Raw genomic sequence first — 72,089 nt, forward strand, 5'->3', positions numbered from 1 at the left:
TAAAGATTTGTGGAAGTCCCGGGAGTGTCTCACAGCCCACTAGCAGGGCAGATTGCTGCGGCCTGGCTGCGAGGCGGTATGAGTATGGTGGACCCCTGCAAGGCTATTCTAGCCCTTTTTGAAGAATATAACCATACACTTATGAACAGGCTAGACCGGCTTATTCTGATCGTTAGTCACTTAGTCAGCGCTGAGCCCTATGAACATGCAGCTGTAGCACCCGACACACACGTGGCTGTTACTCAGAAGACTTACGCACGCCATTTTCTATCAGAGCCAGCCTGCTCTTTAGAAAGTGCTCCAGCCCACAGGAGCAGCGGTTACTTGATACATACCCCAGACCTGGGAAATGCGGCTGGTACACGAGAGCTAAATGTGAGCTATAAATGCCTGCAGGTAGAAACAGCTGGGGAAAGAGCTGCATCCGGGGTTCCTGAGGTGTCTGGTGAGAGGTCCGGGATTGTGTTTGCACTGGAGGTTGCGACTTCGGGGGAAAGCTATCCTCCCGGGTGGGCTCTGTCATTTCATTGCCTGGATTTGCAGTGCAGCCGCTCTGCTGTACATGTGTTTGTGCTAACTTCTCGGGGGTCCGGAGGAACTGACTGGGCCACTTTTAATCAGATTCCCCATCGCAACAAAGTTGGAGTAGGTTGATGCCCCTTGCCCACCACACGGCTGCAAACTGCCATCTTAATAAGCTGTGAAACCCCTATGCAGACTGACCATTTCTCCTGCTTCATGATGGCAATACTGCCTGAGACTCTTTTAGAGGGACCTTATAGTGTTCCTACTGTTGCTGTAGGAGTTTGAGATATGTCATTTTGGCAGCGGCCGCCGGATGTGGCAAGATGTCTTTACCCTGTGACTAAATATATGGCTGGACTCACAATATGGACATTCAGTAAACATTTTGTATTTCACTTATCTCTTGTCATAGTGTACGGTATATCTCTCCTGTTTCCTCTATGTTTATTGTGCGACTATTATGAACTGTACATTTTAGATACAGCCATTTTAACATGCTGAGAATGGTTTAAAAACATATTTTGAGCTAATGGGTATAGATGTGGTGATCGGTTTCTGCTGATTTATTTCCTGGAAATCTACATTGAGCATTCCCATCTGAGCCCTACACTAAAATCTCCTTATATTCTTGGATCAGGTTTCAATGGGCATCTACTTATATGCAAGCTGAATATTCCTTTAGCTAATATGTCAGATTCACTTAAGGGGCTGTTGGCTGATACATGTATAGGATTACAGATTCCCATTATGCTCAAGCCCTTTTGCTAGGTGACTAGTATTATGCCTAATTGCTAAAAAAAAACGCCACTATAATGTACATATTGTTTTACATGATGTCTATCTATGGTGAACTGGATTTCTACTTGATATATGCAATTCAGAGATTTGGTATTATTAACTGCTCCCCTTATCACATGAATGCACAGTAGGCTTTCTACATTAAGCTTTCCTGTCATATAACTTATAGAGAGTGTGGCCAGCTCGCCCCATGAATGGATGTATAAGTCTGTGTGGATATAGCTGTCTGTGCCTAATAAATAGATGTGTAAGAAGTTAATTATAGGGGCTGCTATCATTTATTCTGATTCATATAGTATGATGCTTCTCCTGGTTGCTGATGTACACCTGCCATGTGCTGCTACTGTTTTAATCCTATGTCCCTAGTAGTAAATTTGGAAGACATTGCCCCCACTATAGTGCCCTACACCAGATAATAAGTTAATACTGTCATTTAGCTTTTCTCTTTATAGAGTTATGTTCACAATATACACTTTTTTTTATAGCTATCAATATGCAGCGCGTATAGAATTTCATTCATCATGTGAGCCCTTGGGAACTGGTTATATCTGCAACCTCTTTAATATTCTCTCATCAATACTAGAGCCGATTTAATTGTTGGTATGTTAACCAGCAATGATAGAGTATACTATTACTGATCCATCTTGGCCCCCCACCACTCTTGTGTGGTAGGGATGAGTACTCTCCCCTCCGCATGTCTTTTTGGCAGAGTTAAGCAGTCTCTGCCCAACCCGAAGAACCATGGATAAGTTTTCCACTGCATTCATGTGAAAACGCTCTTTGGGCCCTAATATAGGAAATTTTCCTCTATTTATTATAGTCTGGTTCTCTGAAGATTTTCTAGAATAATAGTTTTATTAGTGTTTATGTTTCCATAAATGTTCAGTGTTAAGATCTAACTATGCTTACAGTGGCAACTGAGGGCTGATTTGGTGCATCACTGTTATCAGCTGGTAGAGTAACTTTGACGACCCCTTTGTACTTTTATTTTTTTTGTGAATATTTGTTTAATCCAAAGTTTGCCTTTATTTCACATACACTGAAACTGGTCTTTTTTACTATTAACTTTATCAATAAGTCCTCAATGGCTCAATACAGCTTCTGGTCCCTCGCTTGGACCTGTTTGTTTAGAGGACACTATGTACCTATAACAAAAAATGAGGTGTCTGGAATGATTTGTCATGTCACTCTGATGTCTATTGAAATTGTAACCTGTTTGATGCGACTGTTTTCTATATGCTATTTTTACCAAATAATAATTTTTTAAAAAAACAGGGGCACTTTCATTCATTAAAATTTAAATGGAAGCGTTTTGTTTTTAAATACTTACATTTTTTCTTTAGGAAAACCAGACCAGCGACCCCCCGCCAGCAGCTCCTCTGTACTTAGTACACCAATGACGAAACTGGCTTCCTACAATCGTTTTGTGCACCCCAGAGCGTCCAGCTTGTGAGGCCATGCAACGATTTGAGAAATCCGGTTTTGTCATCGATATGCTAAGTACAGCAAGAGAAGCGGACGGAGGATCGCTGGTCTGGTTTTCCTAAAGAAAAATGTAAGTGTTTAAAAACAAAACGCTTCAATGTAAATTTTAATGAATGAAAGTGCCCCTGTTTTTCATAGTATTTTTAAAAACTGGGCAGTCATTCATTCAAATTTACCTTCACTTTACATAATGCAAATACCCTGATTAGGATAGATTGCTGATATATAATGATTATCTATTCTATGGCATCTTAATACTTCTCTCTTCTGACACTTATAGTTTGATATTTATAACAAAATAGCAAACACATTAAGAATTGGTTAGATTAATAGCATCTTGCTAGCTAGAACAGCATTTTGTTATATTTAGTATATAGCTTAGTTAGGGAAATTGTCTTTGGAAATGTAAACAGTCTGAAAATCAGTTACCCACATTTATGCTCTCCAAATACATATTTGGGTTTTTGTAAACCTCTCACAAACAAGTATTTAGAATACAATGCTATTTCGCCAGGTGTGCAGTGGGTTTCTTTACTTAAGTCTTAGAGAGGTAAATTTCTTATCTATGTATGTTTGTCCTCCATTGTCTGTCCAGTTTCTGCTTGTATATGTTTTAACAGAAAATCTCTGGAAACAGCACATTTTAAGAAAAAAACAGCTCAAAGTGTCTTCCTAAGGTGAATTTTAGGTCATCCACATGTCTTCATCATATCCAAATAAGAAATATATAATTCATGTTTAACATATTTGTGTGTCTACAAAGTATCTGACAATTGGCTAGATTAAGAGTTTTGCGGTATGAGTGAAAAAGCAGCGTTAAGGCTCTTTTTCACTACCGCTGGTATTACGAGTCTTGCAGGTTTAGGGGCACCGCACACTTTTTTGGCCGTAACGCAACGTAACTACCGCAGCTTTCAAAAAGTCCTTTTTCAATGGGACTTCCATAGCGCCAGTATTACGAGTCTGCCTGGGAGGCCAAAAAGTGAGCGGTACAGCCTATACCGTCAAGATCCATACCGTAAACTGAAAGTCAGTAGTTATGAGTTTTACGCTACAAAGCTGTAACATAAAACTCATAACTAAAGTGCTAAAAAGTACACTAACACCCATAAACTACCTATTAACCCCTAAACCAAGGCCCTCCCGCATCGCAAACACTAGTTAAATATTATTAACCCCAATCTGCCGTCCTAACATCGCCACCACCTACCTACATTTATTAACCCCTAATCTGCCGCCCCCAACATTGCCGCCACTATACTAAATTTATTAAACCCTAAACCTAACCCTAAGTCTAACCCTAACACCCACTAACTTTAATGTAATTAAAATAAATCTAAATAAAACCTACTATTAATAACTAAATAATTCCTATTTAAAACTAAATAATTACCTGTAAAATAAAAGCTAAGCTTGCTACAATATAACTAATAGTTACATAGTATCTAGCTTAGTGTTTATTTTTATTTCACAGGCAAGTTTGTATTTATTTTAACTAGGTAGAATAGTTACTAAATAGTTATTAACTATTTACTAACTACCTAGCTAAAATAAATACAAATTTACCTGTAAAATAAAACCTAACCTGTCAATAGGATTGAGCTTCAATCCTATTGGCTGTCAATAGGATTGAGATCACATTCTATTGGCTGTTCCAATCAGCCAATAGAATGCAAGCTCAATCCTATTGACTGATTTTTTCACCTTTAGTTCCGATTGGCTGATAGAATTCTATCAGCCAATCGGAATTCAAGGGACACCATCTTGGATGACGTCATTTAAAGGAGAATTCATTGTTCAAGAAGACGTCGATTGAAGAGGATGCTCCGCGCCGGATGTCTTGAAGATGGACCCGCTCCGCACCAGATGGATGAAGATAGATGATGCTGTCTGGATGAAGACTTCTGCCCGGTTGGATGAAGACTTCTGCCGCTTCGTTGAGGACTTCTGTCGGCTTCGTTGAGGATGGATGTTGGGTCTTCAAAAACTGTAAGTGGATCTTCGGGGATTAGTGTTAGGCTTTTTTAAGGGTTTATTGGGTGGGTTTTATTTTTAGATTAGGGTTTGGGCGGAAAAAGAGCTAAATGCCCTTTTAAGAGCAATGCCCATCCAAATGCCCTTTTCAGGGCAATGGGGAGCTTAGATTTTTTAGTTAGGATTTTATTTGAGGGGTTGGTTGTGTGGGTGGTGGGTTTTACTGTTGGGGGTGTTGTTTGTATTTTTTTTACAGGTAAAAGAGCTGATTTCTTTGGGGCAAAGCCCCGCAAAAGACCCTTTTAAGGGCTATTGGTAGTTTAGTTTAGGGTAGGGTTTTTTTTATTTTGGGGGCTTTTTATTTTGATAGGGCTATTAGATTAGGTGTAATTAGTTTAAATATCTGATAATTTCTTTTTTTATTTTGTGTAATTTAGTGTTTGTTTTTTGTAATTTAGTTAATTGTATTTAATTTATGTAATTTATTTAATTGTAGTGTAGGTTAGGTGTTAGTGTAAGACAGGTTAAGTTTTATTTTACAGGTAAATTTGTATTTATTTTACTTAGGTAGTTAGTAAATAGTTAATAACTATTTCGTAACTATTCTACCTAGTTAAAATAAATACAAACTTGCCTGTGAAATAAAAATAAAACCTAAGCTAGATACAATGTAACTATTAGTTATATTGTAGCTAGCTTAGGGTTTATTTTATAGGTAAGTATTTAGTTTTAAATAGGAATTATTTAGTTATTAATAGTAGGTTTTATTTAAATGTATTTTAATTACATTAAAGTTAGTGGGTGTTAGGGTTAAACTTAGGGTTAGGTTTAGGGGTTAATAAATTTAGTATAGTGGCGGCGGCGACGTTGGGCGCGGCAGATTAGGGGTTAATAAGTGTAGGTAGGTTGTGGTGACATTGGGGGTGGGAGATTAGGGGTTAATAACATTATGTAGGTGTCGCCGATGTTCGGGGCAGCAGATTAGGGGTTAATAAGTATAATGTAGGTGTTGGCGATGTCGGGGGCGGCAGATTAGGGGTTAATAAGTATAATGTAGGTGCCGGCGGAGTCGGGGGCGCCAGATTAGGGGTTAATAAGTATAATGTAGGTGTCAGCGATGTCGGGGGCAGCAGATTAGAGTGTTTAGACTCTGGGTTTATGTTAGGGTGCATACATTTTCTTTCCCCATAGGGATCAATGGGGCTGCGTTACAGAGCTTTACGCTTCTTTATTGCAGGTGTTAGGTTTTTTTTCAGCCGGCTCTCCCCATTGATGTCTATGGGGAAATCGTGCACAAGCACGTAAAACCAGCTCACAGCAGCGCTGGTATTGGAGTGCGGTATAGAGCTCAATTTTGCTCTACGCTCACTTCTTGCCTGCTAACGCCGAGTTTTTGTAAACCTGTAATACCAGCGCTGTAGGTAAGTGAGCGGTGACAATAACGTGCAAGTTAGTACCGAGCAGCTCTTACCGCAAAACTCGTAATCTAGCCGAATGTTAGTTAGGTCAGAGTAGAGACAGATTGAGAGAACACTAACAGTAACATTTATTGCAAAAGGTAGTAAATAAACTATTAGAGAGCAGGCTGAGGTGGAATTTTGATAATAGTTTTGAATAAGAAGGTACAGCATGTGGCAAGATATAGGTAGGTACAGCTAGAGGTCAGATATAGGCTGGCTATGGCCAGTGATATGGTATATACAAATAAACAGGATTTATGTAGCAGGTATCAAGCTGACGGTCAGGAAGAGCAGACACAAATATAAAGCAGATCACTATCAAAGACCTGCAAGTTAACAGGAAAACAAAGGTGTATTGGAATACAGGTGATACTGCATTGACAAGATTAGATAACACAGAGGAAAGAAAATAATGATTCCCCATATTTTCTAATGTATTTTTAATTTTATTTTTAATTTATTTCTTTGTTATTTGCATTGTACATTCAGGCAAACAAATGTCAATTTGAGAATGTTGTTACAGAGCCTTAATCGAGTTACAAAAGAAAAAGTAAACAAGTAACTTATAACAAACACATAATATAATACTTATGCTCATTGTTGTGCTTCTATTCTACCAATTGTCCCATTCAAGTGTGTCCATATATAATGGTTTAAGTTCCGTTGGAGCAGACCTGTTGTCAGTTTCTTCTGCAAGTCATTCTCAATTTACCAGATTATATCCAGAATAACATTAATATGGGAGAACAATAAACATTTGTTTTTTGGTAATATTCTATTAAAGAGAATAGTGGAGGCCTTAGGGAAGGGGGTTATATGGGGGTATAAGGAAGAGTAAGGGGGGGAATTGGTAGATGGATTAGTCTCACTTCCCAAGGTGCAAGGTCCCTTTTTTCCTATTTATTCTGTGTTGTTATTGTGAAGTTGAGATGTCTAAGTTAGGGGTGGTGTTTGTGAGAAATTGGAGGGATTCCTCCCAATAAAATTTGGTATCTAAAAAAGATGTTAGCTTGTTATGTTTTAGATAACCATATTCCTCCAGGTCTAGAAGTTCTGTCACCCTATCCAGCCAATTAGCTCTATTAGGAGACTCAGGTGTTTTCCAAGCTCGAGTTATTAATGATCTAGCACCATTTAGTGCTCTCTGCAGAGGTAGGGATTTGATTTTACAGGGGAGTTTAGGCATATCATTTGCAACGCAATTTTCTGAGTTAATTTGAATTTTCCCCCCCAAATTGATTGAAAGTGGTGTTCTACTTTGTTCCATAGGGGTTTTATTTTATTACAGTGCCCCCACATATGCAATAGGTTGCCACATTCTCCACACCCCCTCCAACAATTATGTGATGATTCTGGGTATATAGTGTTAAGCCTACATGGGGTGAGGTACCAACGAAGCAATATTTTATAATTAATTTCCAGGATCTGTGGGGATGTTGATGATTTTTTGGAAATTTATATATTCTATCCCAATCCTTCTGCTCTAGTTGAGTGTTTAGATCATTAGACCATTTGGCTGAATAGGGTGGTAAGTGTGTTTTATGGTGTTCTAATAATAACTTCCGAGATAATGACAGTGGGTCGCATAGGCTCTTAAATGGTGTGAGGGGTCGTAGTAGATTTGTTTTATGTGGTGATGTGTGAATGAAGTGATATAATTGTGCATATTTTAGCCAACTAGTAAATCTTCCATCTGCCACACTATCAAGTTTATGACTTTTTAATAGTTTTCCACTTTCTACAAATCTGCATAAAAGAATTGTGTAACCCCATCCGGACAGCCTTCTAAATTCTTTGTCCAGTCCTCCGATCATTTCAGTGTTTAGTACTATAGGGAACAATGGTGATCTACCAGATTTTATATGAGGTTTAGAGGCCGAAATCTGGTCCCAATTTTTGAATAGGTATTTTTGTATTTCTAAATGTTGACATTGTGGTGGTCTCAGGTCTTTTGGTACCCAGCATAACGCATGTACAAGTGGAGCTTTAAGTATGTGGGAGTCTATAGATACCCATGCTTTGTGTTCTCCGTTACTATGCCAATCTAGAATTCTCTGAAGTGTTACTGCTTTGTAATAATCTTCGATTTTTGGTAATCCTAGTCCTACCTGTTCAGTTGGTCTATAAAGGGTGTTTTGGTCAACTCTGGGTTTGTATTTTCCCCAAACATATGAGTTTATGCAGCTTTGCAAGCAGTGCAAATACCAATTGGGTAAATGGATTGGCAAAGCTTGCAAAATATATAGAATTCTAGGAAGGGATGGTTTGGATTCGACCCCACCAGAAGAGGGATTTAGTCACCCCATTAGTGAGATCTTTGTGGGTGTTGTGCAGCAAGGTGTTATAATTTTTCTCAAAGAGTATTGACGGGAGGGGGGAAAGGTGTATCCCTAGATATTTGACAGATTCTGTTTGTAAGCGTAGTGTACAGATAGAGGAAAGGTTGCGGAACTCGGCTGATGTGAGAGATATATTTAGAATATCGGATTTTGATTTGTTTACTAGAAAATTGAAGAAGGGACTGAATCTGTCTATTTCTTGCATGGTTGCTGGGATGGATAATGAGGGGGATGAGAGAAAGATCAGAACATCATCCGCATACATGGAAATTTTAAAATCATTGGGCCCTAAAGCGATACCTTTTATGGCTTTATTTGGATATAAGAGGCTAAAACTTCCATGGTCAAAATGAATAGGATGGGGGACAGTGAGCAGCCTTGAGGTGTACCGTTTTGTATAAGAAAGGGGTTGGACAACATGCCATTGGTTTTTACTCTAGCACTTGGTTGGGTATACAAACTAAAAATCAGACTAATCGTAGTTTTGAATCCAAAAGCCTTTAATGTAGTTGTGAGAAACTGCCAGCTTGTTCTGTCGAATGCCTTTTCAGCGTTTATTGTGATTAGGACTGATTTAACATTGTGGGATTTAGCATATGCCATTAGTGTTAGTGCTCTCAGTGTATTATCTCAAGCTTCATGTCGTGGGATGAAGCTTACTTGGTCAGTATGTATTAGTTCATTTAGGACAGTGTTTATGCAGTGGATAGTATTTTACCAAAAATTTTAATATCTGTGTTCAAGAATGAGATGGGCCTATAACTACCATTGTTGTCTTGTGGTTTTTTGGGTTTAAGTATTACTGAGATGTGGGCTGATAACATATCAATTGAAAATTTTGTAGAATCATCAATGGCTTGAAACAGGGTTAGGAGATGGGGGGCTAGAAGGTCTTTGAAGGTCTTATAATATGAGTTTGTGAAGCCATCAGGGCCAGGGCTTTTGCTCGATGGAAGGTGTGATATGGCTGATTGTATTTTGGTTAAGGTTATTGGTTTGTCTAGGTCATTGGCTTGAGCGGGTGTTAATTTGTTTAAGCCTTCTGCCTCCACGTATTGCCGCATTTCATTGATATGTTCCAGAGAGGTTTGGGTCTTTAGATTATATAATTGTTTATAAATGTTGCTAAAATGATTTGCTATACCTTTGCTGTCATAGATATATGTCATTAGATTTTTTGAGTCTATGAATGTTTGTGCGGTTCGTTTTCGCTTTTAGCGATCTTGCAAGAAGAGGACCCATTCTATTCCCCTTGTAAAAGAAGGTTTTTCTAAATAATAAGGCTTTTCTTTGTGCTTCTTTAATAAGAATACAATTGAATTCCTTTCGTGTGTTCGTAAGTAAGGTAAGAAGCCTAACGTCCTTAAGTGAATTTTTGTGTTCTAGTTGGCGTAATCTAGTGGTCAAAGTGTTCATATTGGAGTTCTATTTTTTTTTTTAAATAGGCTTTCTGTTTAATACATTCACAGTGGATAACTCCCTTGTGTGCTTCCCAGATTGTGAGGGGTGGGGAATCAGGGGTGTTGTTAAACTGGAAGTATTCTGTGATAGTTTTTTGTTGAAGTGTGTAAGGTGGGGGGGGGGGTGATGCAGTAGGGATTCATCTAATTTCCAGATAAAAGGGTTCATTGGAGAATTGGGCCATAGTAATTCAAGTGTGATCATGGAGTGGACTGTCCATGCCGTCGATTTTATGTCTGAGTCTGTGGTGAATGGAAGGCTGGTTTGGTCTATGATTAAATAGTCTATCCTAGAGTACAAGGACCAGGGATGTGAATAGAATGTGTAGTTTCGTTGTTTGGGGTGTTGAATTCTCAAGAATGATACAGTTATATACTGAGTTTGGAGGTCTGGAGGAGGGTCCCGGGTTAAGAGATGATGAGTCTAATAAGGGGTCCATGGTGTCATTTAGATCTCCCCCTATTATCAGTGTGCCTTTCCATGATTCTAGTACTAGGGATAGTAAGCGTTTGAAAAAATAAGTCCTGTTTGAGTTGGGGGTGTATACATTGACCATAGTTATCTTGAATAATAGTCCTACCACTATTAATATTCTGCCTTCTTTGTCTGAGGAGGTGTTTAGTAATTGGAAGGGAATGTTACGATGAATAAGGATTCCCACTCCATTCCTTTTTTTTTTTTGCTAGAGCTAAAGTAACCTGTTGGGAATTCTTTAGATGAAAATTTTGGTTCAGCTGATTTGGTAAAATGGGTTTCTTGCCCAAAATCAATTGAGCTTCTCTGTTTTGCAAACCACCTCAGGAGGATAAAGCGTTTAGTGGAGGAAATGAGGCATTTCGGGTTTTGTGAGATTATATGTATGGGTCTATTCATGTTGGGAGTATGTATGAGTTATCGGATGTATGTATGGGTATGTGTAATGTCTTACCTTGGCGTGAGGTTATGGTCATATATATGTGGCTCTCCACCTCGGGATCCATGAGACAAGAAAAGAAGGACATTTGTAGGATTTTACAGCACAAATGATTCACCTATTTGAGCAGAATAGCTAGAATGAGCAATAAAAAAACAGTAAATGGTGAGCAAACAACAAACATAACATTCAAAACGTTAACAATTTTTAACTTAAACAACGGGCTGGACCCAATAAGGGTCATTTAATTGGAGTATGGGGTGGTCTGCAGCAGATTAGACTGCTACTGCCCCTTGGGGGGTCTATGGGGGGATTATTTGGGTGTTGGGGGGGTTGTGTATTTCAACACGGTTCGTACATGATCAGATATATAGGCCTCTATGTGAGGCTATGTAATGAAAGGGAGACTGGTCTCAATAACAGAAAGAAAAAAAAAAAAAGTCTCAGAGTGTTATCATATCTATCTTCAAGAAACACTCTGGTTCATAAAAATGTTGACCATCTGAATATGAGGAAATGGTCTTCAGGGTGGTATTTTACAAGGGGTGTCCATGTTTATTTTGCCGGAGCTGAGGGTTTATGTTTATGTTTCTTGGATACTGTGGTCCATCGTTGGTGCTGATGTTAAGGCTGAGTAGCGTTATGAGTTTGTGAATCTTGTATCTTATCTTCCAGTTGAGGCATGTTTGGGCATGTGATGTTTAGTTGGGAACAGAACCTCTCAAGATCCTCCAGGTCTCTGTAGATTGCTTCTTTATTGTCCTATAGGACTTTAAGTGAGAAGGGGAAGCCCCAGCGGTAGGGTATACCCAGACCTCTTAGATGTGTAGTGAGGAAGCTCACTTCCTTGCGTTTAGATAGTGTGAAAGGGCTAAGGTCTTCTATCTGAGCTGGTTATTTTTTCCTAGCTGCTTGTAGAATATTTTCTTTGTCTTGGAAGTAGTGGCATCTTAGGATGACGTCTCTTGGCGGTGCTGATGCAGGTGGTTTGGGTCGCCGGGCTCTATGAGCTCTGTCTAGTGTAATGTTGGTGTCAGTTTCAGCATGCAATAAAAAGCAAAAAACATAATTTATGTAAGAACTTACCTGATAAATTCATTTCTTTCACATTAGCAAGAGTCCATGAGCTAGTGACGTATGGGATATACATTCCTACCAGGAGGGGCAAAGTTTTCCAAACCTTAAAATGCCTATAAATACACCCCTCACCACACCCACAATTCAGTTTAACAAATAGCCAAGAAGTGGGGTGATAAAAGGAGCGAAAGCATCAAAAAATAAGGAATTGGAATAATTGTGCTTTATACAAAAAAATCATAAACACCACAAAAAAAGGGTGGGTCTCATGGACTCTTGCTAATATGAAAGAAATGAATTTATTAGGTAAGTTCTTACATAAATTATGTTTTCTTTCATGTAATTAGCAAGAGTCCATGAGCTAGTGACGTATGGGATAGCAGATACCCAAGATGTGGAACTTCCACGCAAGAGTCACTAGAGAGGGAGGGATAAAATAAAGACAGCCAATTCCGCTGAAAAAATAATCCACAACCCAAATAAAAAGTTTTAATCTTTATAATGAAAAAAAATGAAATTATAAGCAGACGAATCAAACAGAAACAGCTGTCTGAAGTACTTTTCTACCAAAAACTGCTTCAGAAGAAGAAAACACATCAAAATGGTAGAATTTAGTAAAAGTATGCAAAGAAGACCAAGTTGCTGCTTTGCAAATCTGATCAACAGAAGCTTCATTCCTAAAAGCCCAGGAAGTAGAAACTGACCTAGTAGAATGAGCCGTAATCCTTTGAGGTGGGGATTTACCCGACTCCACATAAGCATGATGAATCAAAGACTTTAACCAAGACGCCAAAGAAATGGCGGAAGCCTTCTGACCTTTCCTGGAATCAGAAAAGATAACAAATAGACTGGAAGTCTTCCTAAAATCTTTAGTAGCTTCAACATAATATTTCAAAGCTCTAACTACAGCCAAAGAATGTAGCGATCTTTCCTTAGAATTCTTAGGATTAGGACATAATGAAGGAACAACAATTTCTCTACTAATGTTGTTAGAATTCACAACCTTAGGTAAAAATTGAAAAGAAGTCCGTAACACCGCCTTATCCTGATGAAAAATCAGAAAAGGAGATTCACAAGAAAGAGCAGATAACTCAGAAACTCTTCTAGCAGAAGAGATAGCCAAAATGAACAATACTTTCCAGGAAAGTAATTTAATGTCCAGAGAATACATAGGCTCAAACGGAGGAGCCTGCAAAGCTTTCAAAACCAAATTAAGACTCCAAGGAGGAGAGATTGACTTAATGACAGGTTTGATACGAACCAAAGCCTGTACAAAACAACAACATCAGGAAGATTAGCAATCTTTCTGCGAAAAAGAACAGAAAGAGCAGAGATGTGTCCTTTCAAAGAACTTTCAAAGAACTTGCAGACAAACCTTTATCTAAACCATCCTGAAGAAATTGTAAAATTCTAGGAATTCTGAAAGAATGCCAGGAGAATTTATGAGAAGAACACCAAGAGATGTAAGTCTTCCAAACTTGATAATAAATCTTTCTAGAGATGGATTTACGAGCCTGTAACATAGTGTCAATCACTGAGTCAGAGAAACCTCTATGACTGAGGATCAAGCGTTCAATCTCCATACCTTCAAATTTAATGATTTGAGATCCTGATGGAAAAATGGGCCTTGAGATAGAAGGTCTTGTCTTAATGGAAGTGTCCAAGGTTGGCAACTGGCCATCCGAACGAGATCCGCAAACCAAAACCTGTGTGGCCATGCTGGAGCCACCAGCAGTACAAATGAACGCTCCAATAGAATTTTGGAGATCACTTTTGGAAGAAGAACTAGAGGTGGAAAGATATAAGCAGGATGATAATTCCAAGGAATTGATAATGCATCCACTGTTTCCGCCTGAGGATCCCGGGATCTGGACAGATACCTGGGAAGTTTTTTGTTCAAATGAGAGGCCATCAGATCTATTTCTGGAAGACCCCAGAGTCGAACAATCTGAAGAAAAACCTCTGGATGAAGAGACCATTCACCCGGATGTAACACCTGGCGACTCAGGTAATCCGCTTCCCAATTGTCTACACCTGGGATGTGAACCGCAGAAATTAGACAGGAGCTGGATTCCGCCCATACAAGTATCCAAGATACTTCTTTCATAGCTTGAGGACTGTGAGTCCCCCCTTGATGATTGACATATGCCACGGTCGTGACATTGTCTGTTTGAAAACAAATAAACGATTCTCTCTTCAGAAGAGGCCAAAACTGAAGAGCTCTGAAAATTGCACGGAGTTCCAAAATGTTGATTGGTAATCTCGCCTCCTGAGATTCCCAAACCCTTTGCGCTGTCAGAGATCCCCATACAGCTCCCCAACCTGAGAGACTCGCATCTGTTGAGATCACAGTCCAGATTGGACGAACGAAAGAGGCCCCTTGAATTAAACGATGGTGATCCATCCACCAAGTTAGAGATGATCGAACATTGGGATTTAAGGATATTATTTGTGATATCCTCGTATAATCCCTGCACCACTGGTTCAGCATACAAAGCTGGAGTGGCCTTGTGTGAAAACGAGCAAAAGGGATTGCGTCCGAAGCAGCAGTCATGAGACCTAAAATCTCCATGCATAATGCTACCGAAGGGAACAATTGAGACTGAAGGTTTCGACAGGCTGAAACCAATTTCAGACGTCTCTTTTCTGTCAGAGACAAAGTCATGGACACTGAATCTATTTGGAAACCTAAAAAGGTTACCCTTGTCTGAGGAATCAAGGAACTCTTTGGCAAATTGATCCTCCAACCATGTCTTTGAAGAAACAACACAAGTTGATTCGTATGAGATTCTGCAGAATGTGAAGACTGAGCAAGTACCAAGATATCGTCCAAATAAGGAAATACCGCAATACCCTGTTCTCTGATTACAGAGAGAAGGGCACCGAGAACCTTCGAAAAGATCCTTAGCGTTGTTGCTAGACCAAATGGAAGAGCAATAAACTGGTAATGCTTGTCTAGAAAAGAGAATCTCAGAAACTGAAAGTGATCTGGATGAATTGGAATATGCAGGTATGCATCCTGTAAATCTATTGTAGACATATAATGCCCTTGCTGAACAAAAACATAATTTATGTAAGAACTTACCTGATAAATTCATTTCTTTCATATTAACAAGAGTCCATGAGCTAGTGACGTATGGGATATACATTCCTACCAGGAGGGGCAAAGTTTCCCAAACCTTAAAATGCCTATAAATACACCCCTCACCACACCCACAAATCAGTTTAACGAATAGCCAAGAAGTGGGGTGATAAGAAAAAAAGTGCGAAGCATATAAAATAAGGAATTGGAATAATTGTGCTTTATACAAAAAAATCATAACCACCACAAAAAAGGGTGGGCCTCATGGACTCTTGTTAATATGAAAGAAATGAATTTATCAGGTAAGTTCTTACATAAATTATGTTTTCTTTCATGTAATTAACAAGAGTCCATGAGCTAGTGACGTATGGGATAATGACTACCCAAGATGTGGATCTTTCCACACAAGAGTCACTAGAGAGGGAGGGATAAAATAAAGACAGCCAATTCCTGCTGAAAATAATCCACACCCAAAATAAAGTTTAACAAAAAACATAAGCGGAAGATTCAAACTGAAACCGCTGCCTGAAGAACTTTTCTACCAAAAACTGCTTCAGAAGAAGAAAATACATCAAAATGGTAGAATTTAGTAAAAGTATGCAAAGAGGACCAAGTTGCTGCTTTGCAGATCTGGTCAACTGAAGCTTCATTCCTAAACGCCCAGGAAGTAGATACTGACCTAGTAGAATGAGCTGTAATTCTCTGAGGCGGAATTTTACCCGACTCAACATAGGCAAGATGAATTAAAGATTTCAACCAAGATGCCAAAGAAATGGCAGAAGCTTTCTGGCCTTTCCTAGAACCGGAAAAGATAACAAATAGACTAGAAGTCTTACGGAAAGATTTCGTAGCTTCAACATAATATTTCAAAGCTCTAACAACATCCAAAGAATGCAACGATTTCTCCTTAGAATTCTTAGGATTAGGACATAATGAAGGAACCACAATTTCTCTACTAATGTTGTTGGAATTCACAACTTTAGGTAAAAATTCAAAAGAAGTTCGCAACACCGCCTTATCCTGATGAAAAATCAGAAAAGGAGACTCACAAGAAAGAGCAGATAATTCAGAAACTCTTCTAGCAGAAGAGATGGCCAAAAGGAACAAAACTTTCCAAGAAAGTAATTTAATGTACAATGAATGCATAGGTTCAAACGGAGGAGCTTGAAGAGCTCCCAGAACCAAATTCAAACTCCAAGGAGGAGAAATTGACTTAATGACAGGTTTTATACGAACCAAAGCTTGTACAAAACAATGAATATCAGGAAGAATAGCAATCTTTCTGTGAAAAAGAACAGAAAGAGCGGAGATTTGTCCTTTCAAAGAACTTGCGGACAAACCCTTATCTAAACCATCCTGAAGAAACTGTAAAATTCTCGGTATTCTAAAAGAATGCCAAGAAAAATGATGAGAAAGACACCAAGAAATATAAGTCTTCCAGACTCTATAATATATCTCTCGAGATACAGATTTACGAGCCTGTAACATAGTATTAATCACGGAGTCAGAGAAACCTCTTTGACCAAGAATCAAGCGTTCAATCTCCATACCTTTAAATTTAAGGATTTCAGATCCTGATGGAAAAAAGGACCTTGCGACAGAAGGTCTGGTCTTAACGGAAGAGTCCATGGTTGGCAAGATGCCATCCGGACAAGATCCGCATACCAAAACCTGTGAGGCCATGCCGGAGCTATTAGCAGGACAAACGAGCATTCCTTCAGAATCTTGGAGATTACTCTTGGAAGAAGAACTAGAGGCGGAAAGATATAGGCAGGATGATACTTCCAAGGAAGTGATAATGCATCCACTGCCTCCGCCTGAGGATCCCGGGATCTGGACAGATACCTGGGAAGTTTCTTGTTTAGCTGAGAGGCCATCAGATCTATCTCTGGGAGCCCCCACATTTGAACAATCTGAAGAAATACCTCTGGGTGAAGAGACCATTCGCCCGGATGCAACGTTTGGCGACTGAGATAATCCACTTCCCAATTGTCTACACCTGGGATATGAACCGCAGAGATTAGACAGGAGCTGGATTCCGCCCAAACCAAAATTCGAGATACTTCTTTCATAGCCAGAGGACTGTGAGTCCCTCCTTGATGATTGATGTATGCCACAGTTGTGACATTGTCTGTCTGAAAACAAATGAACGATTCTCTCTTCAGAAGAGGCCAAAACTGAAGAGCTCTGAAAATTGCACGGAGTTCCAAGATATTGATCGGTAATCTCACCTCCTGAGATTCCCAAACTCCTTGTGCTGTCAGAGATCCCCACACAGCTCCCCAACCTGTGAGACTTGCATCTGTTGAAATTACAGTCCAGGTCGGAAGAACAAAAGAAGCCCCCTGAATTAAACGAAGGTGATCTGTCCACCACGTTAGAGAGTGTCGAACAATCGGTTTTAAAGATATTAACTGATATATCTTCGTGTAATCCCTGCACCATTGGTTCAGCATACAGAGCTGAAGAGGTCGCATGTGAAAACGAGCAAAGGGGATCGCGTCCGATGCAGCAGTCATAAGACCTAGAATTTCCATGCATAAGGCTACCGAAGGGAATGATTGAGACTGAAGGTTTCGACAAGCTGTAATCAATTTTAGACGTCTCTTGTCTGTTAAAGACAGAGTCATGGACACTGAATCTATCTGGAAACCCAGAAAGGTTACCCTTGTTTGAGGAATCAAAGAACTTTTTGGTAAATTGATCCTCCAACCATGATCTTGAAGAAACAACACAAGTCGATTCGTATGAGACTCTGCTAAATGTAAAGACTGAGCAAGTACCAAGATATCGTCCAAATAAGGAAATACCACAATACCCTGTTCTCTGATTACAGACAGAAGGGCACCGAGAATCTTTGTAAAAATTCTTGGAGCTGTAGCAAGGCCAAACGGTAGAGCCACAAATTGGTAATGCTTGTCTAGAAAAGAGAATCTTAGGAACTGATAATGATCTGGATGAATCGGAATATGCAGATATGCATCCTGTAAATCTATTGTGGACATATAATTCCCTTGCTGAACAAAAGGCAATATAGTCCTTACAGTTACCATCTTGAACGTTGGTATCCTTACATAACGATTCAATAATTTTAGATCCAGAACTGGTCTGAAGGAATTCTCCTTCTTCGGTACAATGAAGAGATTTGAATAAAACCCCATCCCCTGTTCCGGAACTGGAACTGGCATAATTACTCCAGCCAACTCTAGATCTGAAACACAATTCAGAAATGCTTGAGCTTTCACTGGATTTACTGGGACACGGGAAAGAAAAAATCTCTTTGTAGGAGGTCTCATCTTGAAACCAATTCTGTACCCTTCTGAAACAATGTTCTGAATCCAAATATTGTGAACAGAATTGATCCAAATTTCTTTGAAAAAACGTAACCTGCCCCCTACCAGCTGAACTGGAATGAGGGCCGTACCTTCATGTGAACTTAGAAGCAGGCTTTGCCTTTCTAGCAGGCTTGGATTTATTCCAGACTGGAGATGGTTTCCAAACTGAAACTGCTCCTGAGGACGAAGGATCAGGCTTTTGTTCTTTGTTGAAACGAAAGGAACGAAAACGATTGTTAGCCCTGTTTTTACCTTTAGATTTTTTATCCTGTGGTAAAAAAGTTCCTTTCCCACCAGTAACAGTTGAAATAATAGAATCCAACTGAGAACCAAATAATTTGTTTCCCTGGAAAGAAATGGAAAGTAGAGTTGATTTAGAAGCCATATCAGCATTCCAGGTCTTAAGCCATAAAGCTCTTCTGGCTAAGATAGCCAGAGACATAAACCTAACATCAACTCTAATAATATCAAAAATGGCATCACAGATAAAATTATTAGCATGCTGGAGAAGAATAATAATATCATGAGAATCACGATTTGATACTTGTTGCGCTAGAGTTTCCAACCAAAAAGTTGAAGCTGCAGCAACATCAGCCAATGATATAGCAGGTCTAAGAAGATTACCTGAACATAGATAAGCTTTTCTTAGAAAAGATTCAATTTTTCTATCTAAAGGATCCTTAAACGAGGTACCATCTGACGTAGGAATGGTAGTACGTTTAGCAAGGGTAGAAATAGCCCCATCAACTTTAGGGATTTTGTCCCAAAATTCTAACCTGTCAGGCGGAACAGGATATAATTGCTTAAAACGTTTAGAAGGAGTAAATGAATTACCCAATTTATCCCATTCCTTGGAAATTACTGCAGAAATAGCATTAGGAACAGGAAAGACTTCTGGAATAACCGCAGGAGCTTTAAAAACCTTATCCAAACGTATAGAATTAGTATCAAGAGGACTAGAATCCTCTATTTCTAAAGCAATTAGTACTTCTTTAAGTAAAGAGCGAATAAATTCCATCTTAAATAAATATGAAGATTTATCAGCATCAATCTCTGAGATAGAATCCTCTGAACCAGAAGAGTCCAAAGAATCAGAATGATGGTGTTCATTTAAAAATTCATCTGTAGAGAGAGAAGATTTAAAAGACTTTTTACGTTTACTAGAAGGAGAAATAACAGACAAAGCCTTCTTTATGGATTCAGAAACAAAATCTCTTATGTTATCAGGAACATTCTGCACCTTAGATGTTGAGGGAACTGCAACAGGCAATGGTACATCACTAAAGGAAATATTATCTGCTTTAACAAGTTTGTCATGACAATTATTACAAACAACAGCTGGAGGAATAGCTACCAAAAGTTTACAGCAGATACACTTAGCTTTGGTAGATCCAGCAGGCAGTGGTTTTCCTGTAGTATCTTCTGGCTCAGATGCAACGTGAGACATCTTGCAATATGTAAGAGAAAAAACAACATATAAAGCAAAATAGATCAAATTCCTTATAAGACAGTTTCAGGAATGGGAAAAAAAGCCAAATATCAAGCTTCTAGCAACCAGAAGCAAATGAAAAATGAGACTGAAATAATGTGGAGACAAAAGCGATGCCCATATTTTTTAGCGCCAAATAAGACGCCCACATTATTTGGCGCCTAAATGCTTTTGGCGCCAAAAATGACGCCACATCCGGAACGCCGACATTTTTGGCGCAAAATAACGTCAAAAAATGACGCAACTTCCGGCGACACGTATGACGCCGGAAACGGAAAAGAATTTTTGCGCCAAAAAAGTCCGCGCCAAGAATGACGCAATAAAATGAAGCATTTTCAGCCCCCGCGAGCCTAACAGCCCACAGGGAAAAAAAGTCAAATTTTTGAGGTAAGAAAAATATGATAATTCAATGCATAATCCCAAATATGAAACTGACTGTCTGAAAATAAGGAAAGTTGAACATTCTGAGTCAAGGCAAATAAATGTTTGAATACATATATTTAGAACTTTATAAATAAAGTGCCCAACCATAGCTTAGAGTGTCACAGAAAATAAGACTTACTTACCCCAGGACACTCATCTACATGTTTGTAGGAAGCCAAACCAGTACTGAAACGAGAATCAGTAGAGGTAATGGTAAATATAAGAGTATATCGTCGATCTGAAAAGGGAGGTAAGAGATGAATCTCTACGACCGATAACAGAGAACCTTATGAAATAGACCCCGTAGAAGGAGATCACTGCATTCAATAGGCAATACTCTCTTCACATCCCTCTGACATTCACTGCACGCTGAGAGGAAAACCGGGCTCCAACTTGCTGCGGAGCGCATATCAACGTAGAATCTAGCACAAACTTACTTCACCACCTCCCTTGGAGGCAAAGTTTGTAAAACTGATTTGTGGGTGTGGTGAGGGGTGTATTTATAGGCATTTTAAGGTTTGGGAAACTTTGCCCCTCCTGGTAGGAATGTATATCCCATACGTCACTAGCTCATGGACTCTTGTTAATTACATGAAAGAAAGGCAGAATAGTTCTTATAGTCACCATTTTGAATGTTGGTATCCTTACATAACTATTCAATATTTTTAGATCCAGAACCAGTCTGAAAGAATTCTCTTTTTTTGGTACGATGAATAGATTTGAATAAAAACCCAGACCCTGTTCCAGAACTGGAACTGGTATAATTACCCCAGTTAACTCTAGGTCTGAAACACATTTCAGAAACGCCTGAGCCTTCACTGGATCAACTGGAATGCGAGAGAGAAAGAATCTTCTCACAGGCGGTCTTACTTTGAAACCTATTCTGTACCCTTGCGAAACAAGGTTCTGAATCCAAAGATTGTGAACCGAATTGATCCAAACATCTTTGAAAAATCGAAACCTGCCCCCTTCCAGCTGCGCTGGAATGAGGGCCGCACCTTCATGCGGATTTAGGGGCTGGTTTTGACTTTCTGAAAGGCTTGGATTTATTCCAGACTGGATTGGGTTTCCAACCGGAAACTGTACCTTTAGGGGAAGGATCGGGCTTCTGCTCCTTATTCTGACGAAAGGAACGAAAACGATTAGCAGCCCTGTAATTACCTTTAGATTTTTTGCCCTGAGGCAAAAAGTCACCCTTCCCTCCAGTAACAGTTGAAATTATAGAATCCAACTGAGAACCAAACAACTTATTACCTTGGAAAGAGAGAGAAAGCAAAGTTGACTTAGAAGTCATATCTATATTCCAGGATTTAAGCCATAAAGCTTGTCTAGCTAAAATAGCTAAAGACATATACCGGACATCAACTCTAATGATATCAAAGATGGCATCACAGACAAAGTTATTAGCGTGTTGAAGAAGTTTAACAATGCTATATGTATTATGATCTGTCACTTGTTGCGCTAAAGCTTCCAACCAGAAAGTTGAAGCTGCAGCAACATCAGCCAAAGAGATAGAAGGTCTAAGTAGATTAGCTGAACATAAATAAGCTTTTCTCAAAAAAGATTCAATTTTCCTATCTAAAGGATCATTAAACGAAGTGCTATCTGCCGTAGGAATAGCAGTACGTTTGGCTAGAGTAGAGATAACCCCATCGACTTTAGGGATTTTATCCCAAAATTCCAGTCTATCAGATGGCACAGGGTACAATTTCTTAAACCTTGGAGAAGGAGTAAATGAAGTACCCAGACTATCCCATTCCCTAGCAATCACATCTGAGATAGCATCAGGAACTGGAAAAACTTCCGGAATTAACACATAAGGTTTATAAACCGAATTTAAACGTTTAGCAGTTTGAGTATCAAGAGGACTGGACTCCTCCATATCTAAAGCAATCAAAACTTCTTTAAGCAATGAACGAATAAACTCCATCTTAAATAAATATGAAGATTTATCAGTATCAATATCTGTGGTAGAATCTTCTGAACCGGAAAAAAAATCATCAGAAACAGATAAGTCAGAATGATGGCGGTCACCTAAAAATTCATCTGAAATATGAGAAGTTTTGAAAGACCTTTTACGTTTACTAGAAGGAGGAATAACAGACAGAGCCTTCTTAATAGAATTAGAAACAAATTCTTTTACATTAACAGGAACATCCTGAACAATAGATGTTGAAGGAACAACAACAGGTAAAGGATTATTACTAATGGAAACACAATCTGCATTAGAAAGTTTATCATGACAGCTTTCACAAACTACAGCTGGAGGAACAGTTACCACAAGTTTACAACATATGCACTTAACTTTGGTAGAACCAGCATCAGGCAGCGTCTGTCCATTAGTGGATTTTGATCCAGGGTCAGGGTGAGACATCTTGCAATATGTAATAGAAAAAACAACATATAAAGCAAAATTATCAAATTCCTTAAATGACAGTTTCAGAAATGGGAAAGAATGCAAAATAATAAGCTTCTAGAAACCAGAAGCTATAAAAAGAAAATGATTAAATAAAGTGAGAAAAAAAAAAAAAAAGACGCCCACATTTTTTTGGCGCAAAAAAATGTCTGAATACGCATGCGTAACAGAATACAACTTCCGGCGTAATTACGTCGCCAGAAATGACAAAAATTTTAGCGCCAAAAAAAGTTTAAGCCAAAAATGACGTAATAAAAAGAAACATTTTCTGCCCCCGCGAGCCTAACAGCATGCAGGAAAAAATGGCCAAAATGAAATTTTTAAAGGTAAGAAAAAATAATTAAATGCATTATCCCAATAATGAAACTGACAGTCTGTATTGAAAAGGAATACTGATTATCCTGAATCAATGCAAATATAAGTTTATAGACATATATTTAGAACTTTACATATAAAGTGCCCAACCTTAGCACAGAGTGTCACAAAGAATAAGACTTACTTACCCCAGGACACTCCTCTACATGTAGTAGATAGCCAAACCAGTACTGAAACGAGAATCAGTAGAGGTAATGGTATATAAGAGTATATCGTCAATCTGAAAAGGGAGGTAGGAGAAGAAATCTCTACGACCGATAACAGAGAACCTATGAAATAGATCCCCTAGAGGTAGACCATTGTATTCAAATAGGCAATACTCTCTTCACATCCCTCTGACATTCACTGCACTCTGAGAGGAAAACCGGGCTTCAACCTGTTGCGAAGCGCATATCAACGAAGAATCTTAAGCACAAACTTACTTCACCACCTCCACGGGAGGCAAAGTTTGTAAAACTGAATTGTGGGTGTGGTGAGGGGTGTATTTATAGGCATTTTAAGGTTTGGGAAACTTTGCCCCTCCTGGTAGGAATGTATATCCCATACGTCACTAGCTCATGGACTCTTGCTAATTACATGAAAGAAAAGGTTTTGTATATATTATGGTAAATCATTTGATGTGATAGTTTCAGGGATGCCTCTGATTCTCAAATTCTGGTGACGGCCTCTGTTGTCCAGATCCTCCATCTAAGTTTGTAGCTGTATAATTTCAGAGGTTTGTTGCTGGATTTGCATTGCTGTTAGGTTTGTAGATTCAGAGAGTTCTTCTGCATGTTCCTCCAGTTGTAGGACCCTATTACCTAGGTCTGTGATATCCTTCTTGATGTCAGCCATCTTTAATCGACTGACTGACTTGTGACATAAAAGATGCAAAATCTTCCTTACAAGGTAGGAATTTTAAGTCAGTTCTGGTTAGAGGGTGATCATCAGGTAGCAAAGTGCCTATGTCTTCTCTGTCGTCACCTAGGTCTGAGTGTGGAGATATTGGCGAAGAAGCGGTTGAGGCATCCATGGCTTTAAAATATGAGCTCATTCTTGAGCTTGAGGTGGTCGAGTGTTTCGATTTTTATTTGATTTTGCTTGTCTCTAAGATGCCATTGAACTAGTAGTATAGTTGTCTTGTGATAAAGTTTATTTATAGGTTTGAGGTCTCTTGTGGGATACTATTAGTAGTATCTAAAAGTACAGGTGTTATTGCTTAATTATTAACAAATCAGAGAGAGTTCCCAGAGAGTATTGCCCTTTCAAAGCCAGATCTATCTGTGTGAAATAGTAGTTTTATAGATCGTATACCCTTGGCATGGTGGGTCACTGCAGCTTTAAAATATGTGTTTTTCCCCTCATAAGACAGTGCTCTGTCCATGGTAATTTAAGTCCTGTTAGGTGCTGTACTATATGTAGAAATTTCTCTAGACTTTGGATCTTGATAGGGGTATGCAAATGTGGCATAGCTTTATTTTTGATAATAGGTACTCACACTGTCATAATCCATGCTTTTAACAATCTATGTGCAGGTTTATACATGGGACCGGTTGTATTTATGGCCTGTGAATCCCATACCGGTTTGATATGTTATAGAAGTGATCCTTTTTTAAAGCCTTCCGTTACTGTTGTGAGATCTGTAGCTTTATCAGAGTAATGGTGCTATGGAGCGGCTGCTCTGTAAGTCACCTGCGGTTATCCGACAATGTTGGATGAAGGAGGATGATTAGCAGTATCGATTGATGCCCATTAAGTATCTAGATGTTCCCTCAGGCTTTTGCGATGTGGCTCTCAAGGTATCAGCTACACGGAGCTTCACTCAGTTGCAGCCATGCCACGCCCCCTCCCCCTCCATGTATTTTATTTTTATTAACATTACAAAATACAAGGAGAGTAACATACAAAGTCCATAAGAAGCCATTATAAGGTCAAGTATTTAAGACTCCATAAGTCCATAATAGTAGCTGCATACTGCCATAAGTAGATAAGAGGAGAGAAAAAAAAAAGGAAATGAGAGTACAAAACAAAAAAATAAAACAAAACTAAGGAGAACACATTTATGCTTAGTTTGCTGTTAATAATTAAACTGTGTAATTACATTGGTGAATAAGTAAGTAAATACAAAAGTGATAATGTTGCTTGAAAGCGTGAGAGATATGGTTAATTCTTGGACAAGAGTTCTGTAGATTAATAGCCTAATATAGTGGGGGAATAATGGGAGGGTATATTCCATGTGGAGGTTAAAGTTATATGCAGGAATTCTGTGCATTTGGTCAATATTTCGAAATAAATAGTAAATAATTTTTAAGGTTAATTTTGTCAGAAACAAAGTAATGATAGTGCTCTAGTGATAAGCTGTATTGAAACTGAGCAAGTCATGTTGAAATAGTAGAATTCCCCCCCCCCCCCCCCCCAGTCTCTACTCTTTGGATGACAGGACATCTGGGAGGTCTACATATGTTTGAAGCTGTGGTTGGGCAAGAGGAATAAAAAGAGACAGATATAGTATGATGGGGGGGGGGGAGCATTTGAACATAACAACTTTTCTAAGTCAGTGCCATCCTCTTTCTCTTGCCTCAGATACCTCACCTTAAACATTAAGGACTCTAAACTGACAAAAAGCAAGCCATATGCTCCCATTAAGCAGCAAAACTCAAGCGAATCCTCCAATTATGTAATAATGCTTGCAAGCTCTGCCCCACCAAGGTAGCTTTAACATTTTGTGAAAGTATGCAAAAAGGACCAAGTCACAGGCTAGCAAATTTATTCTACCGAAGCCTCATTGTTGAAGGCCCAAGAGGCAGAAACAGAACAAATTTAATGAGCAGTAATACGTAAAGGTGGCGACTGCCCGCCTCCAAGTAAACTCTGTGAATCAAACTCTTTAACCATGAAGCTTAAAGTGAAGGTAAATCCTAGCATTTTTTTAAATGCTAGGATTTACCAGTGTTACAAATAAAGGGCACTTTCAGTCATGAAGTATAAAATACTTCATGCTGAAAGATCCTTTATTTGCCTGCAGCTTATGCCGTGCTGAGTGCCTCAGGCTGCCCATGGCAGAAAGCTATTTTATCAATGAAGTGATGTTAGCCAATAGCGTGTTACCCACACAGCATAATATCAACTGGGCATGGCTATTGGCTAAGAGGTGGAAATAGCACCTCATTGAAAAAATAGCGTTCTGCAGTGGGAGGCCCGAGGTGCTCAGTGCAGCTTAAGCTGCAGGCAAATAAAGGAACATTCAGCATGAAGTATTTTATACTTCATGACTGAAAGTCCCTTTTATTTATAGCACTGGTAAATTCTGGACTTTCAAAAACGCTAGGATTTACCTTCACTTTAATTTACAGAAGTGGCATTTTGACCCTTTTACCTGTGAACTAAACAAACAAGCTTAAAGACTGATGAAAATCCTTAGTAGCCTGTAAACAGAACTTCAGCGCCCTGACCACCTCAGAGACTGAAGATTTTGAGAAAAGAAAGGACTAATAGATGTTAACTGGAAGTTGGGAAGATGCGTTAGACCTCTGAATCAGATCTGCATACCATGTCCTGCAGAACCAAGCAGTAACTATTTAGATTGACGAAATTTGATCCTGTTTGATCCAAGCAATCACCCTCAGGAGACGCACAATAGGTGGAAATAGATAAAATGAGTGCATCTATCAAATCAGCCTAAGGACCCCTCAACCTCGACCCATATATGGGGAGTGTGTGGTTTAGACAAGATGTCATCAATTCAATCTTCGGGAGACCTCAGTGATGCACCATCTGATCAAAAATCTCCTGATTGAGACACCATTCCCCCGAGTGAAAAGTCTGATGACTCAGATAATCCACTTCCAAGCTGTTGATCCTGGAAATGTGATGTGAATTGCTGTGATAGTACACTGATGAACTTCTGCCTAATTAAGAATTTGAGAAACCTATTTCATTGCTAGAGCACTGCGAGTACCACCATGATGATTGATATAGGCTACCTCCGTGATGTTAAAACAATAAAAGAAATACCCCCTCACACAATTATGCTTGAAAGGCCATGACTGAAATAAAAGCTTCTTTTTAATGTGAATTGAGAGACTTGAGTGATAACGCCTTCGATTTGGGGCTATAAATGTATGACATGATTTAGTATAAAATTATCATGTATATTACTTGCCCATTAGCATTTTTGAGGATTTAGATATCAGGTTATAATACTATTGAACAGCTCCCAACCCACTAGAGGTAAAACACATACAAAATCAATGTCTGATATATACAGTATATTCATATAGCCTTTCATATAGCCTTTTTCTGAATCCTGCCTGACAGCTTATGATATGGCATTATGAAAGTATGCCATGATTTAGTAATTATTTGTCATTGTATAGTATTCCTGTATGAGTAATTAATAAGGAAGATATTCCTGTCACTAATTTTAATAATAGCAACTTACTCATATTGGAATAAAATACATCTATACATAGTTTTGAATAATGTTCTTTTATGTTTTTTTCTGTAAATCAAGAGTGTGTTTCATTGAATTAACATCCATTTTGCCAACTCTGGTAATCCTTCCTATGAGATATTATATTATATTACCTCACCAGCATTTCTGTTAATATATATACAAGCGTGAAAAAGTTTGTATTGTAAAGGGCTTCACTTAAGTTATTTAATACCGATATGAGCAATGAAAGAGTTCAAATGAATTAATTAGTATTAACCAGTAGGAGTCAATTTGTTACTTTTAAAAGGTGGGTTATTATCCTGTGCACTATCAGCTTTTGACAATGGCGTATAGCCGAAACACGTAAGCTGGGTTTTGCCGACTCCTTTGTTTTTCATCCACTGAGTGTTTCTATGCTTTTAATTACGATGGAATAAAGCATTCAAGATTTTACTGAAGCCGGTGCTCAGCTCTCCTTTATTGTTATATTACCTCCGTGATGTTGCCAGACTGTAAACGAATAAAAGTAACTGACCTTATGAGAGTTCCAAGATGTTTATTGGTAGCCTCCTGAAGCAACCAAACTCCCTAAGACCTTCAAGAAACCCAGACTGTGCCCCCACCTGAGAGGATGGCATCCATGGTAATTATTTCCCATGACAGAGGATAGAAAACCATCCACTGAGAAAACTGGAGAAAACTGGGGGAAAGCCACTAAGAAAGAGATTGTCAGACTAAAGGGACTGGATGGATTAACTGATTCAGGTTGGTGTATTCTCCATTCCACTGCCTTAGCATGCATAGTTGTAGTGAGCTACAGAGGTCTGTGCTAGGGAATGCATATTCAGACAAGCAGATTGAAGCTTGAACTTGCATTCATCTGTCAAAAACAACCACATGGAGACTGAGCCTATGATCACTCCCAGAAAAGACACCCTTGTAAAAGCAGTTAGCAAACTCATTGCAACATTTACCTTTAAGTCATGATAGCGAAGAAACCAGAGTAGTTTCTCTGTATGAACGGTCGCTAAATTTAAAGAGAGAGCTTGAACAAAAATATTGCCCAAGTAGGAAGCCAAAGCTATTCCTTGAGTTCTGACGACTGACATAAAAACACCCAGAACTTTTGTAAAAAAAACCCTGGTAGCTGTAGCAGAACCAAAGGGAAGAGCTACAAACTGATCATTTCTGTCCAATAGAGCAAAACAAGAACTAGTAATGTTCTTTGTCAATGGGGATGTGCAGGTAAGCATCCTTCAAGTCTATAGTTGTCATAAATTGACCTTGGAGGACTAATGGGAGAATAGATATGATAGTTTCCATCTTGAAAGAAGGAACCCTCAAGAACATGTTTAAGGTTTTCACATCCAGAATTGGTCTGAACGTTCCCTCCTACTTTGGAATAATAAATAGATTGGAATAGAATAATTTACTTCGTTCTGACATAGGAACAGGTACAATTACTCCCATTTCTCCAGATCCAGAACACACTGAAGGAATGCTGAACATTTCTCTGGTCTCTTTGAGACATGAGACTGAAGAAACCTCTCTCAAGGAGGCTGCAAAAAAAACCTTTTCTGTACCCCTGTGAAATCATTTTCTATTCACATGGGTCCTGAACAGACATACCAGTCTTTTGAAAAAGGCTTAACCTGTTCACTACCAGCAATGAGTCTGGATCAGGGGCCTCACTTCCATGCAGACTTTGCATTTGAAGAAGACTTCTTGTTTTGTTTGGATTTATTCCAGACTGGATTGGGTTTTCAGGTAGACTTGGAGGAATTGGACTTCAGAGAAAAAGATGATTTCTGAGTCCTGGATTGGCAAAAGGAGCCAACAGTTGTTGGGTTTACCCTTAGATCTGTTAGGCTGGGGCAAGAACGCTCCCTTGCCACCGTGATAGTGGAAATAATGGAATCAAAGCTGTGACCAAACAAGTTCTTTCCTTTGAAAGCTAAAGTTAAAAGTCTCGACTTTGACACCATGTCAGCAGACCATGATTCCTACCATAGAAGGAAGGAAGGAAGGAATTGGCCAACCATAAGCAACATATGCATTCTCCCAAAGTTCTAAATTAGTACCTGGAACAGGAAACAACCCTTTAAATGTAGGCTAATGAATAAACAGGACTGTAGGCTTGTCTCTTTCCTTGGAAATAATTTCTGTGACCAAGAAGGGGACTGGAAAAACTTCAGCTGATTTTAGTTTGAAAATTAAATCCAGTTGTTTTACAACATTGTCCTTGACAGACTTAAAGTGATTGTAAAGTTTCTTAGTGTAATGCACAGTATATACAATTAGCCTTCAAAAGGGGCACTTTCATTGATTAAATTTGTTTAAGACGCTTTATTTGTAAAATATTTACCATTTTGTGATGGTAAACATCATGCCGTTCCTCTGCTCACACCTCATACTTCATTTTGCTGAGCGATGACAAATCTGGTTTCTTCCAATTATTGGAGAATACATTTTAAAGGGGCCACAGTTTGACAGGAGTTGAGCAACCACTATAGGGCTACATCAGAGAGCCCATCCAGTACTGTGACAGTCAAGAGAGGATATACTGAGGGAGTTCATCTACTTGGCTGAAACACAAGTCCTAGTTATACCCGTGGCAGGCTAGTGACCATGGCTGCCACAGGAGAATTACATTGCAGAGTCAGTACCCTCCTATGTCCCTCTCTTCTAAGTTTCACCTTATGAGAGTAAAAGGGGATCAAAATCCATTAAATCTTAAATCCTGAGTACCTCCAGATTCATCTTTTCCTAGCAAGGCAAAGAGACTGGAAAGAAAGAGGAAGTAGGAGGGATATTAAATATCTTGGTGAAGGGTGTATTTGCCTCCTCCTGGTGACTAGGGGATGAAATCCCAATAGTAAAGAATTGTAGACTCTCACCCCCTTAAGAAAGAAAAGCCTTCCAAACCTTATGAAAGATTTGATATCCTGATGAAAAAATGGACTTTGAGATAGAAGGTCATGGAGCAGATGAAAAGACCAAGGAGGACAACTGGACATCTGCACCAGATCCGCAAACCAAGTTTTCCAAGGCCAAGCTGGAGCAATATGAATTACTGGAGACAAATCCTGTTGATCCGTGCTATATCACTCTTACATAACAATTAAAGGAAACATCTAAGCAAGACAAAATGACTAAAGAGCTACTAGAACATCCACAAACTCCATCTGAGGTTCCTTGGAGCTCTGTGAGCAATCTGCTTCCCAATTGCTCACCAAAGGAATATGAACTACAGAGATTGTACAGGGATTGTTCTCCACCTAAATCAAATATTCAGGAGACCTCCTGCATAGCCAATAAACTGCGAGTCTTGATGACTGATGTAAGCTACAGCTGTGACATTATCCAATTGAAAATGCAGATAAGTCTCTCTTTTCAGAAGAGGCCAGCACTGAAAAACCCTGAAGATTGCATGGTGTTCCAGAATATTTATAGGTAAACTCGCCTCCTGAGGAGACCAAACTCTCTGAGACACCCAACCTGCAGCCCAACTGAAAGACTTCCGTCTGTTGTGATAACAGTCCAGGTTTGGACGAACAAAAGATACCCCAGAGCATTGGACAGATATATCCAACAGGAAAGGGACTGTCTTGCTCTGAAATCCAGAAGAATTTTCTGAGACTGTAATCCTTGCACACTTTACAAAGCATACAAAGCTTAAGAGGACTCATGTGAAACCAAGTAAATGAGCTACTGTAGGTAAAAGGATGGAACACTTGAACAAGAAATAAGTAAATTCCTTCTCCTTTGATCCGTCAAAGAAAGTCTCATAGTGGTTAAGTCTATGACACCTAGGAAAGTGATCCTGGTAAGAGGAAAAAGAGAACTCATTGGAAAATTGATTCTCCAACCATGCCTTTGAAGAAATGACAAGAGTCTATTGGTATGAAATACTGTTTAAGGTAAAGATTGAGCCAGTACCAAGATATCATCCAGGTAAGGAACCATCAAAATACCCTGAACTCTTATCATAGATAAGAGATTCCAAATACCTTTGTAAACATTCTGGGAGCAGTAGAAAGAGCAAATGGAAGAGCAACAAACTGAAAATGTCTATCCTGGAATGCAAATCTTAGAAACCGATGATGATCCCTGTGAACAGGAATATGAAGTTAAGCATCCTTCAAATCTATAAACTGCCTCTTTTGAACAAGAAGTAAGATAATCCAACTTGTCTCCATCATTTAGGAACCCTGAGAAATCTGTTTAAAGTCTTTAAGTCTAGCAGTAGCCTGTACGTTCCCTCCTTCTTGGGAACAATGAAGAGGTTGGAATAAAACCCCTGGCCTTGTTCCAAAAATGGTACTGGAACTATTATCCCCATAGATTCCAGATTTAAAATTGACTGACAAAAGTTTTTGCCTTTAGAGGATCCTTCAGAACATGGGACAGAGGAAACCTTTGCTGGGGAGGCCATGATTTGAAACCTATTCTATAACCCTTAGAGACTATATTTAGAACCCAAGGATCTTGAACAGACTGAGACCAAACCCCCTGAAAAAAGGTGCAATCTGCCCCATACCCAACATTCTGTATCAGGACCGTACATTCATGCAGACTTTTTAGAGGTAGAAGGCTTTTTAGATTGGCTAACCTTGTTCCAATTTGAATTGGGCTTCCAGGAGAATCTGGAAGAACCCTCCTTTTAAGAAGAGGGAGACGAGAATTTTTGGTTCCTAGATTAAAGGAACGAATACGGTTAGTAGCCCTACTCTTTCCCTAAGACTTTATGTCCTGAGGAAGAAAGGCTCAGAAGAAATGCTTCAAGATCAGGCCTAAACAATATCTTTCCTTGAAAAGAAAGGTACAAATGTCTCTGCTTGGAAACCATGTCAGCGGATTATAATTTCAACCACAAGACTTTTCTAGTCAAGACTGCTAATTCCATATTCTAGGCGTTGATTATAATAATGTCAACAATAGCATCACAAATAAAAGTATTAGTTGACCTCAAAAGTTTCAAGTGATTCAGAAAATTATCACTAACAGATTAATCTGAAAACTGCTTAGATAAACTGTCACACCAAAGAGGAGAAGCTGCTGCAACACAAGTGATACTAATCGCCAGTCTAAAAAATGATCCTTGCTTGCTGAAAAGCCTTTCTATGAGAAGATTACAGCTTCCTATCCATAGGATGCTTGAAAGAAGTACTATGCACAAGAGGGAAAGTAGTATGTTTATCCATAGTTTCCCAAAGCTCTAAATTAGAAGCAGATAAAGGAAACATCTTTTTAAATTTTAAAGCTGGATTAAAGGGAATAACAGGCTTGGACCACTCTTTAGAAATTAATTTAGAAAATCAAATCCAGTTGCTTAAAAGATTTTCCTCAGGAATGTTAGGATCTTAAATGCCTAAAGTACATACAACTTCCCTCAAAAAGGAATGAAGATGTTCAAGTTTAAACATAAGAGGATGAATTTGTATCTGTGTTATAAATTGACTCCTGGTCATCTGAAAACACCTCACCCTCAGAAGACAATTCTGAGGAACCAAAATCAAACCTTAAGCTTAGCAGATCAAGACCTATTTAAATCAGATAAGCAAGAGCAAAGTTTATCAGAAACCGACCTTTTGCACTTACTTAGAGGAGGCATCACTGCAAACTTCTCAAAAACAGTAAAATGCACAAAATCCTTATACCCTGGAGCAAAATCTGAAGAACTCCCATGTATAGAACAAACAGAGGGAGGATAGCGTTGTTCTTATTAGAATGCATAAAATGATCCATACAAAAATTGCAAAGCTGAGCTGGGGGAGTTGCTGGAAACATTTTGTAAAAAAAAACATTTAAAATAAGTAGAATAGTTTTCAGTAGTTCTAGCTTCTAAGGAATCAACATTTAAAGTAGTGGGAACAGTTCCAGTGTGCTCCATCATGGATAACAGACAAGATATCAGAATTATATATACAGAATTAGAGGGGGCGGAGGTATCATCTGGATATACCAGATGCATTTTCACAGAGCTCCCGGGCTCTTACTATTAAATATATACCTAATATTATCTGAAGTTACTGCTAAACTTGCTGAATTGCCCTTAGAGATAGTAAAGATAGTGGTTATCGCTGCCTTGCATGTGGGGTGTAAACTATCAGTTGCTCTGTGGACACAAAATAAAGACCGGTAACTACACAGCAGCAGTTGGCCTCTGTAGCGGAACACGTTCTCCTACACCAAGTCTCAACCTGCAAACACTCCGGAGGGTTGGGGCTCCGCTCTGGAGTTAGCAAGGACTGAAGGAGGTTTCAGAAGAGAGTCTCACTAAAGAGCTGAGAGCAGAAACCCATTGTGCTGACTCCGTGACAACAATCTGAGAAGGTAGGCAAAGTGCTTATTTTCACGACATCAGTTAAAAAACACGTAGTGAACCATTACGGACTTCTCCTCCATAGGGGGTATTGACTGACAGAGGTGCGTGGGGCCATTGACGGAGATAAAGAGGAGCTTTTATTTGCACGAAAAAACGCCATTTTACATACTAGCTGCGCAATACAGCACTACTCCATTTCCTTACCGATTGACACTAAGTTAAAAGACACTGGTTGACCCAACACAGAAGAAGACAAATATAAAGGAGGACTTAAATAAAGTTGAAATTACACTTCTGTAACCAAATTCATTTTTATTGCAATAGGGCAAATAGCACTTTGTCTTACACTCCTCATATCTCTGTAGCAAATTAAACAGAGACTGAGGTTTAGGAGAGTTTGACAACAGATTCAGACCCAAGAAGGGACACTAGAACTTAGAGCTGTAAGTTAATACCCCTAGCTCTTCAGATACAAAGTGTGAACACTGAAAACACTACAGTTTTGGAATATCTGTGCCCATTCCTACAGCACTCATTAAATCACTACCAGTAAAGGTCTTCCAGAACTTAAAATATATACTTCTCATATACAAAAGATTGGGATTTATATATGTAACATCCAAAAAGTGTCAATGAACTATGTGACAGGGCACCTGATGATCTAGTCTCATTATATTGATACAGTAATATCCTGCAGAGGAGCAGAGTTCAAAGATATTAATAGATACAAGACCAATAGATTAGTAATATCAGCATATATGAGACTCCCAAATAATTGTGGTCAAACAGGAGCCATTTTAAACATTAAGCTGAAATTGAGACTATATAATAAGCTGCAACTACATCTGCCTTCCCCTCCCCATCTGCTTGCCCCTAGTGGGTATATGCCTCAAACTACCCTTTCCTTTTACCATCCGTAGTGGATACGTCCCTGAGGCAGAGTGGTTGATCCCCTGGGATACGCATTATTTCTATATCCCTCCAAATAATTTACATTTATAATAACCAGAAGATGATGGTGTAAAAATCCCCCAGATTGTATTTGAACCCGGAGCTTCAACTTACTGAACTTCAGTGCGTAACACTTGAACTATCAGAGAACATTCCTGAGACCTGTTATACGAAGAATCATCTAATTGTCTTTTAAAACATAGAAATCTAGAACCTACACAATTCAAGATGGTGCACTCTCAAAGGAAGAAATCGAAACATCAAGAAGGACCTAATAGAACAGTTACGGATCACTTTAATAATAAATTCCACACAGACAGAGATCTCTCAGATGACGACTCTCGAGACTCACATGTCATATGCGGAATTACCAGCACCTCAGGTTTACAAGATCAGTCTTCCACAAGATCAGACAATGTGTCACTCATTGAATTACTCAATTCACTATCCACAAAAATGGATTCTCACCATTCCTCCCTCAAATAGGAAATTAAAATGTCAGTGGCAGAATGGAGAAGAGATATAGCTACACTAGGGGAGAGAACTGACACTCTAGAGAAGCATGAGAAATTGCAGACAGATCATGCTAATCTAATGTCCTACACGCAAACGCTAGCGGAGATGATCTCAGACCTGGAGACAAAATTGGCTGACTTAGAGGATAGGTCGACGCGTAACATCCTCCACATACGAGGCATACCAGAAAGTGTTTTAGCAAATGACCTACCAGAATATCTCCTAAATCTCTTTAAAGCCTTATTAGGATCACTGCAAGATCAAGATCCAACAATTGACAGAGCACATTGTGCTCTTCAACCCAGAAATTCCAACACTGAACAACCAAGAGATGTAATTATTCGTTTACATTACTACACCTTTAAAGAAAAAGTTTTGATGGCAGCTTTCCTGAACAAAACCATTCCAGACCCCTACCAAGATATCCAGTTGTTCCCAGACTTATGCTCACATACGTTGGTTAAGCGGAGATCCTTCAAACCTATCACCCAGTGCCTTCAAAACAATGCAATAAAGTATAGATGGGTGGGGGCGGAGCCAAAAGCCGAGGAGAGCAGTCGCATTTGCTTTGAGCTCCTACAATTAATAAGATATTAAGCCCATAAACAACGTTTTACCTCATATACAGGGCACTTACTGGGTCCACTAATATCAAGAAAGGAGGTGAGACCGCTAACCTACTTTTTGTGGAGTAAAGACTCACTCTTCCGTATGACCTGAGGATCCATTGATAGAGATAAGAAAATGGTGGATTTTCATACCACGATACAAGCCCTATTGTTGCAGCTAGGAGAGACCATGCAAGATAGATTCAAGAGCTTAACACAACATATTTGTGATCTGAGCACATTGGGGAATATGGAGGAAGCAGAAGATACGATCTCTCTTGTCCCACAGGAACCCACGCTGTGCTGTGTCGCCACATGGGATGAATTAGGCAATGTGGAGGAACCAGGGATACAATCTCTCTCACCCAACAGGAACCCGCGATATACTGTACTGTTACACATGATGAATTGGATAACATGGAGGAACCTAGGAATACAATTTTTCTTGCTCAAAAGGTACCCACGATATGCAGAGCTGCTCAATTAAAGGTCCCCAGTTATGTCACAGACACCGCACCGGATCCACACAGGTCAATTGACCCTCCCTACCTGAGACCTGTAAATCCTGCAGGGGTGTCGACTGGATGCCAGAAGAGAGATGTACGCTGGCAGAAACAGGATTATATAACAAATCCCCTCAATCACCTACATTGCAAAACGGATCCTTGGCCGAGTCTGTGTGCAGCCCTGTCTTACACTAAGTCAGACGCAAATCTATTACTACGTTGGAGGGTGAGTTTGCTGGACACTGAAAAGAGTATAAGTGTCTGTATCCTGAGTTAAAAGTAGGATTTCTCAGATTCAAAATTGCCCTGGTGATCGTCTCTGACTTTGATTTCTCACATACCCCCCTGCACTATACATCCCAATTAGCTGCACGTGGGATAGGTTAATGATTAACCAAAATATAGGTTCAGTGTCCCTGATGCCCTGCTGGAACTAGGGAAAATTTCGGGTGACGACTCAAGATCCCAGTAACACCATTATTAAGCTCTCAAGAACTTGACGAACCTTCCTACTATTTATAACTTGCCTGAGACTTTCACATTCAATATGGTCTTCCTATGTGAGGTCCTTTGTCTATCAGTTTATAGTTCATAATGTTGTTATCCCTGTCTAATGAGCTCAGAATACCTAATCGGTAATCTGCAGTACCTATAAGCCAGTCACCTTGTCTTTAATGTTTATTGTGTGTTTTTTTTTTATGGTGTCAGAGAAGTTGGAAGCCCTAGACCTGTAGATGTGTATGGGACTAATACTTAAAGTCAGTTATGTCTATGTTTTATCTCAATACTAATTTATGTTTGTCTCCACAAATGGTAGTCCCTGGAGATTTTTACCTATATGCTAATTGGGTATATTTACAATATTTACACTGTTCTTTTTAATAATGGGGCCTCACAACATGATGTTTTTCTCAAGCCTGCAAGTATATGTTGTAATACCTAGTGAGATTATTTGTAGATACCCACAGGGGTCATACATTTCTATATCTCACTGGAAACTTACAGATGTGGCAATAATGTTTTTACTCATACCATATACTTTAACTAACATAGGTGTAAGCAACAATGGCATTCAGACCTCTTATAATATTCCACGTATACCTATCCCAATCCTGTAGTTTGTCGTGGTAGCAGTACGTCTCCCAAAAATCTTTAATAATAGGATAGTTTGAAATATATGTATAACTAGGTCAATAATGATTTGGATTCTAATATCTAGTTTAGCTAGGCTCCCTCAGAAGTTAGTACGCTAGGCCTATTTTTAATCTACTTTATGACTTAGTTTGGATTATTTGGGCTCTAATATTTCTGGGTCAACCCTATAGCTACCACATTTAAACTCACTTTTACGCAAGTATTCACAGTACCTATTTGTTGCTATATCATAGTAGTCTCCTATGTGATATGTGTTTTTAGAAACCGGCTTAAGCTGATAATTCTGAACCTGTAGTTGGCGCCAAACACTGTTTACTTAATATTGCGGCATTTTTTTATGAGACCTGTCCAGTTTGATGAGATTGCCTAACCTATTATACCTGTCACTAATTTAATTTATACATTGATAACTGCATGCCCCTTTAGCAGAAACAATATATTTCCTCTCAGGATTACTCTCAGACTGCAACTAGTTTTTTGCGCTATCTGTTACGTTTTCATGCATATATTGCCAAATATTTATGTTTCATGCTATAATTATTCATTTGTTTCTATGAACGGGGTGGGAAGACAAGTAGGTTAACTTTTAGGCTCACCTAGTCGCACATCTCAGGATATTCTCTTATGCCCTATTGTTGGAAGTATTATTACCTGTAGGAAAGTCCCCAATAACACTAAGGTATTCATTTACCTTCACACTCTTCTCTTCCTAAGGCATGCTATATATCTTACTCCAATCTAGCCACACTTCAAATCTTTCTGCATAAAAGACATATAAAGAAGTCATTGTAGCTTGTGCAAGCACCTTTTTCCTTGCGCCCCTACTACCCTAGTGCAATGTTGAGATCACGCACTATGCAAGTGACCTCTCTGTTTATCAAAAAAGCTTTTATAATGTTATCAAATGGTTAGGATGTTACAACTGTTTTTTGTCAATGATCTTTATATGTATATATGGGCTGTCATCATGACAGTGATTGTTTCTTCTCTAATCATGAGATGTTGGTATAGCTACTCAGATATATATTTATTGATTGTCTACCTTTCCCAGTTGCCTGAGTATGAAGTACTTTCTCCTATACTTTTTATTTGGTCTTAGTTGTAGCTATTATGGTTAAACCTAGTATATTCCCCTAGTCTTATAGCAAATTACATGCCTACCCTTAACTCCCCCATGGTACATTATCACTCAAGTGCCTATAAATTTTAAGTATACCAATGACATGGGATTCTTACCAATATTTGGCCTTATAATTGCCCCTCAGATAATAAGATTTAATATGCAGAAATTTCTCATAAGAAGCTCTTCTATGGCTCCGTCCCTCCACTTTCCCCCCAGTTAATAAGCGGCGCTTGCCCGCTTATATTCCTTCCCCCCACATAATATCTCTTCTATATGCTATTCTTAGGCACAATAGAGGTCGCAGATCTGACTATCAAATGTTATGCCATTCCCACATAACGAGTGGGTCCATAAGAGGTTTTCTCAGCCAACTTTGCTAATATATCCACAAAACTAGAGGTTTGAGAAGCTAATTGGCAGTCAGATATTGTTGTTGTTTTTGCTGTTTTTGATTTCTATTGCCTTTTTAGATGTGTTTATTGACAAATTATGTAAGTGCATTTACTGTTGCAAACTTATCATTGTATATTGTTTTCTTAATGTATAACCTCAATAAAAAACTATTAAAAAAAAAAAAAGTATAGATGGGGCTTTCCTGTCAAGCTTTTCTTTCAGCATAATGGACAAGCACACATGATATCTTCGCTTACTCAAGGCCTAGAACTCGTGGACACTCTAAACCTAATACAGACCTCTACCTCGACATTATGCCAACAATCTAATCCTCAAGCTCTCAGAGTAGCAGCGCCTGAATGGAGTCCCCAGCCAAGAAGATCATCACCCACAGCCAAGAGGAAGAGCCTCTCACAAGGGACACTGAGATAGACATCCTTTTTCTTCATTACTGATATGACTATTATATCCTCTATGGCTAGCCTAGAAGAATTGGACTAATAGCAGTCTGATACATTGTGTTGTAAAATTACCTTGCTACTGTGTTTCCTTTTCAGACAAAATGTTCCAGTTAGATGGTAGCCACAATGTACCAGGTTGTGTTTATTTAGTTGCAGGTGGCCTACTAAGGATCTATGTGGCCCTTAAATTGAGTTAACCATTATAACTATTATACTATTTGCTAATCACATTCTCTATGTCTAAACTAGAGGAATTGGACCTATAGCAGTCTGATGCTTTGTATTGTAATATTACATTGTTAATATGTTTCTTTTTCAGACAAGTGTTCCAATAAGATGTTAGCCACAATATAACAGGTTGTTGTTATTTAGTTGGTACATGTGGCCTGCTAAGGATCTATGTGAAAATCCACAGACGGCAGCACCTTGCAGCAGGTAAAAAAGCTTTATTTCATCACACCTGGGTTAGACAAAGTGACGTTTCAGGCAACCAGCCCTTAATCATACATAACTAAAGACATGTGGTGTGTCCTTATATAGGCCCACCTACACTCAGGTAACCAATCGTAACCCTATTGTAGCACCACCTAGTGGTTGTCTCACCTGACAGGTATACAATTCACATAATATATACTTGGTTTATACATAGTGTAGGTGGAATATTAAAAACAAATATAGCAGTATATATATATATATATATATATATATATATATATATATATATATATATATATACACAGATATGGATTGCCAATTTTTGGATACACAGATATGGGCGCTGACAGAATTGTTACTTCAGTAAAAGGCTCAAGTGAGTTTCTGAAAACACCTGAGACTGAAGTGAATGACAAACTATTTGAAAGACAAGCTAAAAAACAAACTGCTCTGGATCTCCATGCAGTAACACTCACGGAGTACTGCAAGGTAAAACGAATTCCAAGGGTACTGCGAATGAATGTGCGCCTCACCGTAATGAGGATTTCTGCAGGCTATTCACTAGTATTCTCAACAAGCGCTCCTATGACTTAATGGTGCTTACCATGGAGTTTCTTCAAAAAGAAATCGCCAAGCAGAAAACGAAGGTAGCCAGATTGAGGGAGGAGTTTAGTAATACCATGGCCGCTAACACATACAGCACCCTAATGAAGAATGTTGAGAAAGCGGAAGTTAAATATCACAAAGTAATGGAGAGCAGAAAGAGAATCAAGTTCCATATAGATGCCGAGGATTACGAGACCAGATTGGTCTACAGATGATCACGTGACCAAGAGTTGGGTCACTGCCCATAAACCAGAGAGGCACACAAACTGATGGTGTTCAAGACACAGGCAGCATAGAGAAAATGCTACAGGGAGATAAACAGATTCCTCGGTCAGTATTTTAACTGAATATTCAGAAGGAGAGGCCTTCGGGGTGGCCACAAACACAAGGGCAATAAAAGATACAGTGCCCAGATCGCAAACAACCCAGAGGGGAGCAAGGAGACTGGGCTGGGGCCAGAGATACTGAAGGAAGGTAAAGAGGACTTTACTGACTGTATACTGCTGGTTGTTGGAAACCTCAATAGCGGACTGCATACTAATGACTTGATAATCAATATATCAGACTATGCACTTACCTATGACCAGAAATAAGCCCTTAATAGGGGTTTATCATATAGCCCTGTACAGAATTTAGATTTATTTAGGTTTGAGCAGGATCTTTTCAGATTTTTAGATTGATCAAATTAAAAAGTTTATTTTCTAACAAATGTGCCCAATATGAGAGTAATAGAGGTAATACTATGCTCAGCCTGAAGAAACATGGTCTTAGAAATAAGAGTAAATTGATACCAGGTAATGTTAATCATAGTGTAAATACATATATAGAGCTAGTGAAAAGGGATTCTGGAAAAGTTACATAAGAAACGTACTAAAGAACATCATATCTGCAACATATCTAAGAGAGAGAGAGGAAGTCATTAAAGTCCCTAAAAGGGAATAAGGACTTGATCATTAAAACAAGGGCGGAGCTATAACAGCAATGAATAAGTCTATGTACGTCTCTGAAATTAAGAGTCAATTGTCCCAAAGAGAAGTATACAAGGAGTTATTATGTGATCCCACAGCCTTGATACAAAAAGAGATTTAATGCTGTGATAAATAGTTCTTTACGTATGGGTTTAATATCTAAAGTATCATCTGATTTCTTAATTGCAGAACACCCACATATTCAAGTTTTCTACACTCTCCCCAAGGTTCACAAGCGGCTTGATAACCCTCCAGTTAGACCAATTGTGGCTGGAATAGATTCAGTATTTTCTAAAAAAAGCAATTTTCCTGGATAAAAAGTGTTGCAGCCGTTTGTGCACCTTGGTAGTTCCTATATCAAGGATACTGGGGATTTCCTAGAGAAAGTCCACAATCTGAATTTAACCAGTGACAAATGTATACTTTTTACTTTGGATGTCAGTCAGTAGTTTGTACACTGCCATAAAACATGAGAGTGGTATTGCAGCAGTAATGAAGGTTCTCTATGCCAGAGATGAGTATCCTTAGGCACAAAAAATATTTTTTGAAAATGTATTAAGGATTGTATTATACCAGAACTACTTCCTTTTCTAGCACTCCTTCAATTACAAGGAACGGCCATGGGTTCCAATATCGCCCTCACATATGCAAATATTTTCATGAACGTCTATGAAGAAAAGTTTATATATGAGAACACTATGTTTATTCAGCATGCGGCCACATGGTGGCGATACATAGACAATATTTTCGGAGTGTAGTATGGTGACATTGGAACCCTGGAAAAATTTGTAGAGGAATTGAATGAGAGTACTAACGCTATTAAATTCTGTTTGAATGCAAGTGAGGTAGAGACATTTTTTTTGGATACCACTGTATATTTCAGGGATGGTCTTCTACACTATCAGAGTTTCCATCCCAGGATTATTATGAAGTCTTTACCTAGAAGTCAGTTTATGAGGGTACAACATATTGTATCAGAGAAGGACAGATTGAGCAAAAGGTTTAACGACATGGCTAAAAAGTTTGAAAAAAGTGGTTACCCGCCAGGGTTGGTTCAGAAAAAGCTAACAGAGTACAGTTTCCAATAGACTCACCAATAAAACGACAAGACAGACGTCTTATAATGGTCATGGACCATAACAATCATAGTGGTGAGATAATGAAAACTTTTAGAAAACATTGATCCATTCTTCAGAAGTGTCATTTTGGTGTTGCAGAATTTAAATTACCACCTATGCCTGCTTTTAGGAGGAGAAAAAACTTTAGAGACAAATTGGTACATACTAACCTTGGTAGTTCAAAAATGTCTAAACAAAGTTATCTAACAGGAAAAAACAGGGCAGTTGTTATCCATGCTTAGGATGTGGTAACTGTAATTCTCTGATAAAGGGCCCAATTTTTGTTCATCCACTAACTGGCAAAAAATTAAATATAAGGGGTTATTTTACATGTAACACTAAATTTACTATATACCTCATAAAATGCCCTTGTAGAAGAATGTACATTGGTGAAGCCACCCGCAGGGTCCGCAATAGAATTATACAACACAAAAGTAACATTAGATGCAACAATAAGGAGGCCCCAGAATCTAGTCATTTTTTACAATGCGGACACAATATCAGTCAAATTAGTTTTCAAGTAATTGATGCAGTACCATATCCTAGGTGGGGAGGTGACAGCGAGTTGCTCCTTAAAAGGAAATAGGCATTCTGGATACACAAATTAAATGCTATACAACCTCAGGGTCTTAACAGAGAATTGGATCTAACATTGCTTTAGCAATTATGTCTGTTCTTATATGGCAATCCATATTTGTGTATATATAATGCAGCTATATTTGTATATTTGTTTTTAATATTCTACCTACACTATGTATAAACCAAGTATATATTTTGTGATTTGTATACCTGTCAGGTGAGACAACCACTAGGGGATGCTACAATAGGGTTACGATTGGTTACCTGAGTGTAGGTGGGCCTATATAAGGATACACCACATGTCTTTAGCTATGTATGATTAAGAACTGGTTGCCCGAAACGTCACTTTGTCTAACCTAGGTGTGATAAAATAAAGCTTTTTTTTAAAAAAAAAAATGACAACTTTTATTTATAACCAACACGAGGTACAATAGTAAAATAAATATCAGTGATACACCACGCAGGGTGTGATAAGGGGTTACAGAATTGATAAAGCAGTAGAAACAGATTTAACAGCATAAATTGTCATGTATATGAAAATGTAATATTCACAGTCATAATGGGAACTGGAAGAATCTTCTACGGATTAGAGTACCGTCTAGAATATATGCATATGCACCTCAATGTTGGGATTTTATTATTTTATAAACTCACACAACTTAACTAACTAAACATCTATAAGCAAAAACAAAATAAAACCAACATCTATACACTCTCCTATAGGAATAAGTATCACACCTTTAATTTAGGTTAATGAGGTAACAATACTATGTCAGTACTTTGGGGGTGTCAAATATTATGAATTGTAATGCGGCTTACAAAGTAGGGTCTATATTAGATTGTCAATTAGAACGTATTAGATATTCTGAGTAAACAATCTTTGGGATATCTTATGCAGATTGTTATGGAAACCTTAGTGTAGCTAGACTCCTGATTAGGTCCAGCGGGTTGCTGTCTGGATCTACTGTCTCCATGGGCTAAGTAAAAAAGGGAAGAGGTGTTCAAAGAAATATCTATTCAGTATCAAGAGATTGTCCAAAGGGTATGAATAATACAGAAAATCATAATCTGGAGGCTACTCAGGTTGAAGTGTCATGAGTTTCTAATTCTATGTAGCCTGCCGCACTGAGCCTTCGCCCGACCTTTATATAGAGTGAGTTGGAAGGAAAATGCTGGTATGTGCATAATCCAAGTAATTAACATAGTAAATAGTATGTTTAAAATGAAAGCTTTGCAACGTAAAATAAATATGCCTTTCAGTCATTTTGCAACTCAAATATTTGTGTACTAGACAGGGTGAATTACTAGTGAAACGATTATACAAGCACAATTTAAACACCTAACTAGCAGCTAGATTACGAGTTTTGCATTATGAGTGAAAAAGCAGCGTTATGCTTAATAACGCTGCTTTTTCCCTAATGCTGCTATTATGAGTCTTGTAGGTATAGGTGTACCGCACTCCTTTTTGTCCGTCACAGATTAGTGGTTAATAAGTGTAATGTAAGTGGCGGCGATGTTAGGGGCAGCAGCTTAGGGGTTAATAACTATTGCAGATGGCAGCGATGTTGGGGCAGCAGATTAGGGGTTAATAACTGTAATGTAAGTGGCGGCGATGTTAGGGGCAGCAGATTAGGGGTTAATAACTAATATGTAGGTGGCGGTTATGTTAGGAGCAGCAGATTAGCGGTGTTTAGACGTGGGGTTTATGTTAGGGTGTTAGGTTTAAACGTAACTTTTTCTTTCCCCATAGACATCAATGGGGCTGCGTAACAGAGCTTTTGCTTCCGCGATCACAGGTGTTAGACTTTTTTTTGCCGGCTCTCCCCATTGATGTCTATGGGGAAATTGTGTACGAGCACGTCAAAGCAGCTCTTGATTTCGGTGCGGTATGGAGCTGAACGCCACCATATCGCCCACACAAGCCTGCTTTTTACAAACCTTTAATACCAGCGCTACAGGGAGGTGAAATAATGCCATAAATGTTGCGGTCGTTAATTTCCCTATAGCACGCAAAACTCATAACCTGGCTGATAGTAAGCAGTAGATTTAAAGTGAGAGTTTTGCAACATAAAATATGTATGCATTCCAATCCCCTTACAACCTGATTATTGGTATATTCATTAAAAGAGATAGGGCTCTATTTAACAAGCTCCGTATGGAGCTTGATGCCCCGTGTTTCTGGCGAGCCTGCAGGCTCGCCAGAAACAGCAGTTATGAAGCAGCGGTCACAAAGACTGCTGCTCCATAACCTGTCCGCCTGCTCTGGGCAGGTGGACAGACATCGCCAGAAATCAACCCGATCGAGTACGATCTTGTTGATTGACACCTCCCTGCTGGCGGCCCATTGGCCGTGAGTCTGCAGGGGGCGGCGTTGCACCAGCAGCTCTTGTGAGCTGCTGGTGCAATGCTGAATACGGCGAGCATATTGCTCGCCGTATTCAGCGAGGTCTGGCGGACCTGATCCGCAGTGTCGGATCAGGTCCGCCAGACCTTGATAAATATGGGCCATAGTATGATGTTTTGTATTTTCTTCTAGTTAATAGGTTTATTCTACTGATAAGTACTGATGTCGCGAATTGTTGGCTGGCGAATAGTTCCCGGCGGACATAGCATGTTCGCGTTCGCCGCGGCAGGCGAACATATGCGCTGTTTGATCCGCCCCCTTTTTGTCATCATTGAGTAATACTTTGACCCTGTACCTCACAGTCAGCAGGCACATTCCAGCCAATCAGCAGCAGACCCTCCCTCCCAGACCCTCCTACCTCCTGGACAGCATCCATTTTAGATTCATTCAGAAGCTGCATTGTTAGTGAGAGGAGGGACAGTGTAGCTGCTGCTGATTTAGTAGGGAAATCTATAGCTAGGCTAGTGTATTCAGTGTCCACTACAGTCCTGAAGGACTCATCTGATCTCTGCTGTAAGGACAGCACCCTAAAAAGCCCTTTTTAGGGCTGCTTTTTTTTTTTCCTGTGTAATCTAATTGCAGTTGCCTGCCTGCCTGCCTGCCTGCCTGCCTGCCAGCGTGTGTGTCAGGCTCACAGAGTATACTGTGCCCACTTGCCCAGTGCCAAAACTCATATCTGGTGTAACAGTAGTGTAGATTTAAAAAAACAACACTTTTTTGACTGTGTTAAATAATAGCAGTCAGTTTCCTTCACACGTGTGCGTTTAAGTGCCTGCCTGCCAGGGCACAGTGTCACCCCAGTGCAACTCATATGTGGTGTAACAGTAGTGTAGATTTAAAAAAAACTACACTTTTTTGACTGTGTTAAATAATAGCAGTCAGTTTCCTTCATACGTGTGTGTTTAAGTGCCTGCCTGCCAGGGCACAGTGTCACCCCAGTGCAACTCATATCTGGTGTAACAGTAGTGTAGATTTAAAAAAAAAACACTTTTTTGACTGTGTTAAATAATAGCAGTCAGTTTCCTTCACACGTGTGCGTTTCAGTGCCTGCCAGGGCACAGTGTCACACCAGTGCAACTCATATCTGGTGTAACAGTAGTGTACATTTAAAAAAAAATTTTTTTTGACTGTAATAGATTGAATAGCAGTTAGTTGTCTGCAAGCGTGTGTGTCAGGCCTACAGCGTCTACTCTGCCAACTTCTGCCAGTGCACAGTGCCACTCATATCTGTTGTCACAGTAGCTTGCATGCATAGTACCACTAATCAAAAAAAAAATGACAGGCAGAGGCAGGCCACCCGGCAGGGGCCATCGTGTTCGTGGTGCTGTGATTCCCTTTGGCCCTAGAATAATGCCCAGTGTTCAGAGGCCACGTTCCCCGAACTCGAACATTTCTGACTCTGAGGACATAGTTGACTGGTTAGCACAGGTCACCCAATCTTCTACAGCTTCCGCTCGGAACCTTGATGCACCATCCTCCTCCAGCTTAGCTTCGGGCACCTCTCAAGTTACCACTCGCCCGCCTGCCGCCACCACCAACACTAGCACCACAGCCGTTTCACTTGATCTGTCAGAGGAGTTATTTACACATCAGTTGGAAGAAATGAGTGATAGTGATGCGCAACCATTATTGCCAGAGGATGTAGATAACAGGGATATGTCTGAGTCAGGCAGCATTACACACATGGACGTACGGTGTGATGATGATGATGTTGTACCCGCTGCTGCTTCCTTTGTTGACTTGTCAGATACAAGTGAAGCGGTTGATGATGACGATGCGTCCGTGGATGTCACGTGGGTGCCCGCTAGAAGAGAAGAAGAAGAGGGAGAAAGTTCAGATGGGGAGACAGAGAGGAGGAGGAGACAAGTTGGAAGGAGGGGGAGGTCGTCGCAAGGAGCTAGTGGCACAGTCAGACAGCATGCATAGGCACCCGGGGTCAGCTAGACAGCACGCCAATCAACGCATGCAGTTGCCACCACCAGAATGCCGTCATCGCAGAGCTCAGCAGTGTGGCATTTTTTTTGTGTGTCTGCCTCTGACAACAGCGATGCCATTTGCAACCTGTGCCAAAAGAAACTGAGTCCAACACCCACCTAGGTACAACTGCTTTGCGAAGGCAAATGATCGCACATCACAAACGCCTATGGGATCAACACATGAGTAAAAGCAGCAGACAAACTCAAAGCCGCCATCCTCCTCCTGGTGCAGCATCTTCAGCCATGTCCTCCTTGCCCCCTCTCAACCATCCGCCACTCCGTGTCTCGCCTTGAGCAGTTCCTGCTCATCTGCCGACAGTCAGGTGTCTGTCAAGGACATGTTTGAGCGTAAGAAGCCAATGTCACAAAGTGACCCCCTTGCCCGGCATCTGACAGCTGGCTTGTCTGAACTCTTAGCCCGCCAGCTTTTACCATACAAGCTGGTGGAGTCTGAGGCGTTCAAAACATTTGTAGCTATTGGGACACCGCAGTGGAAGGTACCCGGCCGAAATTTCTTTGCACAAAAGGCAATCCCCAACCTGTACTCGATTGTGCAAAAGGAAGTAATGGCATGTCTGGCACACAGTGTTGGGGCAAGGGTCCATCTGACCACTGATACCTGGTCTGCAAAGCATGGTCAGGGCAGGTATATCACCTACACTGCGCATTGGGTAAACCTGCTGACGGCTGACAAGCATGGAATGCGTGGCTCTGCAGAAGAGTTGATGACACCGCCACGACTTGCAGGCAGGCCTGCTGCCACCTCCTCTACTCCATCCTCTTCCATAACCTCCTCGGCTGAGTCCTCTTCTGCTGCTGTGTCTTGCTCCACATCAACGGCACCCCCCAGCTCCCCAGGTACTATTCCACATCCTGGATATGGCAGTGTCATGCCATCTTGGGGTTGACTTGCCTGAAAGCAGAGAGTCGCACCGGACCAGCACTCCTGTCCGCCCTGAACGCACAGGTGGATCAGTGGCTGACTCCGCACCAACTGGAGATCGGCAAAGTGGTTAGTGACAACGGAAGAAATTTGCTGGCGGCATTGAAATTGGGCAAGTTGACACATGTGCCATGCATGGCACATGTGTGTAATCTGATAATCTGATCGTACAACGCTTTGTGCATAAGTACCCAGGCTTACAGGACGTCCTGAAGCAGGCCAGGAAGGTGTGTGGCCATTTCAGGCGTTCCTACACGGCCATGGTGCACTTTTCAGATATCCAGTGGCGAAACAACTTGCCAGTGAGGCGCTTGATTTGTGACAGCCCGACACAATGGAATTCAACATTCCTAATGTTCGACCGCCTGATCCAACAAGAAAAAGCCGTTAACGACTATTTGTATGACCGGGGTGCTAGGACAGCCTCTGCGGAGCCTGTAGGCTCATGCATCCTTTTAAGGAGGTGACAAACCTAGTCAGTCACACCGAAGGCACCATCAGCGACATCATACCATTTGTTTTCTTCCTGGAGCGTGCCATGCGAAGAGTGCTGGATCAGGCTGTAGATGAGCGTGAAGAGGAAGAGTTATGGTCACCATCACCACCAGACACAGCCTTATCAGCATCGCTTGCTGGACCTGCGGCAACGCTGGAAGAGGATTTTGAGGAAGAGGAGTCAGAGGAGGAATGTGGCTTTGAGGAGGAAGACCAACCACAACAGGCATCCCAGGGTGCTCGTTGTCACCTATCTGGTACCCGTGGTGTTGTACATGGCTGAGGGGAAGAAGATACCTTCAGTGAGATCACTGAGGACGAGGAACGGGACAAGAGTAGCTCGGCATTCAACCTTGTGCAAATGGGGTCTTTCATGCTGTCGTGCCTGTTGAGGGACCCTCGTATAAAAAGGCTGAAGGAGAACGACCTGTACTGGGTGTCCACGCTACTAGACCACCGGTATAAGCATAAAGTGCCTGAAATGTTACCGAATTCCCGCAAGTCGGAAAGGATGCAGCAGTTCCAAAATAAATTAAAAAGTATGCTTTACACAGCGTATAAGGGTGATGTCACAGCACAACGGGAATCTAACAGGGGAAGAGGTGAAAGTAATCCTCCTCCTCCCACGACCACGCCGGCAAGGACAGGATGTTGTACAGACGTGTTGTTGATGGAGGACATGCGGAGCTTTTTAAGTCCTACTAATCGTCACAGGTCCACCCTCAGAGAACGACTCGACCGACAGGTAGCAGACTACCTCGCCTTAACTGCAGATATCGAGACTCTGAGGAGCGATGAACCCCTTGACTACTGGGTGTGCAGGCTTGACCTGTGGCCTGAGCTATCCCAATTTGCGATAGAACTTCTGGCCTGCCCCGCTTCAAGTGTCCTGTCAGAAAGGACCTTCAGTGCAGCAGGAGGTATTGTCACTGAGAAGAGAAGTCCCCTAGGTCAAAAAAGTCTAGATTACCTCACCTTTATTAAGATGAATGAGGGATGGATCCCAAAGGGACTGACAGTGGGCGATACATTCGACTAAAAAAGGCCTGATGAGATACGCTGCCTTGGGCTAAAAATGGTCCACACGCTGCTGTATTTTATCTCTGAATGCCGGATGACTTGTGTGACTTATCCACCACCAACTAGGGTTCAAGCCGCAATGTTTTAGGGCACTTTCTGCCTGGGAAACAAACATCAATTTTTCTGGCCGCTGCTACAGCAGCGGCTGCAACAATACCTAATGTTTCAGGCATGTGTACATGCCTAATTTTTCTGGCCTCTGGTGCTGCACTGTGGCTTCAAAAACCAAACAAAAAAAAGGCACATAACAGGGATTAAACTGATAGGAATAGTACTACTTAACACACCGCTCCTATCTGGTTGCACATTAGATTGCACGTGCAGTGCCCCAAATTTGAAGTAGGAGGTCCGACCAAGCATCTTTTTCCATCTCCTGGTCCTGAAAATCGATGCCATATACATGTCCCCTGATAGGGGATGTAACAGGGATTAAACTGATAAGAATAGAACTACTTAACACACCACTCCTATCTGGTGGCACATTAGATTGCACGCGCAGTGCCCCAAATTTGAAGTAGGAGGACCGAACAAGCATCTTTTTCCATCTCCCGGTTCCTAAAATCGATGCCATATACACGTCCCCTGATAGGGGACGTAACAGGGATTAAACTGATAAGAATAGTACTACTTAACACACCAATCCTATCTGGTGGCACATTAGATTGCACGCGCAGTGCCCCAAATTTGAAGTAGGAGGACCGACCAAGCATCTTTTTCCATCTCCCGGTTCCTAAAATCGATGCCATATACACGTCCCCTGATAGGGGACATAACAGGGATTAAACTGATAGGAATAGTACTACTTAACACACCTTATAATAATGCAGAGAGAGGCAACGCAGAGAGAGGAGTCTGAAGAAGAGGAGTCAGAGGAGGAAGGTGGCTTTGAGGTGGTGGAAGACCAAACACAGCAGGCGTCCCAGGGGGCTTGTTGTCACCTTTCGGGGACCCTTGGTGTTGTATGTGGCTGGCTGGAGGAAGAGACCTTCAATGACATCAGTGAGGACAAGGAACGGGACATGGCTAGCTTGGTATCCAACCTTGTGCAAATGGACTGTTTGCGGTTGTTTGCGGTGCGTTAAAGGGACAGTCTAGGCCAAAATAAACTTTCATGATTCAGATAGAGCATGTAATTTTAAACAATTTTCCAATTTACTTTTATCACCAATTTTGCTTTGTTCTCTTGGTATTCTTAGTTGAAAGCTTAACCTAGGAGGTTCATATGCTAATTTCTTAGACCTTGAAGCCCACCTCTTTCAGATTGCATTTTAACAGTTTTTCACCACTAGAGGGTGTTCACGTATTTCATATAGATAACACTGTGCTCGTGCACGAGAAGTTATCTGGGAGCAGGCACTGATTGGCTAGACTGCAAGTCTGTCAAAAGAACTGAAAAAGGGCAGTTTGCAGAGGATTAGATACAAGATAATCACAGAGGTTAAAAGTATATTATTATAAATGTGTTAGTTATGCAAAACTGGGAAATGGGTAATAAAGGGATTTCTATCTTTTAAAACAATACAAATTCTGGTGTAGACTGTCCCTTTAAACGGGGAGTTTGGTCTGTCACTGTGAAGCGGGCGTAACCCTTACACTACCTGATCGATACAACATCATACCTTATGTTTTAAAGCACGTTGTTCCAAACAATTTAGCAATGTTAGGTGATTTATGCCCTTTATGGATTAAAACCAGACTCTGCATCAACTATGTAATTTTCCATGGGAGTTTTGCCATGGATCCCCCTCCGGCATGCCACAGTCCAGGTGTTAGTACCATTGAAACAACTTTTCCATCACTATTGTGGCCAGAAAGAGTCCCTGTGGGTTTTAAAATTTGCCTGCCTATTGAAGTCTATGGCGGTTCGCCCGTTCGTGAACAGTTGTGGAACGCAAAATTTTAGGTTCGCGACATCACTACTGATAAGTGCTCCAATGATTTGCTGACCATGATGCACCGGGCTATCTCCTTAGGTTGGTGCACATGGTTAATAGTGGACTTATGTGAATCTTAAACTTTGTTAAATAATCTGATTGTTAGATGTTCAGGTTTAAGTTTATGATAGATTCAACTTCTCTGTTCTAATCCTCAAATGAAGCTTCCCAAATTTAGACGACATAGATAAGATTTGGGGGATAGTACTACTACCCCTTATCTCATTACTCATATTTCTCTATATATTCACAGCCCTATTACGAAAAACGAAATTTATGCTTACCTGATAAATTACTTTCTTTTACGATATGACGAGTCCACGGATTTCATCCTTACTTGTGGGATATTAACCTCCTGCTAACAGGAAGTGGCAAAGAGCACCACAGAAGAGCGGTATATATAGCCCCTCCCTTCCCCTGCACCTCCAGTCATTCGGCTGAAGGTTATAGGAAGAAAAGGAAAGGCTAAGAAGGTGCAGAGGTGACTGAAGTTTAAAAAAAATAAAACAAATCTGTTCTAAAATAACAGGGTGGGCCGTGGACTCGTCATATCGTAAAAGAAAGTAAAAGAAAGTAATTTATCAGGTAAGCATAAATTTAGTTTTCTTTTACAAAGATATGACGAGTCCACGGATTTCATCCTTACTTGTGGGAAACCAATACCAAAGCAATAGGACACGGATGAAAGGGAAGGACAAGACAGAGACCTAAACAGAAGGCACCACTGCTTGAAGAACCTTTCTCCCAAAGATAGCCTCAGAAGAAGCAAAAGTATCAAATTTGGAAAATTTGGAAAAAGTGTGAAGGGACGACCAAGTCGCAGCCTTACAAATCTGTTCAACAGATGCATCGTTTTTAAAAGCCCATGTGGAAGCCACAGCCCTAGTAGAATGAGCCGTGATTCTTTCAGGAGGCTGCTGTCCAGCAGTCTCATATGCCAGGCAGATGATACTTCTCAGCCAAAAAGAAAGAGAGGTAGCTGTAGCTTTCTGACCCCTACACGATCCAGAATAAACAATGAATAATGAAGATGACTGACGGAAATCCTTAGTTGCCTGTAAGTAAAACTGTAAAGCATGGACCACATCCAAATTATGCAACATACGCTCCTTCTTAGAAGAAGGGTTAGGACACAAAGAAGGAACAACAATTTCCTGATTAATATTCTTATTCGAAACAACCTTAGGAAGAAAACCAGGTTTGGTACGTAAAACCACCTTATCAGAATGAAAAATGAGATAAGGCGAATCACACTGCAACGCTGAAAGCTCAGAAACTCTTCGAGCAGAAGAAATAGCAACCAGAAACAGAACTTTCCAAGATAACAGTTTAATATCTATGAAATGCATAGGTTCAAACTGAACCCCTTGAAGAACTCGAAGAACTCCAGGGAGGAGTAATAGGTCTAAATACAGGCTTAATTCTAGATAAAGCCTGACAAAAAGACTGAATATCCGGTACATTTGCCAAACGTTTGTGAAACAGAATTCACAAAGCTGAAATTTGTCCCTTTAAGGAACTCGCTGATAACCCTTTCTCCAATCCTTCTTGGAGAAAAGACAGAATCCTAGGAATCCTAACCTTACTCCATGAGTAACCCTTGGATTTACACCAATAAAGATATTTACGCCATATCTTATGATAGATTTTTCTAGTGACAGGCTTTCTAGCCTGTATCAAAGTATTGATGACTGAATCAGAGAATCCTCGCTTCGATAAAATCAAGCGTTCAATCTCTACGCAGTCAGCTGCAGAGAAATTAGATTTGGATGTTGGAAAGGCCCTTGAATGAGAAGGTCCTGTCTCAATGGAAGTTTCCACGGTGGCAGAGAGGACATGTCCACTAGATCCGCATACCAAGTCCTGCGTTGCCACACAAGCGCTATCAGGATCACTGAAGCTCTCTCCTGTTTGATTCGAGCAATCATGCGTGGGAGGAGAGGAAACGGCGGAAACACATAAGCTAGGCTGAACAACCAAGGCACTGCCAAGGCATCTATCAGTTCGGCCTGAGGATCCCTTGACCTGGATCCGTATCTTGGAAGCTTGGCACTCTGATGAGATACCATCAAATCCAATTCCGGTCTGCCCCATCTGAGAATCAATGAGGCAAATACCTCTGGGTGAAGTTCTCACTCCCCCGGATGAAAAGTCTGTCGACTTAGAAAATCTGCTTCCCAGTTCTCTACCCCTGGGATGTAGATCGCTGACAGATGACAAGAGTGGGCCTCTGCCCAACTGATTATCTTGGATACTTCTCTCATCGCTAAGGAACTCCTTGTTCCCCCCTGATGACTGACATATGCCACAGTCGTTACGTTGTCCGACTGGAAGGCTGGCATCTGTTGTCACTATCACCCACGAGGGTCTGCGGAAACAAGTCCCCTGGGCCAGATGATCCGGCGACAACCACCAAAGAAGAGAGTTTCTGGTCTCTTGATCCAGAATTATCTGAGGAGATAAATCCGCATAATCCCCATTCCTCTGACCGAGCATGCACAGTTGCAGTGGTCTGAGATGAAAACGAGCAAATGGAACGATGTCCATTGCCGTTACCATTAATCCAATTACCTCCATACACTGAGCCACTGATGGCCGAGGAATGGACTGAAGTGCTTGCCACGTATTCAGAATCTTTGATTTTCTGACCTCCGTCAGAAATACTTTCATGGCTACCGAGTCTAACAGAGTTCCCAAGAAAAGAACCCTTGTCTGTGGGACAAGTGAACTCTTCTCTATGTTCACCTTCCAGACGTGAGTTCTCAGAAAAGACAAAACTGTGTCTGTGTGAGATTTTGTCAGATGATATGTTAACGCCTGAATCAGAATATCGTCCAGATAAGGTGCCACCGCTATCCCTTGCGGTCTGAGAACCGCCAAAAGAGACCCTAGAACCTTCATGAAGATTCTGGGTGCTGTGGCCAACCCGAAAGGAAGAGCCACGAACTGATAATGTTTGTCCAAGAAGGCAAACCTTAGAAACCGATGATGATCTTTGTGGATTGGAATATGAAGGTAAGCATCCTTCAAATCCACGGTAATCATATATTGACCCTCCTGGATCAATGGCAACATCGTTCGAATTGTCTCCATCTTGAATAATGGAACTCTTAGAAATTTGTTTAGACACTTGAGGTCTAAAATGGGTCTGAACATTCCCTCTTTTTTGGGGACCACAAACAGGTTTGAGTAAAACCCCTGTCCCAACTTTGGAACCGGACAGATTACTCCCATAGTAAAAAGGTCTTTTACACAGCGTAAGAACGCCTCTCTTTTTATCTGGTTTGCAGATAATTTTGAAAGATGAAATCTCCCTCTTGGGAGAAAGTCCTTGAATTCCAATTGATAACCGTGGGTTACTATTTCTAGTGCCCAGGAATCCTCTCTTGCCCAAGCCTGAGCAAAGAAAGAGAGTCTGCCCCTACTAGATCCGGTCCCAGATCGGGGGCCACCCCTTCATGCTGTCTTAGGACCAGCAGTGGGTTTTTTGGATTGTTTACCCTTATTCCAGTTCTGATTGGGTCTCCAGACTGACTTATATTGGGAAAAATTCCCTTCCTGCTTTGTGGAAGAAGAAGAAGCGGGGGGGTCTTCCTTTAAAGTTCCGAAAGGAACCAAAATTATTCTGTTTACCCCTCATTTTAACCGACTTATCCTGAGGTAGGGCATGGCCTTTGCCTCCTGTAATATCAAAAATGATTTCCTTAAATTCTGGCCCAAAAAGGGTCTTACCCTTAAAGGGAATAGCTAAAAGCTTATGTTTTGATGACACATCAGCAGACCAAGATTTGAGCCACAATGCTCTACGTGCTAAAATAGCAAATCCTGCATTTTTTGCCGATAATTTAGCAATTTGAAAAGCGGCATCAGTAATAAAAGAATTAGCTAGCTTAAGAGCCTTAATTCTATCTAAAATGTCATCTGATGGAGTCTCAACCTTAAGAGACTCTTCTAGAGCCTCAAACCAAAAAGCAGCTGCAGTAGTTACTGGAACAATGCAAGCCGTAGGTTGTAAAATAAATCCCTGATTAACAAATAATTTCTTTAGTAGACCCTCTAATTTCTTATCCATAGGGTCCTTGAAAACACAACTATCCTCAATGGGTATAGTAGTACGCTTAGCTAGGGAAGATATAGCTCCCTCTACCTTAGGGACCGTTTGCCATGAGTCCCGAATGGTATCTGATATGGGAAACATTTTCTTAAAATTAGGAGAGGGAGAAAACGGTATACCTGGTCTATCCCATTCCTTACTAATAATTTCCGAAATTCTCTTAGGAACCGTAAAAACATCAGTGTAAGTAGGAACTTCCAAATATTTATCCATTTTACACAATTTCTCTGGAGGAATCACAATAGGATCACAATCATCCAGAGTCGCTAAAAGCTCCCTAAGTAACAGGCGGAGGTGTTCAAGCTTAAATTTAAATGACATAGCATCCGAATCTGTCTGAGGCAAAACATTCCCTGAATCAGAAATTTCACCTTTAGACAGTAATTCCCTGATCCCTAACTCAGAGCACTGTGAGGGAACATCGGAAACAGATAATAAAGCATCAGAGGATTCAGTATTTACATTAATACTTGACCTACTGCGTTTACCTTGCAACACTGGTAATTTAGACAATACCTCTGTAAGGGTAGTTGACATAACTGCAGTCATCTCCTGCAGAGTAAAGGAATTAGATGCACTAGAAGTACTAGGCGTCGCTTGTGTGGGCGTTAAATGTTGTGAAACTTGGGGAGAATTGGATGGCATATCCTGATTCTCTTCAGACTGAGAATCATCCTTAGGCACACTTTCTTTATTTTAAATATCAAAACAAGTTTCCAACCCTTCAGACCAACTACACAGTCCAGGAACCACCAAGTTACTGCTTGCTGCTGCTTAGCCTGAAGGAAGTGCACATCTGAGCGTGCGAAAATAAGCTCCGCCCCTTAAGGTCAAAAGTCGGAGTAGGCCCATGGGAATGCGGTTTTGCACAAAAATAAAAGTACACACAAAATACAACCCTCAAACATAAAACCAACAAGTTTTATGTGCCAAAAATAAAAAACATAAAACATCGTTTTTCACATTGTCTCCCATGTCACATAATGCCCAAATATCAACTAATGATAAATATAATATAGGGACTCCAGTAATACCCCTCTTATTAAAATAGGTTTTACTGCTTACCCCATTCCTATACAGGGAAATAATGCCAGCCAGTTCTGATACACCAAGTCTCCTCAGAAAAAAAGGCTGCACATACCTTAATGCTGCTTGTAGCGTGAAACTGGTCTTCACACTGAAGATGTCTCATGGTTACCTTCAGAAGTCTTGTGGGAACCAGCGTGGATCTTAGTTACAAATGCTAAGTTCATCAAACTTCAGGGCAGAAATCTTCTTCCATATCCCCCTGAGGAAAATAGTATGCACCGGTACCATTTAAAATAAAAAACTTCTTGATTGAAGAAACTAAAACTAACACCTCACTTTACCATGTCTTCCTAAAATAACACAGGTAAAGAGAATGACTGGAGGTGGAGGGGAAGGGAGGGGCTATATATACAGCTCTTCTGTGGTGCTCTTTGCCACTTCCTGTTATCAGGAGGTTAATATCCCACAAGTAAGGATGAAATCCGTGGACTCGTCATATCTTTGTAAAAGAAAGATTAATCTAAAGCCCTAGCAACCCTTACTTGGTAACATAATTCCTATAGATACTTATTCAAATAATTAGACAACCACCCCCCTCCTACTATCTTTTTTTTCTCTCTCCATCTCTACACTATACCTTACAACTTGAAGAGGTGTTTACCAGCTGAACCAACCCCATAATTTAACATCAGTTCACTGAACTGAATTCTTATAAGACTAGAGACGAATCCAGATAACTTGTTGATGTTAGAATTAGACATGTGCGATTTGTTTCGGATCAATTTGGAAATTCGTCCGAATTCGTAAAATTCGGGATTCGGATCGATCCGAATTTCCGAATTAAAATACTGCCGAATCTACCGAATAAATCCGAATTAGTTCGGATTTATTTGGACTTATTCAGTAGACTCGGATGGCCATGGATTACACTAGTACTGTACAGCATATTAGGTTATATCACTCTGCTATGGGTTACACCTAATATACCTAACACTTACCGAAATTCCAAATTTCCGAACCGAACCGAATCCAGCCGAATTTCTTCAAATCTGAATGAATCCGAAATGAATTGATTCAAATTTCTCCAAATTTCTCCAAATTCAAATCGGTCCGAACCGAAATTCGAAAAATTCCGAATCGATCCGAACCGGACCAAACCGAATTTTTTCGCCATGCACATATCTAGTTAGAATAATACCTGTGGCGACCCCTTCCCCCTCCCCTTTTTTTCTCTTCGCTTTTCTCTTCTTCCTTTTTTATCTACGTACTATCTTACAACATGGATCTCCAATTTCTCACACACAACATTCAAGGATTAAACTCCCCAACTAAGAGAAGCCTCCTCCTAAATAACATTAGACGGACAAAATCTCATGATTTTCCTGCAGGAAATTCACTGTGCTCAGGGCACAGGTAAAACTTGTTGTTTTAAGCATTACTCCAATATGTACGAAGCCTCTTTCAATACTAAATCTAGACGGGTGGCCATGCTGATCAGAGATGATGTAAAGGTAGAAATACTACAAATAGAAAAAGACCAGAAGCCAAGTATATCATAATTATCTGCAAGCTAAATGACCACAAATTCACTCTAGTTAATCTGTATGCACCTAACACTCATCAAATTCCTTTCCTAAAGCGCATGCTCAAGCTAGTAGCCAACATAAAACAAGGAACTCTATTAGTAGGTGGGGACTTCAATATGGTTTGGCGGACCCCAGGATGGATAAGAGAGGACTAAAACCCTCAGTTTCAGATAGATCAACCAGTTCCCTGGCCAGTGTTTTTCAGATCTTTGATGTCTCAGCATGGACTATATGATGTGTGGAGAGCTTTGCACCCTGAAGATAGGGATTACATATTCTATTCCTGCCCACATAAATCCTTCTCACAATGTAATGCTCATGGAATATTCCTCTGTCAGACCGAACTCGGCCAGTAGTCTTGTTATACCGGCGTTGAGCTGGAATGATAGGGAATATCCCAGAGCAGAGAAAGTTAGTAAGATGAGGGAGGCGGCACTCACCACAGGTTGGACAGTCCCCAGCGGCAACAGCAGAGCAGTCCAAGTACAAACCACTAGAATGGTCAGGCAGGCAGGGTTGGCAACAGTAAAGTAGTCCAAGGGCACACCACTAGAAAGGTCAGGCAGGCTGGATTCAGCAACAAATAGGCACTACAGAACAACAGGGGTTAATAAGCAGAGTAGTCAGACAGACAGGGTCCAGCAGCAGTATATCAATCCAGTAATTTAGGGGTATAGCAGGCAGAGTAGTTAGACAGGCAGGTATCATACACGAGTAGGCTAAATGAAACAAGGATCTATCACACCCAGTAGCACACAAGGTAACACCTATACTTGGGCAGTGATAGATCATTGTGATGGCACTTACATAGGCGCAGGATTTGTGCCAGGCACCTGTCGGTCTGCAGCAGAAACCCCAGTGGACTGAGCAGAAAGAGGGAAAATATGAGGTTGATACCCTGCTGCGGCTTGAAATGGAGAACATCGAAGAGAAGAGTGCCAATGAGTGTTTCTTGCCAGCTCAGCTAGGGGTAACAACTCAGACCAGTTGGTATGGCAAGTGTTGACAAAGGCTATAAGGTAGGCTTCAAGATCCTGGTTTACTCTCTCAGTTACTTCATTGGTCTGAGGATGGTAGCCAGAGGACAAAGAAACAGTGGTGCCAATCAACTTACAAAAGGCTCTCCAAAAGGTAGAGATGAACTGTGGACCTCTGTTGAAAACGATATTCACAGGAATGCCATGAAGTCGTACCACATGCAAGAGAAAAAGAGACGATAATTCTTGGGCAGAAGGCAGTTTGGTTAGGGGTACAAAATGAGCCAGTCTTGAAAAGCGATCCACCACAACCCAGATAACTGTATGGTGGTCAGAAGGAGGAAGGTCCACAATGAAATCCATTGTTATGTGTGTCAATGGTTGTTTGGGAATGGACAATGGTTGGAGCAAGTCAGGAGGCAAGGATTGGGGTTTTTTGTTGGCAGCACAAGTTGCGCAGACTTTTATATAATCCTGAGCGTCAGACTTTATAGCTATAATTACTATGTTTAGCTATTAAAGTAAACAATATTACCACTCACATTATGACATTTCAAATTAGATACATATTTTGATATCATTATTTCTATATAAGTAAGGGTTATATGCAACACAGGTTATTTTCAAAGCAATATGATTTACATGTATTGAACAGAGTCACTGGAAAGGAATGAGTTAACCTTGTCACTGTCGTTCAGCCAATGAAATGTTTTTACACCTTTTTTAAGCTCTGCAGTAATGAAGGTTTTTCATGAGCTATGACTACGGCATACAGCCGAAACGCGTAAGCTTGTTGATGTTATCTGAAGGGCAGCATTCCTGTATACCTGTTTTTTAAGGATAATAAAGCTGAAAGTTTTGATTTCAACACTGCGACTCCAGAACTAAATTATTTGCCTGGATATGAGCCGAACCCCTGGAGCCAGCAGTCTAACATTTACCCAGTGACAAGCTAATGGTTACATACGAGGTGGATGAGTGAGGACCGCTGTTCGGAATTGAAGCATCGGGGACTCCTTACCCCCCGCAAGTCGGCATCTTCCGGTGACGTCAGACCTGTGAGCCGTGTGAGTCACGATGGCGGCGACTGATGGGACAGCTTGTTGAGCGTGGAAACTCCAAGCATGGTACATGGACCAGCGTGCGCCCGAAGTGAATATACTCATGGCTCTTTAAGTGCAGACACCATCCCGGTCACAAGCCGTGAAGAGGGGGGTAAGTACCTTTAGAATTCCTTTGAATCCTCATCCACAAGCTGACATAGGTCAGAACTAATCCACACTGGTAAAACCACGGAGGGGTTTGTTCTTTTTCCCAGCTGTGGGGAATGAACTTTTGCATATTTGTCTAAGTGTACGGCTTCACTTAACCCCGTCTGTGGATCCGGTGAATTAGCTGAATATTGTTGATTGACATTGGGACTGCTTACTGATTAAAGTATATAACAAGCAGCTAATTTCAAGACAGCGTCTTATCCAGCATACAACCCTATTTGTAACGAAAGACGGATCAAGGTCTTTTTTGTGCGACAGCCCGTCTCTCAAGACATTATCCAATACTGACTTACAGTACTTTTTTTCTCATATATAACAGATGAAATATATGGTGATTTGAGGTGGAAAGTGAAACCAAGTAGCCTAATTATTCACTTTTCTGTTTTCCTCCGAACGTTGATTGTAGACTATCACACTTTGCAGGTGGATTTTTGCAGTGTCAGCAGAACAAGAACATTGGGAATTATTCCCTTATAAGTGTGACACTGTCTGCATTTATTTATTTATCTCTGGACTCTACTCATACCGGACTTTACTAACAGTATCATGGACTCTGGCCTACCACATCTACAGGGGATATGAGCTTGATTATCAGGGCGTTTAGCCAGCTTTAAGCTCATTATAACCTGAATAAGACCATAAAGGCCAGCCTCATAGAAACAGAACATTGTGTGACTTTGGGTTGCTAAGGTGTATGGTTTATGTAACTACCTATTAACACATTTTGTATAATGTTATTTTTTCTCCCTATATGTTCAGTCATATGTTCTTTATAATCTGAATAAGACCATAGAGGTCAGTTTTATTGAAACCGAACATTGTGTTGCTAGGGTGTATGGTTTATTAACTACCTATTAGTATACTTTGCATAATGTTATTTCTCTCCCTATATGTTTAATATGGCTAGTTTGCTGTTATTTCAATCTTACTGCATTGCAACTAAAACAAAGGGGGTTCTTTATTGTCCTCTGGGTATTATGTACGATCATTATTATAGGTGTCAATTGTAGACAATGTATCTAGGTTTATCTTAGGGTACATTTGTTGGTTGCAGACAGGTATGTCTAGACAGCAGTAATACTGTCCTGGGTCCACTTACTACATAATTGACATAATAGGGTATTGTATAGAGTAGACACACTAAGGCATAGGAGGGTATTGTACGGAGTAGACACTCTAAAGCAGCAGATTTTTGAAAACTAAAGGCAGCTTTTTCACAATTGCTACTCATTTCACTTCAATTAGGTGTGAAATTAATTACTTACAACTCCGCCATAAATAGACTAGTGTCAGTAAGCCCATAGCAGTAAAAATGGAAGTAGTGGCCATTAATGCAAGTGAGGAGTATTTTTCTCTTAAAACTCTACAGGAAAGAGATAATAGCGCATATGAATTGGAGGAGGTATTTTGTACTGATAGGTCTAAATTTACTTTAGGCAAATTATTTGAAGAGATGGAATTTTTGTTACTGAAGGAAAGTAAATTGAGATGGGATATAATGACCCTTAATAAATATCAAGAATTGAAAATCATACCTAGGGGCCTAAGGGTAAACAAATTTCCAACTTTTCAAACTGATGACCGCAAATTTATTAATGAATGGAATATGATCTTGTCAGATTGCTCTTTACGTCTAATGGTCCATTTAGTTGATTACAAGACTAAAGCCCTTAATGTAATCACTGTACAGATTGAGACAATACAGGTAGAATTAAATCACAGAAGAGAGGCTTTGGAGTATCCAAAGTATGATAGCATTTTGCAAAAAACTTTAAGGGAATCTAAGGTATTGCTGATCACAACAAAGCACAACAAGTATCTTAGAGACCAATCTGACTATGACACAAATAGGGTATATGTTTGGAACAGGAAAGACAGATTTGAAGGCCGCAGAGCATACAATAGGTCACGTGGCAGAGGAAGAGGTAGAGCTTCCTTTAATAACAAGAATAATCAGGTGGTAGATAATAAGATGCAGAAGGAAGGTGCAGTTGGGTACCCCGAGGAGAAAAAGGTCCAGTTTTCAGAAAGTGAAGCTGAGTCCTATGACGAGAGCTCAGCGTCGGGTGGGGAAGAGAATAATGATTCATCCAATTTTCTAGCACCAGTTATATCAGATCAACTGGTAGTGAGAGCAAAGGTTCCCAGCACAACTATGCCCTCTATTTTGAAAAAGCAACATCAAGGGGGGTCCAAATATACACCAGATGACACAATTTTTGTAGGACCACCAAACGAAAGTAGGGTGGTGAATGTAGGCCAAAGTGACAAACAAGACCTGGAACAGGTTTTTTCCCTTCCCTCAAAGAAACCAGAGGGTGGGGGGAGAGGAAGAGGGGGACAATCAGGCCAGTCAAGCCACATCCGTCAATCCACCAGACGGGGCAGACAAGGGAGCAAGTATCAGTGAATGATATTAATGTAATCAATTTGTCCGATTATATTTTGTCTGACATGGAAATAAAAGTGTTGAGTTTGGGACTGGGTTTTGTTCCGTCACAAAAATTTAACCTGTTCAACACCCTAATAGATGTTAATAAATTAGAGGATTAACAGTACGAAAATTCTACTCAAGTAGGGCGAATGAGGACATAAATTTGACCCCTTTGAAGCAGGATAGATACCAAACTACCGATAAACTTCCATTCATGGAAGAATGCGACATTTTGAATTTAGAAACTTTGTTGCAGGAAGGAGCAACAGATGATGGTGTGACGGAGGTCCAGACTCCAAAATTCAAGACATCATCTAGGTTCTATCCAATGCAATACAGGGGAGACATATTGGAAACCTTCCAAAAGAGAGTCGAAAGGGACTTGACATTATTACACCAGGCCACACCTAATAACCAGTATAATTTGAACTATAAGGAGAGAGAAGCTCTGAGGAAACTTCGAACTAATGATAATCTGGTTATTAGAAACGCAGACAAAGGTGGCTCGGTGGTGGTAATGTCAAGAAACCAATTTATCACAGAAGCTGAAAGACAGCTACATGATAACAGATTTTATCAGGTGTTAGGAGAGGACCCTACAAACAGATACAGGAGAGAATTGGCGCAGATCATTGACGATGGCAGGGAACTAGGTATTTTGGATGGGTCTACCTGTGACTTCCTCTTGGTGGACAATCCAGTAACACCTATCTTTAATCACCTACCCAAGGTGCACAAATCCCTGGAGGGAGTCACGGGTAGAGCCATTGTGAGTGGGAAAGGTTCACTCCTTGAAAGGACCTCACAGTGGCTTGATGGAATTTTGCAACCCATTGTGGGGAGACTAACTAGCTTTTTACAGGATACGACACATGTCTTGAGGCTGATGGAAAACGTGGCATGGGAGGAAACTGACATGTGGCTCACCATTGATGTTAGAGCACTGTACACCTCCATACCGCATGAGAAGGGTTTGGAGGCAGTTGAATTCTTTTTGAGGCGAAATACAGGCTTTTCTGAGGACTCAGTGGAGTATATACTCAGAATTACGCGCTATCTTTTGACACACAATTATTTCTCCTTTGAGGGGGTTTTCTATCTCCAGCGATGCGGGACAGCAATGGGCGCCAAATTTGCGCCCTCTTTCGCCAACCTCTATATGGGGTGGTGGGAGCTGTCCCGTATCTATGGAGATGGGAACCCCTACAGGGGAAATATACAATTCTATCGGCGCTATATTGATGATCTGCTCCTGGTGTGGAGGGGAACAGTGGAAAATGCAAAGATTTTTGTGGATTGGTTAAACAACAACGACTTTGGGTTGGAGTTCACCTTTGAACTAAATAAATATCAGATCAATTTTTTGGATCTCACTCTGAAAGGGATTCCCAAGGTCGGGGTTGAAACCGAAGTCTACAGAAAGCCTATAACAGGCAACACACTACTCCACACCAGGAGCAGTCATCCAAAACAGGTGTTTAGATCGGTCGCTAAGGGCCAATTTACCAGACTAAAACGCAATTGTAGTAGTCCAAAACAGTATGAAAAACATGCAGATTGACTATCAGAACGATTAAAAACGAGAGGATACAAGCAATATGAAATACAGAAAGTAAGACAGGAGGTCAATACCACTGGCAGAACTAAACTGCTGGAAAAAGCTGAAACTAAATCTGCAAAAAGTGGGGACATGTACTTTGTAACGGATTATAGCACCCAATATAATAAAATATGCCAGATAATAAGCAAACATTTCAAAATGCTAGCAGCAGATAATGCGTTGACTGGTGTGGTAGAGCATGGTTGCAAATATTCTTTTAGAAAAGGAATAACCATGGGTAACCTTTTGGCTCCCACCCAACTAAAGAACTCCCGAAGGGAAGAATCTAGCTCCTGGCTTAGGTTTAAGGGGGTGTATAGGTGCAGCAACGTAACGTGTAAGGCATGCGAGCACCTTTTAATAGGAGAAGGATTCAGAAGCAGTGCTACAAACGAAATTTACAATCATAAAAAATGTATGAATTGTAGAAACACTTTTCAATATACCTAGCAAGCTGTGTGGAATGTAACCTACAGTACGTAGGTATGACAACGAGAGAGACACGGGTGCGCATTAGAGAGCATCTCTTGGATATCAAGGCAGGCACCCTGACCACCCCTCTTGTCCAGCATTTCAAATTGTTCCATAATAAAGAAAGTGTCAACTTTAAATGGACTATAATTGAAACAGTGGATGCAGGGCCAAGGGGGGGGGGGGGCAGGGAGACCGCACTTGCCAAAAAAGAGGTGTTCTGGATATTCAAATTGGGGACCAGGTACCCCAAAGGATTGAATTCCTCTTATGACCTAATTAACCACTGGATATAAATAAATTAAGTAATTGCCCAGCCATCAAATAACCTTAGATCACATAAATTACTGTCTTAATATAGTTAGAAATCTAAAGAGGTAATTATAATATTATATTGTTATAAGCATTATATTATCCCACATACTAACTCTGACACTATTGGGGTATAGGGTAAAAAGTAATTGCGGTCAATTTAGCCCTCATGGCTTTATTTCATTCCCAGTATGGCTTAAGGGATATATTGCTACATTAATATGACATTATTTGATTCAATGTTAGACACAAATAAATAGACACTAAAATTGATGAAGTGGTTTCTCTATAGGTTATGCAGGGCAACAGGGATTAGTCTATAAGTGAGAGGTAACCTTTGGCTCATTTTTGTCTTTTTAGGCATTAAGTACAAAGCAGCTCTAGCTATAATTACTATGTTTAGCTATTAAAGTAAACAATATTACCACTCACATTATGACATTTCAAATTAGATACATATTTTGATATCATTATTTCTATATAAGTAAGGGTTATATGCAACACAGGTTATTTTCAAAGCAATATGATTTACATGTATTGAACAGAGTCACTGGAAAGGAATGAGTTAACCTTGTCACTGTCGTTCAGCCAATGAAATGTTTTTACACCTTTTTTAAGCTCTGCAGTAATGAAGGTTTTTCATGAGCTATGACTACGGCATACAGCCGAAACACGTAAGCTTGTTGATGTTATCTGAAGGGCAGCATTCCTGTATACCTGTTTTTTAAGGATAATAAAGCTGAAAGTTTTGATTTCAACACTGCGACTCCAGAACTAAATGATTTGCCTTTATAGTAGGCCACCATACATGTTGGGAAAGACACTTGAAAGTCCTAGTCAAACCAGGATGTCCTGAGAGTTTGCTATCATGAGCCCAGGCTAGCACAGGGCTGCGTAGGTTCAGAGGTACAAAGAGGATATCGGAGGCCACAGAGGCTCCAGAAGGTTTACTAGACTGGGCATGTTGCAATATTTGCAGAATGGTGGTATTTAGTTGAGCAACCACACAGGAGTTGGTATGATGTGTTCAATAGGAGCTTCAGAGGAGTCACTTGAGTGAGAAAACTGAAGGGAAAGGGCGTCCCCCTTCTCGTTCTTGGTCCCAGGAAGATAAGAGACCACAACGGGAAAAGAACAAGGCCCACCTGGCCTGTTAAAGATTGAGTCGATGAGCAGTCTCTAGGTAAGTCAGATTCTTGTGGTCGTGAGAATCTGAATGGGATTGGCGGTGCTCTCTAACCAATGACGCCATTCAGACAAAGCCATCATAATGGCTAAGAATTCACGATTACCCACATCATAATTCCTCTCAGCAGGAGTAAAGCATTTAGAGAAAAAGCCTACAGGGTGTGTCTTGGAAGTCAAAGGATCTCTTTGGGTTAGAACTGCTTGAGCCCCTATCTCGGAGGTATCAACCTCTAAAGTGAACTGTAGGTCAGGATCAGGATGGCGGAGCACAGGAGCTGAACAGAAGGCCTTTTTTAGACTAGAGAAGGCATTTATGGCTTCGGGAGGCCAATGTTTACAGTCTTTGTTCCGTTTTATCAATACAGTGAGTGGAGCGACTGTTTGAGAAAAGTTTTTTTATAAACTTGCGGTAATAATTTGAGAACCCCAAGAATCTCTGTAATTCCTTTAAAGAAGTAGGTTGAGGCCATTCTAGAACTGCGGTGAGTATAGCAGGATCCATGGCAAAACCCTCCTTCGAGATGACATAACCAAGGAATTGGATCTGAACTTGATTAAACTCACATTTTTCTAGCTTGGCTACCAAAGAATTGTCTCTGAGACGTAGAAGCACCTGTCTCACGTGTCTATGATGCTCCTCTAAAGTGGAAGAGAAAACAAGGATGTCACACAGATAGACGATGACAGTGCGGTTGAGGAGGTCACGGAAGACATCGTTGACAAATGCCTGGAAGATTGCAGGGGCGTTACACAGGCCAAAGGGCATTACAAGGTATTCATAATGCCCAGATCTTGTGTTGAAGGCGGTCTTCCATTCGTGGCCTGGAAAGATACGAATCAGATTGTATTCCCCACGTAAGTTCAACTTGGTGAAAAAGCTAGCATCCTGGAGCGAGTCATACAGTTTGGTGATCAATGGAATGGGATAGCGATTCTTGATGGTTATGTCATTCAAGGCCCTGTAGTTGATGCAGGGTCTGAACCCACCATCCTTCTTACTGATGAAAAAGAAGCCTGCCTCAACAGGAGAGGAGGAAGGGCGAATGAAACCTTTAGCTAGGTTCTCTTGGATGTACTCCTCCATGGATTTGGTTTCAGCCTTGGAGAGTGGATAAGTCCTCCCTTTAGGAAGTGGGGCTCCGGGAAAGAGGTCGATCTTGCAGTCATAAGGACAGTGAGTGGCAGCACGTTGGCTGCTTTTTTCTCAAACACATCTGCAAAGTCTGCATATACTGAAGGAAGGTTTGAAGGAGTCTGTATACTGGCTATGGTAATGTGGAGCAGAGGAATGACTTTAGCAAGGCAAGAGTGGAAACAGGAGGCAAGTTGTCCCTCAGCCCAGTCAAACTGTGGATTGTGTACCCAAAGCCAAGGAAGACCAAGGATGACAGGTTGTGCTGGGGAATGAATGACCTCGAACTGCAGCTGTTCGGTATGAAGGAATCCCATAGTCAGGGTCAGGGGTGCTGACTCAAAATGGATCAAGCCTGAACCAAGGGGGGTGCCATCCAGAGTAGTTATTTTGAGACAATGTCTTTTCTGCAGAAGAGGTAAGCCAGCTTGAATCATGAAACAGTGATCCAGGAAGTGTCCAGCTGCCCCTGAATCAATGAAAGCTTGAGTGTGGACAGTATTCTGAAGGAAGGTAAGGGTAACAGGTACCAGGATCCGAGAGGAGTGAGGGGATTTAGTAGAGATCATGCTTAGAGGTACCCGTATTATCCCCTAAGCATTTGCTTTTCCCGGCCAAATGTCACAGTCCTTTAGTTGGTGGGTGTTAGGTCCACAATAAGAGCATAGTCTCAGTCTCCTTCTCTGTGTTTCAGACTCTGAAGGTTTGAAGGAGGAGAGATCCATGGGTTCCTCCACTGAGGTGCTGAAGGGGTAGAGGATGCTGCCGAAACTGGACGAACAGGAGGACGGGAGGGGAGGACCCTCCTTGTTGTGTCTCTCTCGGCTTGTCTCTCCTGAAAGCGAGAGTCCAGACTGATACAAAGCGCTATAAAGTCATCCAAAGAAGAGGGAATATCACGATAAGTGAGTTCATCTTTGATGCGTTCATGCAGACCCCTCCTAAAGGCTGCCTTGAGAGCCCTGCCATCCCAAGTTGTTTCAAGTGCCAAGGTGCGAAACTCGATGGCAAATTGTGCCACAGTTCTATTGCCCTGGCGGAGATCCAGGAGAGAATATTCTGCAGCAGAGGTACGGCCAGAAGTTCCAAACACAGAAGATAATGCAGAAATTAAATAATCAGCATCATGCAGGAGTGGAGAGTTCTGTTCCAAAAGAGGAGATCCAGGCTAGGGCCTTGTCTTTCAGCAAGGAAATGATAAAGGTGACCCTTAACTGGTGTTAGGAATTATTGTTAGCGTAAGTAGCGCCATCTTGTTCTTGGGAGCCATTTTGTCTTTGGCATCCATCTTGTCTGAATAATCTTTTATTATAGCAGTTATTCTGTAGTGAGAAATACATGCTTGTTATTATTCTCTGCAAAGCTAGTTAACCTTGCAGATGTCCTGGCACAATGCCTGGAAATTGCTATCTCTATAAGATGCTTGAATAGCCTTGTCTTCATCCTAGATGCACTCCTTATTATAACTATAGAATATTGTTTATGAGCTAGTACTTTTCCTGACAAACACTGTGAAACTGTGTAAAATGACGCGGCCATAACGTGTCATCAAGTTAACCCCATATGCTGTATCTGTTGTCTATAAGATATGCTTTGTATCTTTCAGTAAACAGAACAGGTTTAGGCCATTGCTGCGTGGTCTGACTGTTCTCTGGACGTCCTTATCAAATAATCTTCATTTCCAGGTGGTACGATGGGCCCAAGGCCTGACTGACACTCCCCCTATGAAACCAACACCTTACAGTTTCTGGTGTCAGCTTGTGGGATTTGCACGGGGTGAGTAGATGAGTGTTGTTTTACTCTACTTTCCCTCTGTGAATCTGAACCTAAATTTAGTTGGTTTTATTTTTTGTAATAGGTGTTGGTAATATATGATAAAGGGTTAAAAGGGATTCCTGCAGTAAAGAAAGAAGCAGGGTTTGTGCGAAGGTTCTTAGTCCTGTCGGCACGTGTGATAAATCCCTCTAGATAGGTATTGTAGTCCTGTCTGTTGAAGCGCGCAAGATAAAAAAAACATAATTTATGTAAGAACTTACCTTATAAATTCATTTCTTTCATATTAGCAAGAGTCCATGAGCTAGTGATGTATGGGATATACATTCCTACCAGGAGGGGCAAAGTTTCCCAAACCTCAAAATGCCTATAAATACACCCCTCACCACACCCACAATTCAGTTTAACGAATAGCCAAGAAGTGGGGTGATAAGAAAAAAGTGCGAAAGCATATAAAATAAGGAATTGGAAAAATTGTGCTTTATACAAAAATCATAACCACCACAAAAAAAGGGTGGGCCTCATGGACTCTTGCTAATATGAAAGAAATGAATTTATCAGGTAAGTTCTTACATAAATTATGTTTTCTTTCATGTAATTAGCAAGAGTCCATGAGCTAGTGACGTATGGGATAATGATTACCCAAGATGTGGATCTTTCCACGCAAGAGTCACTAGAGAGGGAGGGATAAAATAAAGACAGCCAATTCCTGCTGAAAATAATCCACACCCAAAATAAAGTTTAATGAAAAACATAAGCAGAAGATTCAAACTGAAACCGCTGCCTGAAGTACTTTTCTACCAAAAACTGCTTCAGAAGAAGAAAATACATCAAAATGGTAGAATTTAGTAAAAGTATGCAAAGAGGACCAAGTTGCTGCTTTGCAAATCTGATCAATCGAAGCTTCATTCCTAAACGCCCAGGAAGTAGAAACTGACCTAGTAGAATGAGCTGTAATCCTTTGAGGCGGAGTTTTACCCGACTCAACATAGGCAAGATGAATTAAAGATTTCAACCAAGATGCCAAAGAAATGGCAGAAGCTTTCTGGCCTTTTCTAGAACCGGAAAAGATAACAAATAAACTAGAAGTCTTTCGGAAAGACTTAGTAGCTTCAACATAATATTTCAAAGCTCTAACAACATCCAAAGAATATAACGATTTCTCCTTAGAATTCTTAGGATTAGGACATAATGAAGGAACCACAATTTCTCTACTAATGTTGTTGGAATTCACAACTTTAGGTAAAAATTCAAAAGAAGTTCGCAACACTGCCTTATCCTGAGGAAAAATCAGAAAAGGAGACTCACAAGAAAGAGCAGATAATTCAGAAACTCTTCTGGCAGAAGAGATTGCCAAAAGGAACAAAACTTTCCAAGAAAGTAATTTAATGTCCAATGAATGCATAGGTTCAAACGGAGGAGCTTGAAGAGCCCCTAGAACCAAATTCAAACTCCAAGGAGGAGAAATTGACTTAATGACAGGTTTTATACGAACCAAAGCTTGTACAAAACAATGAATATCAGGAATATTAGCAATCTTTCTGTGAAAAAGAACAGAAAGAGCAGAGATTTGTCCTTTCAAGGAACTTGCGGACAAACCTTTATCTAAACCATCCTGAAGAAACTGTAAAATTCTTGGAATTCTAAAAGAATGCCAAGAAAAATGATGAGAAAGACACCAAGAAATATAAGTCAGAGAAACCTCTTTGACTAAGAATCAAGCGTTCAATCTCCATACCTTTAAATTTAAGGATTTGAGATCCTGATGGAAAAAAGGACCTTGCGACAGAAGGTCTGGTCGTAGCGGAAGAGGCCATCCGGACAAGATCCGCATACCAAAACCTGTGAGGCCATGCCGGAGCTACCAGCAGAACAAACGAGCATTCCTTCAGAATCTTGGAGATTACTCTTGGAAGAAGAACTAGAGGCGGAAAGATATAAGCAGGATGATACTTCCAAGGAAGTGATAATGCATCCACTGCTTCCGCCTGAGGATCCCGGGATCTGGACAGATACCTGGGAAGTTTCTTGTTTAGATGAGACGCCATCAGATC

This window comes from Bombina bombina, chromosome 6 (genome assembly GCF_027579735.1).
Source record: "Bombina bombina isolate aBomBom1 chromosome 6, aBomBom1.pri, whole genome shotgun sequence".
NCBI classification, from domain to species: domain Eukaryota; kingdom Metazoa; phylum Chordata; class Amphibia; order Anura; family Bombinatoridae; genus Bombina; species Bombina bombina.